General features: G+C 34.4%; 2 protein-coding genes and 1 pseudogene across 2 annotated transcripts; all 3 read left to right on the plus strand.

The window, feature by feature from the left end:
* Nucleotides 1-1552: 1552 nt before the first annotated feature.
* Nucleotides 1553-14100, plus strand: LOC107708077 (protein FAM83C-like). Its single transcript, XM_016512222.1, has 5 exons — nucleotides 1553-1564; nucleotides 7022-7692; nucleotides 8438-8605; nucleotides 8985-9109; nucleotides 13040-14100. Exons 2-5 carry the CDS (start codon nucleotides 7189-7191, stop codon nucleotides 13995-13997), a joined length of 1755 nt encoding a protein of 584 aa, XP_016367708.1. The 5' UTR covers nucleotides 1553-1564; nucleotides 7022-7188; the 3' UTR covers nucleotides 13998-14100.
* A 15041-nt stretch (nucleotides 14101-29141) lies between these two features.
* Nucleotides 29142-60495, plus strand: LOC107708046 (matrix metalloproteinase-24-like). Its single transcript, XM_016512194.1, has 9 exons — nucleotides 29142-29267; nucleotides 44506-44654; nucleotides 45745-45861; nucleotides 48007-48248; nucleotides 51462-51623; nucleotides 51749-51963; nucleotides 53255-53393; nucleotides 55464-55730; nucleotides 58920-60495. The coding sequence occupies exons 1-9, from the start codon at nucleotides 29142-29144 to the stop codon at nucleotides 59255-59257; spliced, it is 1755 nt and encodes a 584-aa protein (XP_016367680.1). The 3' UTR covers nucleotides 59258-60495.
* Nucleotides 60496-67158: 6663 nt separating this feature from the next.
* Nucleotides 67159-68997, plus strand: part of LOC107708116 (eukaryotic translation initiation factor 6-like) — a 5241-nt pseudogene continuing 3402 nt past the window's right edge.

Below are 68997 nucleotides of genomic sequence, written 5' to 3' on the forward strand. Positions count from 1 at the left end.
TTGTGCTTCCTGTTTTAAATTGTGGTGATTTGTTGATGAGCCAGAACAAAAAGTCACACTTTGCTTTCACAGTAGTCAGCAGTGCCAACATGAACAATGAGGTCATTAACATTTCCTGTTCATCCACTGAGCAGTCGCTAGGCATGTTCCCGCTTTCCTCCTGTATTTTACAGAGCCGAGACTCCAGGTCAGAAAGGCTTAGGGTGAGAAACTGCACAAAGGTAGTTCAGCAAGACGCTGCATGCAAATGTTCCTGTTTTTACATGAATGATTTGCTGTAGGTGTATTCACCAAATGCCATCTCACTGTGGGAAGAGAATGAAGCTTCTCAAGCAAAAACGACCGGTTACACCCATCTAAAATGAGTTTTGTGGCCTACATTAGAGATGCAATCTAATTGGCTGCTGATGATTTGAATTCAAACAAAATGTTGTGTTGTTTCAAATGATGTTTTATAATGAACTCCTCCCTCGCCGACATCTATCTTCAAAGTGAACAGTGCTGTCTTACAAGATTATTAGCAAAGATTTGATCTCGAGTCATGTTAGAGTCACGTTGCAGCAAAATCTGGCATTTGAGACCGTCATTTTACAATATTTAGGTGTTTGTTGCTCACGTGTGGTTGCATGAAAGTTTTCTAGTGATGTGTTTAAAGAGAATCAGAAATCAAAATGTCTATAATAGTGCTGCTATAATGTCAGAATGCAGTACTATGGCTTCAAAGTATTTGTAAGCGTTGTTTAAAAATGACAAAAATTATTGTGGTAGATAACATCAGCTATTTTCATAATAGCATATAGCTTTTCCTGTAACAAGTAGCGGATTAGGGTTACGAAACGTTTTATTGCTGCTTTATTGTCACCTTTTATTGCGCCTGTAGCTTGATAGCTGAGCGTGCCGGATGTTAATAAATGATTCGCTGATTAAAATAGCAATTCGGGTTTGTTTCATCACAGATTTGTCAAGCCCCTACATCTTTTTGTAGCAAAATATTAAGTTAAAATAGTTTTAAAGAAATCTAATCTTACAGGTTTTATGTTTATGAATATAATTGCTTTTCATTTTAATTTTGAACATTATATCTATAATTTTATGACCCAAAAATCCCAACAAAACATTGGTTGAATGTGTTTTTTCTAATTTTTTCTGTGTTTTTAAATGCCACTGGATTTGATATTTTGTATCTAATGCAATGTCAATGCAATGTTTTTTCTAATTTTTTCTGTGTTTTTAAATGCCACTTGATTTGATATTTTGTATCTAATGCAATGTCATTTACACTTTTTTTAAGTGTGGCTTTTTAAGTAGTTTCCAAATGCTTTTTTTGTGTGGTGATTTTCAAAGGGCGGAAGAAAAAGCGATACTGTAGTATCTTACAGTTGTGTCCCTCTTTCAACAGTCTGCCTGTATTTTTATTTTCTTTTGTTCACCTGATAGTGGAGGTTATTTCTGTGGTTGAGCAAGACTTCTGTTTTTGGCTGGGGTGTCTTTGAAGGTTGTCTGCTGAGATAACGCGCTCACACTGAACAGTCGCAGGAAGACGCACTTCAGTGACGCTCTTCCTGTGATGACCTTTCCCGGCTGCACTCATGAAGGACCTTTGAATCTGCTTTATGGTGGATCACTCACAGCCCTCGAAGTAATGAATGGTTGCATCTCTGAAACAAAGGTCTCACAGGGCAAAAACTGCTTGTCTCAGTGGTGCTTATGGTAAGTGGTAGACATGAGCAACTTACTAATTGTTAACATGAGTTACAATCGAGCAGCAGAATTATAAACTGTCATGAGGAATTTTTAGTTTAGTTTAGCTTAAAATAAATATTGAGAATTGGGTGGGGGGTTTTTTAGCAAAGATTAAGTTGACTAGAAGATGTCAAATAAATTATGTTCATCAAGGAATCCTGAAGAAAATGTATGTATATATATATATACATATAAACAATCAAAAATATTAAGCAGCACAGCTGTTTTCAAAAGTTTCATATCAGTGTATTTGGATGATTTCTGAAGACTGGAGTAATAATGCTGAAAATTCAGCTGTGACGTCACAGAAATAAATGACATTTTAAAATATATTAAAATAGAAAACAGCTATTTTAAATTGTAAAAATATTTTTGCTGTGTTTTGATCAAATAAATGGAACCTTGGTGATCATTGGAGACTTCTTTCAAAAACAAAACAAAACAAAAATATCTTATCAACCCCAAACTTTAGAACAGTATTAGATGTAAATAATCTTGAACTTGGTTGTCAGAGGAAGCGTAATGGGCAGGTGCGTCTCCTCTCAGACCTGTATTCTGAGGCCTGCTGAAACAAGTAGCGCTTAGTAATAGCTCTTGCTAAAGGTGCTTTACTGCCTTTGACATTACAACCTCACCGTTGAGATTTCAACATCAACATGACAATTGTAACCACTAACTTTACCTTTTTTACATCACCAGCAGATTGAATACACACTACCGGTCAAAAGTTTGGGATCAATAAGTTCAATAATGTTTTTTAAAGAAGTCTCTTATGCTCACTAAGGCTGCATTTATTTAATCAAAAATACAGAAAAAAACAGTAATCTTGCAAAATGTTATTACAATATAAAATAATGGTTTCTATTTTAATATCCTTTAAAATATAATTTATTTCTTTGATGCAAAGCTGAATTTCCATCAGCCATTACTCCAGTATAAAGTGTCACATGATCCTTCAGAAATCATTCTAATATGCTGATTTATTATTAGAATTATCAATGTTGGCAACAGTTGTGCTGCCAAATATTTTTTTTTGGGAAAACAATACTTTTTTTCAGGATTCTTTGATGAATAAAAAGTTAAAAAGAACAGCATTTATTCAAAATATAAATATTTTCTAACAACATAAATCTTTGCTATCGCTTTTTAACAATTTATGATCCCAAACTTTTGACCGGTAGTGTAAATGTGTTATATAGGCCTAACCAATATTTGTTTAAAAAAATTATGTTTATAATGTAAATATATATAGAAGGTGAACCAAGTAAGATGAAAAATTATTTTTCAATAACTAATTTATTTATTTTCTTATTTTTATTTAAAATTGTTCCACTGTCTTCACCATTAGGCTAATTAAGATGACTATATAACTTTTTTTTTACTTTAAAATATCTGTTTCAAAATCATTCTGATTCAGATTGACTTCTAATATGACAAATGGCTTCGAATCCTTTCTCAAATTTGGTGAGCGCGTACAAAATTCTGTGAAAAGGGTGAATAAAAGAATACACTACACGACTTTTAAAATCTGAACACTGGGCATGATACACTTACCGACTTTGTAATAGTCACAGAGGAAAAACGTAGCATCACATACTAAACGACTGAGAATCAGAAACAACATGGCAGGTGTAGTCTGTCTGAATTTCATTCATATAATCCATTTTCATACTATATACAATATAGTTTTTTTAACAGTCACGAAGTACGTTCAAATTCAAACTGCATATTCAGACAGCGTGCGATTTCGGATGCACCGGTGTTTATAGATAATTACACTGTAATTACAACAGTTATATATTTAAGATGGTGAATTCTACTCACTTAACTGTACAGTCCACCACAATGTAGCTACAGTAACGATGTTCTGGGTGGTTGTTAGGGTGTTGCTATGTGGTTGCTAAGATGTTCTGGGTGGTTGCTAGGGTTTAAAACAAACCTAACCCTAAAAATGAGCTGTAATAGTAATGCTTGATGATCAAATTGTACGTTTAAGCCAATATAGTTGACTGCAGACTTCTGTGGAATGTAATGAAAACTCTCTGGTTATGTATCAGTTTTCCTGTTGACACAGTTGGAAGCTTTATAATGTGAAATAGGCATGAGTATCTGGACAAACCGGCTTTGTCGGTTCTCAAGAGGTGATGCGGTTATTGCTGCTCTTATTAACATATAATGCATGCATTTCTTGATGAAGTGATAAAAGTGTAGTAAATGATGGTTGTTAACCTTGGTTTACCCAGATGCAGCTATAAATAAATTAATACTGATTAGCGCTACCACGAAGTAGTCATGCCAATAATGATATCACTGTTTAACCAGTGGGATTTGCTGTCATATGATGGTATGCTGTTGACTTTCTGAGTAACTTACCTGGTTGGCAGTTGAGTTTTACAGATTTGTTCCATAGAAAGACCACAAACCGAACAGGATCTGGTTCCTGGGCCTGCAGGCCAAACTAAGAAGGGTTTTTGCAATTGCAATCAGTGGATTTCAACCATTTACAATTACATGATGAAAAACAATATTATAAACAAAGGATATATACTGTATATATGGGGTTGGTAAGATTTGAATTTTCTGAAAGAAGTCTCTTATGCTCACCAATGCTGCATTTATTTGATCAAAAATACAGTAAAAACAGAAATATTGTAAAATATTATTACAATTTAAAATAACAGTTAGCTATTTAAATACATTATGAAATGTAATTTATTCCTGTTATGCAAAGCTGAATTTTCAGCATCATTACTCCAGTCTTCAGTGTCACATGATCCTTCAGAAATCATTCTAATATGCTGATTTGCTGCTCAACACACATTTCTTCTTATTATCAATGTTGAAAATGGTTGTGCTGCTTAATATTTTTGAGGACACTGTTATACATTATTTTCAGAATTCTTTAAAGAATATAAAGTTCAAAAGAACAGCGTTTATTTGAAATCTAAATATTTTGTAATATTTTCAATGTCTGTCACTTTGGGTCAGTTTAATGCTTCCCTGCTGAATAAATGTGAGAGAGAGAAAAACAACAACCCTAAACTTAAATACTGAACAAATTCTCAAAATTCTCATTCTTGAACTTTTCCCTCAAATTGTTATTTTGATAATATATATTTTGATTTTGTATTACATTTGAAAAGCTCACTAGTGGTCTCCAATTGTTTAACTCACAAAAGGGCAATATTTCCCTGCCTGAACGCTTCTCTTGTTTTATTCATGAACAAAAATTCAAATTTTGCCCTTCATCATCAAATTATGGACAGATAGTCCAGTGTACTGTCACCAGTACAGTAAAACCATTATTCAGAGCTCCACGTGACTCGTGACAAGCATAAGATTGTGCCATGCAGTGTGTCCACGATGTGCTGTATGAGACGGCTGGATGATGACAGTAGCAGTCAAAAATCATTTCTTCGTACAACAGGTCAACTGCAGATTAATCAGGAGATGTTTTATGTGTCATATGCATTTAGTCCACAGCTGTCTACATCAGGAATCTGTGACGCATTTTAGTCCATAAAGCTGTGCAAAAGCTGTACGTTTGTGTGGATGTTTTCTGCAACTTTAGCAGCTTCAGCTGAGAGTTTTAAAATATCCATTCAGTACTTTGAACAAAGAAAATGCTGTTTGGTTGTTGGCTTGCATCTGTTTCCCTTTTACTGTATGTCATGGAAAAGTTATGACTCACACAGCCAGCCGAGCCTCAGGGGGGCTGCTATACCTTAGAAAGACAGGAAGACCCGAAAATATCTCACTGCTGGACAATAGAGACGAAAAAACAACAATGGTGTCATTTAGAAGAGAGCTGAGAAGTATAATACAACACAGTTCTGTTTCTGTATGATGTTTGTTGAGTGTTTGCTCTAAAATTGGCACAGCTAGGATCCTGCAAAAACCTGCCCTTCGAGTATGTCTGCTTACTGTGTCGTTTTTTGCTCCGTGATCATCTCCACACATCGCTCATGTAAATGAATCATACAAGTGACATCCTCTGTATTTACCATACAAATAAGGCAGACATACTTCACAAAAGCAGAACCGCCATGTCTGGAGATCACATGATGTTGTTTTTGTCCTAAACACCAGTTACTGTTGTCCAAATTAAAGAACTATAACCAAATGACCCAAACGTCAGTTACTCATCAAGCAGTCGAAAGTATTATTACTGAAATATTAGATTCAAATCAAAATTTTGTAAAACTTGTGTTTTTACAAGATACTTCTTCTTGATTTTGGCCGAGTTATTGATTTACTAGCTACAAAAATAAAATCTACTGTAATTTTAATCTATCTTTGTGTCTTAATATCTTTATCCATCCCACATTGTGATGGGTGCCAAATTGAGTGTTTATCTGTTGAGACAATTGTTTGAAGCATTGCTTCCTCTGCTTGGTTTTGTGTGGCAAGCCATATTAACATTTATTAACAAGTATCCTTTTTACCTTGTTTAATCCTAACACTGAGACAGGCTTCTGATATTTGTATATTTATCTTCATATGCGTGTATTTTATTTTTGAATGATCATTATTTAATATAAGAATGATAATAATAATATTTGTTGTTATTTATGTTTTTTTGTTTGTAACATTACTAATATATATTCATTTAATTCTATTATGTTTCGTGCTGTTTTCGTTTTGTTTCATTTGTGTATTTGACAAATAAAAAAACATTATTAATAATATTTATTTCATTTTTCATTTCATGTTTTCCTTTGTTTTGGCTTTTATTGTTATTTATGATAATACGCATAATAGTTATTATTTGTAATGTTCATTTTTTACTAATTATGCAAATAAACAATAATATTATTTAAGTATATTCTAGTTGTGTACTGTTTTACTTTCGAATGACCTTTTATTTTATTTATAATAATAATAATTGTTGTTGTTGATAATAATAATGACAATGTTTTTTCATTGGTTTGAATATTTAATAAATAAACCTTATTGATTATATTTATTAATTTCCTTGTTTTGTGCAGTGTTCATATGTTTTATCTTTTATTTTATTTAGCTATAATAATATGTATAATAATTCGTATTTTTATTAATAATAATGATGATGTTAATATTAGTGTTCATGTATTATATATTTCATAAATAGATAAACATTAATAATGAATATTATATATATATTTTTTTTTTTTCGCGTTTTCCCATCAAATGTATGTTAACACGGCTTGCCATAGGTTTCTTTCCACATGACGTCAGAGGAGGTGGAGCAGCTGGATGAACAGGGCAGGTGAGCGCGCAGGTGGAGCGCAGCGTTGAGTTTCCCAGCAGCTCACAACAATACTCGGAGAGGCCTCTGGGAATAACGCACTCCAACTACCATGACACAAAACAAGGTCAGCTTTGAAATACACCAGCTTTAATAACCGAATGTTTGCTTGAGCTTTTGTAAAACTCAGATTACTTGGACAAACATCAGTCGTGGAAATGATCAGTTCAGAGGTTTTGCGTCCGACCCCGAACCCTGCGCGTAAAATGCTCGGAAAGCTCGCCAACAGGCTGGAGGAGGTGAAGAACCCCTGGAGACAAGGATCAACGCTCGAGCTCAGCCACAATGAAACCGCTCGGCTCGCCACCGACGCGCTCCTGGAGCACGGCGAGAAGGAGTACAAAAAAGTCTTGCAAGACGAAAGAGAAGTGAACTTTCTGTCCCCGCTGGAAATACGCTATATCACCGAGAATGTGGCCAAAGTTGGCGGCGCGGATAGCGGCACTAATGGAGTGGACATGGAGGAAGGGGACACGGTGTCCGAGCTTACTTCAGGGACTTATTTCCCCATGATGTCCGACGAGGAGCCACCAATGTTGGAGCTGGGCTGGCCAGAGGTTTCCAACCGATTTGGACCCACAGAGGCGCAGATACACTTCCAGAGAGACAAGTCGAAAAACCTCAAAGATCTCATTCGATCTCTTATTAGTAAAGCCAAGAAGGTAAGAACAACAGAAACCCACTCATATGTGCAAAATATTTGGCAAACGCTGTTTCCTTGTAGTTTACAAATATGCTTTCCTTGAACTTTGCATTTCTGTGGCAGCTTTGTATGTGACGTGTGACGTCACACGTAAACAAGATCCTTTTTAACACCATTTATACCGGTTCATTTGGACAGCTTCAGTGCTTTTGTTCAACTATAACTTTTATGCATCGCAGAGTGTGCTTAACAAATAATCAGACCTCCAAAAAGTAATTTTGTCACACATAAACCTGTGTAAATGTTTTTGAAATATAAATATCAAAACAATAAGCACAAGCAGACTCTCCAAACAAACATTTCACAAAATAAAGTTTGTTTTAAAACAATGCTGTTCAAATGCACTCCATAAATCCACTAAAAATAAGCAGTTAAGAAGTTGCCAAAAATGCCTTGTAAAAGTGACGTTTATTCTCAGAAAAACTCACTTAGTTTGATTTTTTTATTTTTTATTTTTTACGTTCAGACATTTTATAAGTGTGATTTAAATGTCCAAATGTTTCACAGTCACTAATTTAGGTGAGATAACTATTGAAGAATTTGAAATTGCATAACAATTGTTACGTTAGACATTATGAGCAACTAAATTGCTTGGTTATTATCGCGAAATAGTCACCTGGAAGCAATAAAGTAATTAGTGATGTGTGTTTAAAGATTGTGGTTTATTTCAATGCATGCCCTAACAATTTTTCTTTATGCCACAGGTTATCGCTATAGTCATGGATATTTTTACAGACGTCGACTTGTTCTGTGACCTAATGGAGGCCTCCAACAAGCGCCGGGTTCCAGTTTATATTCTACTGGATGAGAAGAATCTCAGCTATTTTTTGAACATGTGCTCAGAACAGGACATCCAGAATTCACACTTAAGTGTAAGTCAGACGCTGACGCTCTCTTAGAAGTGGTGTGATCCAGCTCATGAGTTCTTATCCTTGCACATAATACGTTTTAAGAAAGTGTTCAATAAGAAGGGTGTTCTCAGTTTTAGATATGAATACATCTGTCAGTCAACAGCAAAACATAAGTCTTATGTAAGTTTCCTTAAATAAGTCTATTAGGTCATTCAGATCAAAAGGAAATGTCAAGTTGAATGAGCATACATTTCAAAAGCATTTTTGTCCAAACAAAACAACTTTTTATTCTGTTACTCTTATTAATATTGGTGTACCAGAATTCAGATTCTAATTGTATTCAAAATTTGTATTAACATTTTTTTTTATCAAGTGATTATTGAACATTTATTTGTTTCAGAATATGCGGGTAAGAAGTGTGTGTGGAGACACATATTGCACCAAAAGTGGAAAGAAATTCACAGGTCAGGTTCAAGAGAAATTCATGATCATTGACTGCGAGGAAGTCATAGCTGGATCATATAGGTATGTTAATCATGTTGTTGATGCATTGTGTAATTTAGTGAAAAAATTCCTGTTATGTAATCATAATTTTTTACCAAAACAGCATAATTACTGGAGTTATGTTTACAACTGTAAGTCTTAGTAATTTAATGAGATCCTTTAAATGATGGTGCTTCAAGAATCATTTTGTTTAAATGATGGCCAAGTTATGCCACAGTGTTAAAATTATTTTTAAAAATATATATATTTTATTTAATTATTTATATGCTATTATAGTTTTTTTTAAATATTTTCAGTTTTCATTTTAATTAATTTATTTGTATTATTCATTTGGGTGTGCTTTTTTATTAGTTCGTTTTTTTATATATATATTTAGGTTTCATTTATTTTAATTTCAGTTTTAGATTAAGTTCCGTTTTAATGGTTTATTTATTTCCATTTTCCAGTTTAAGTAATTCTACACTGTTTAAAAAAAAAATCTGCCTGGAGGTTATCCAGTCATTTCACTGACATTTCCGTTAAACCTGAAGAAAAAGTATTATTCATTTGGGTGTGCTTTTTTATTAGTTCGTTTTTTTATATATATATTTAGGTTTCATTTATTTTAATTTCAGTTTTAGATTAAGTTCCGTTTTAATGGTTTATTTATTTCCATTTTCCAGTTTAAGTAATTCTACACTGTTTAAAAAAAAAATCTGCCTGGAGGTTATCCAGTCATTTCACTGACATTTCCGTTAAACCTGAAGAAAAACACATGTAAAAAAAAAAAATTGAATTTTTTTTTTTTTTTTTTTACATTGAGTGCTTCAATGTTATATGTGTTTTGGTTATTTTCTAAGACAACATTTCCAATTTCTGTTTACTTTAAGTTTATCTAATATTTATATGTAAGTTCAGCTTTATTTCAATAAGCAACACTGTTTTTAATAGTTTTAGTTAGTAATATCAAAACACTGTCAGACATGCTGTAACTGCTAAATAGTATGTTTGTGTAGCATGTCGCAGCAAGATTTTTCAAAGCCAACTACACTAGAAGCAGCTCACATTGTTCACAGGAGGAATTCAGTTATACCCATCAGTCCAGGCTTATCTCATGTCAGTCATATCACTCTGTATTATGTAAATCATTTTAGCGCATGACAGTGTTGTGGCAGGAAGATGACAGGACATGCGCACCTCATGCGCTCCAGCAGACATCGGTAGACTTGAGCAGCTTAGCAGTGAAAACATGATGATTCTGCGTTTCTCAGGCACAGTATTGCCTGAGCATTAGCATTAGCCGCAGTGCCATCGTGGCTGTCAGCTTTCAAGCCTCAGCGGCTAATTTGGTTGGGGGGGGTTTAGTTAAACTGATGAATTATACAGACAGCATGTTGATTTTTAAGTTATGCCTGTTTAGACCCACCAAGCGATCTCAGTCTTGCATGTCTGAAGGCTTGGCTAATCTGCTCCTCAGTTATGATGATTAGGAATTAGTTTGTGAAGGAGTTGTCTTGTTTTTTCAGGGTTAGTGCGACTGATAGCAGCCCGTGGATAAATTCATGCATGTTAGCACACAGGTGTGTGGATAGTGGGTGAGGCCACACTCATGTGTTGAAGGCTTTGCCCATATATAAGAGACAACAGGGAGTTTTGTTTGACTAGAAGTCCATACAGTTCAAAGGGAAATTGATTGCAAAAACATAATACTAACAATTTAGACTTTTTAGATCTTTGTCACCGGAAAGGAAATAATTAACTGAGACTGATGCATAGTTTTTTTTTTGTTTTTTTTTAATCGAACAGTTTGTTGAACTTTTAGATAAAATTTTAAAAATCTGGTGAAAAAGTTTGCATATGTGTTTTTTGTTGAGTATCATATTTGATACATCAGGCTTTTAGAAGGATATGGAGCACATACTTGAAGTGCTTCAATGTTATATGTGTTTTGGTTATTTTCTAAAACAACATTTCCAATTTCTGTTTACTTTAAGTTTATCTAATATTTATATGTACGTTTATTTCAATAAACAACACTGTTGTTTAAAAGTTTTAGTTAGTAATATCAAAACACTGTCAGACATGCTGTAACCGCTAAATAGTATGTTTGTGTAGCATGTCGCAGCAAGATTTTTCAAAGCCAACTACACTAGAAGCAGCTCACATTGTTCACAGGAGGAATTCAGTTATACCCATCAGTCCAGGCTTATCTCATGTCAGTCATATCACTCTGTATTATGTAAATCATTTTAGCGCATGACAGTGTTGTGGCAGGAAGATGACAGGACATGCGCACCTCATGCGCTCCAGCAGACATCGGTAGACTTGAGCAGCTTAGCAGTGAAAACATGATGATTCTGCGTTTCTCAGGCACAGTATTGCCTGAGCATTAGCATTAGCCGCAGTGCCATCGTGGCTGTCAGCTTTCAAGCCTCAGCGGCTAATTTGGTTGGGGGGGGTTTAGTTAAACTGATGAATTATACAGACAGCATGTTGATTTTTAACAGTTATGCCTGTTTAGACCCACCAAGCGATCTCAGTCTTGCATGTCTGAAGGCTTGGCTAATCTGCTCCTCAGTTATGATGATTAGGAATTAGTTTGTGAAGGAGTTGTCTTGTTTTTTCAGGGTTAGTGCGACTGATAGCAGCCCGTGGATAAATTCATGCATGTTAGCACACAGGTGTGTGGATAGTGGGTGAGGCCACACTCATGTGTTGAAGGCTTTGCCCATATATAAGAGACAACAGGGAGTTTTGTTTGACTAGAAGTCCATACAGTTCAAAGGGAAATTGATTGCAAAAACATAATACTAACAATTTAGACTTTTTAGATCTTTGTCACCGGAAAGGAAATAATTAACTGAGACTGATGCATAGTTTTTTTTTTGTTTTTTTTTAATCGAACAGTTTGTTGAACTTTTAGATAAAATTTTAAAAATCTGGTGAAAAAGTTTGCATATGTGTTTTTTGTTGAGTATCATATTTGATACATCAGGCTTTTAGAAGGATATGGAGCACATACTTGAAGAGGAAAAAACACAGGCCCAAACTCGGCAAAAATATGCAATTTTATGCAGTTACTGATATTTATATGACAAAAAAGTAAGATAAAATTCTGATAGCTTGTAATGCAAATCAATGAGACCTTTATAACAGTATAGCAGATATTCATAAAATGCATATAAATAGTCTTAGTAAGGTGATATTTAATGTTCTGTAGTTTCAAAACATTTCATGCAATGCAATACAATGATTGAGAGAGATGAACAAATAAACTTTCTTCAACGGGCCTGATGCATCATAATCGATACTCACGATTTAGCATGATTTTTCTAAAAATTATGTATGGATTATCAAGTAAACCAAACAGTATAACATTTATTTATGTTTACTTGATTAAAATCATTAGATTTCACAGGAAAAAGACCACAACCTTAAGGTAGACTTTTTTAGAATTATACTAAAGGGTCTTTTACTTAAAAAAGTATGAAGTATCAATCAGACGAGAGAAGGCATGTAGTAGATTGTGTACAACAGGTTTATCAGCAAAGTTTTGATCATGTTGTTCATTTACAGGCCTTAGAAGTTCATCTATCAAATATGTTACAGTAGACTTTATAGGGTTAACCTACAAACCGGAAAAGACTGTGATGATCTAATGTAAAGCTTATCACATGCTCTTTTACTTCAGTTTTATGCAAGACATTTGAGTAATGCCATAAACAGATGGTTAGCTTGAACATAGTTAAACACTTGTTAGCATAAGTCACCTGAACTATCCATAAAACTGGCTGGACAGAATCTTTGAACCTCATTTATGAAACACGAGAAGAACAAATTTCTGTGCATCAGTGCAACAATTTATGCAAGAATGGTTTTATAAACAATTTTACAAAAACTCATTCTGCTCATGTTTCATGAATGTTTGAGGTTATGCTTTAAAAAAATTTCTCTCTCTCTTCTTTCCTCTAGTTTTACATGGCTTTCAGGCATGGTTCACAGCAACATGCTAATGCACTTCTCCGGCCGCGTTACGGACTGCTTTGATCGTGAATTCCGCTGCATGTATGCAGATTCCCAAATAATAGACCGTTTCCACAATCCAGATGAAGACGGGCTGCCTGGTTACTCTTACCACATGCCAGTACCAAACTTGGGCCTGGATATTCTTGCAGACTACGGCAGCAGGGAGCGAGTGTATTCGGAGCACTCCAGTAGCCAATCCAGTAGCAGCGTTTCCAGCATCAAAGCAGCTCCTCCAGGCATGAAATCTATTAAAGTCACACCTGACAAGAAGAACCCGGAAAACTCGCAAAAGCCTCCTGACAGGAAGGGAGTCACGAGTCCAGTGCTTCAAAAGCCTTCAGGACCCCACATTGTAAGAGGTTCTCCGAATGGGACCCTCCAAAGTCAGGCGGTCGAGCGCACTTCCTTAGGTCAAACCTCTGGTGTGGAATGGTCCAAAATAGGAACGACAGATTACCTACGCTCAAACATTCCCGGACAGACATCCAAAATCCAGGCTTTAGGTCTCTACAGTTCTCCAAAACCTCCATCACCAACTCAACAAACTCCAACCGACAAGGTCACCTCCAAATATCGACTTCCCACGCCTTTCATCAGTAAGTTCACTGATTTGTTCAGCTCAAAGGAAAAGGACTCACACTTCTTCCAGAAGATGCCTACTCATTCCTCTCCGTTTGGTGGGCCAGATCTTTCTCAGAGCGAACCAGAGAGTAAGCAAGGTCCTGCTCCACCAGGACCCATGCTATCGGACAGGATGGGCCCGGAGAAGGGGATACATCGGCGGGATGAGAAACGCATGACGCTGGGTCACAGCAAATTGGACCTTGTCAACCAGTACAACAAGTTAAATCAATCCAAACAGGTATACAGTCGCTTTGAGCTAAAGAACAACATACCTCAGTAATGCTGGGCCGGACTGAGCATTCTCTCTGGTCGACTCTTGTACATCGCCGTTATTGTGACTGTGCAAAGAGACGATAGTTTTCTTCGAGAGAGATTGTTGCTCTTTTTATACACCAGAGAAAAAATCAACCAGGATTGAGAGACGAGGAGTGGTTTTTTGTGCATTTATATTTTTAATGAAAACGAAATGCTTAGTACTAATGCTGCCTTCAGGAAGTTTAGGAAATCATAATTACGACATGATGTGTTCGAGATATAGTGAATATGTTTTTTCAAACTTCATGCAACAGCATGAAGAGTAAATTAATTACTTGTTTACATTTAAAACATGTATTAAATTATATATTTATATATATATATATAATTTTTTTTTTTCTTCTTCATAAACCTACCTGTATAAAATATTTTTCTATATAATTTGAAATTTAATTTGTGTTAATGTTAATTATCAGTATTTTCTTTTTGCCACAGAAAATGAGAAAGGTAGTTTGGTCTCGCAGGTCTGCTGTGTTATAAACCAAATACATTTATTGGATTTTTTAACTTACATTTTTTATATTATTATTTGTTTGGACAGGTCACATAACATAACACTTAGTACATAACTCTGGTCGACTCTTGTACATCGCCGTTATTGTGACTGTGCAAAGAGACGATAGTTTTCTTGGAGAGAGATTGTTGCTCTTTTTATACACCAGAGAAAAAATCAACCAGGATTGAGAGACGAGGAGTGGTTTTTTGTGCATTTATATTTTTAATGAAAACGAAATGCTTAGTACTAATGCTGCCTTCAGGAAGTTTAGGAAATCATAATTACGACATGATGTGTTCGAGATATAGTGAATATGTTTTTTCAAACTTCATGCAACAGCATGAAGAGTAAATTAATTACTTGTTTACATTTAAAACATGTATTAAATTATATATTTATATATATATATATAATTTTTTTTTTTCTTCTTCATAAACCTACCTGTATAAAATATTTTTCTATATAATTTGAAATTTAATTTGTGTTAATGTTAATTATCAGTATTTTCTTTTTGCCACAGAAAATGAGAAAGGTAGTTTGGTCTCGCAGGTCTGCTGTGTTATAAACCAAATACATTTATTGGATTTTTTAACTTACATTTTTTATATTATTATTTGTTTGGACAGGTCACATAACATAACACTTAGTACATAAAATATTTTCAAAATCATCATAGCTTCTCATTTTTCCAAACAACATTTTCCAAAACCAAGACAAAGTACAAAAATAAAGGGGAAAAAATAATAATAAATAAATACATTTTATATATATATATATACATACAGTATATTACATTTTAGTTTGTTTACTTGCATGTTTTTTGCATGCTTTTTTATTTTTTTATTTACATGGCCCTAAATTCAGAAAGTCTGTGCTTATAGAAAATCCCATGTTTCCCCACTGGTGGTTACGACATTGTTGTGGCTCATGTTGTAAATATGATCATTCTTACATGATTTGAAGGCAGCGTTAGTACTTTGTACCAGTACATAGTACTTTTAGTAGTGTGTAAAGCCTAGTGTATATACAAACCATTCCTTCATGGGGCATTTTTGTACTTTTGTTGTTTTTTTTCTATCCGCCACTTTAGCTGGCAAAGCAGATGGTGTTGATTTAAGCGTAGCCACTCTGTCTGCCACCGAGTATTATCCTTGGATAGCATGATTGAGGAGGTTACACATGTAGTCTTCCAAATGTTCTCATGTGTTTGTACTAAAATGTGATTCTCGTGTCACTGAAGATATGCATTTAGAGACTCTAAAATGCACTTTGGGTAACGCTGCAATTAGCTGCTTAACTAAAAAGTACTGTATTAACTCATCTCACGATGGACTGTGATGCAATAGAAGCTAATTGCAAGGAATACATTATTATTATTTTTATTAAACAGGTAAGCTTTTCCATCTTTTGTTATTTACCAGTGCTAATGAAGCGAATTTGTGTGTAGAAGTGTTTACGACAGCCTACATTGAATGCTGATTAGCATTTGATGGATTTGTTGTCTCTTTATATGCATGTTTGACTTGACTACAAATCTATAGATGATCTCTACTGCATTCTTAATCTAGACGCTTTTTTATCTGACAAAGTAGAAGATACTGTGAATAGGTGAGGTTAAAAAGAAGATGCACTCTTCAGATGTTGAAGTTTCCTTGTAGGACTGATCCGGAATCGACTTCGGTCACCAAACACCTTCATACAGTTGCTGAGAAAATGGAGATCTGGTGTAAAGGTACAATAAAGTAAAAGTGCTGATCAGGTTTTATCTTTCATATCCACATCAACATAAATATCTGCTAGATAGGATATCCTTTAATTATGTTTGAACATAATTACAGCTTTTTGGTAAATTGCTAACTTTTGTTACACAAGCCAATAACTGCCGATCCACCTGCTGAAAGGTCTTGAACATACTAGTGCTTTACTAGTAACCCAGTTAGTGCCTACAATAGTTATTAATTCTAAACATTTATTATTTTTGCTCACCTTTTTGTCTTGGTAGTGCTTTTTTGCCTTCCAGTGACTTGCTCTTTGTTGTTTGCTTTTGTATGTAGATATGAAAATCAAAAATTATAAAATGTGAAATATTAGCATAACTGTTTTGGGAGTTCTTGATGTGTAACATACTTTTACAATTGCACATCTTTACATGTCATGTTTTACATCTGACTTGCATAACATTTCCAACAGTGTTACCAAAGATACCATAAACCAATAAAGTTTCTGTTTCTGTTTTGCAAACCAGATTTTGTAAGCGTAGTAACAAACATATTTTTTAAATGTAAAATGTTTTGAAAATCATAGGCTAGATCAGTTTTGGGGGAGATACTGATTAAAAATAGTAACATTAGTTACTAACTTTTCAATCATGGCAAGTAACGTGACGGAAAAAATGGAGGATTGATTCATTTCTGTAAATTGTTTGGTTTGGACTTTTTTCTTTAGTGAAGTATAATTTCAATGCCATTACTAAATAGTGTTTCCAAACGTAATTTTACTGCTGCTTTTTGTTGCAAAATCGATGTTTAGTTAAGTAGTGTTTATAAATGTTTTATTACTTGCATTTAGTGTGAATTTATTTTTAAATTAGATGCTATCATCATAACTGACACCCTTATTATTATTTTTTATCGCAGAATAGGTAGATTTAATGTGATTTGCTGCTTTTTTTGTTAGAACTTGAATTTCTTAAGTAACTGATTTTTTCAAAAGAGCTGCTTTACTATCATTTTTAACAGTATATGAACAGTATTTTAACATGTATAACAGTATACGTTACTAATTAATATATTTACTATTTTATATTAAGTACTTAATGTTTTCTTGTAAACTGAAAAAATAGAAAAGTATTATTTTCTACTAAAATAGAAAAACTGTTATTTTTTTAAATAATAAAGCTATTTATTTTAAAACTCCTATTTTCTTGTAAAGTGTACTCCAATAATCTTTGTTTTATTTACAACTTTTTTAAAAATCGGTAACACTTTAGTTTAGAGACGAGTTCTCACTAATAACTAGTTGCTTATCAGCATGCATACTACTAGCATACTGGCTGTTTATTAGTACTTTTAAAGTACATATTAATGCTTTATTCTGCATGACCATATTTTAGATATCTTACTTGGTCTTACCCCATACCTAAACTTAACAACTAGCTTACTAACTATTAATAAAAGTAAGAGTTTGAGGCAAAAGTAGTTAATAGTTAGTTAATAGTGAGAAATGGCCCTCAAACTAAAGTGCGAGCAAAAAAATTATTTCTTTACAGTGTAAGTTGACAAGTAGCTGAGGACAGTCACTGTCAACACCGCGTAGGTGAAAGCTCTTGCCCGACCAGAAGGTCCACATTCTTGGTTAACACGTACTGAATACAGAAGTGCAGTTTTCCAAATGATCCTCTATAGAAACGCTTCACGTTTACAGTCCACGTTCTCATTGTGACCGCAGTGAATGTAATCGTCACCTGCCATCAGGCTATATGAATGCTGCTCACCTCTCAGCTGCCGTAGATCACCTTCCTCTGTCACTGTAAACCATTAGACCAAATTACAAGTCATTTCATGCCGGAATGAGGGATTTAGATAATTGCAGGTTCTCATTGCTACAGAAACTGTCTGAAAGATGTCAAGTTTATCGGGAAGTTCTTGAAAAGTGTGTGTGTTTTCAAAGTGCTTTTTTTTTTTGGTGAAACTATGAATGGTTTGTGGGCTCATTTAGCTTGTTGGCTCCAAATGCAAGGCTTTTTTTTTTTTAGTAGAAAGTATTTGGACATAACTGTATTATTAGGTTTATCTAAATACTTTTTTAGGCTGCCGTTGATGTCTTTTTGTAGTATGCAGTGTCTAAATACGTCTTTGTTTCGTACAGAATTTGCAAGATGTACTGGATTTGCATGCTTCAAACTGCGGACCTGCTTTGTTTGTCTGTTAGTGTGCCGGAGAGAGTAACTTTACCCTCATGGTCTTGTTTCAGCTTCGGCTCACATCATTAACCATTCTCAAAGTCAAAGAGACGGAGATGAGAGTGCTCATGTAGCGTTACAGCAAACCTCTAACCGCTAACTTACCTGAGAGGACTTCTGTGCTCCATGTTGTGAATGATATAAATGAAATTTAAATCGGTTTGAACCACATAAATATGATCTCCAAACGCTCTTCATACTGTTATGTATTCTGTGTTGAGTTGGTTTGCATTTTGTATATTTCCTTGTGAAAATTTTCCTATTATGAAAAGCTTTTCACAGCCTATTATGTGAGGGAACTTATGATCTCCCAGGAACCTGGGCCTATTTACTTTCAAATTCATCTTCCTGCTTTTTATTGTGAGAGATTCATTGGTGCATGTTATTCCAAAGAAAAATATATCTCCATAATCTTCAATCAAAATCATTTACTCTGAAGTCATTTTCCTTTTTTGCTGACCACACATAGGCTATTGGATAATGATCCAATCAATAAAATGAATAATATTTTTAATGGATGGGTTTAATTGTGTTTTCATTCACCCCAACATTTTTTTTTCCTGTTAAATACCCTGTTTCTGAAATACGTTATAGTTATGGAAGTAAAATGTGTTGCATACCGCAATTTACGTCAACTGATTTTTATCCATTGCAAAGTGAGTCTGCAGGAGGATGAGTATTTTTTCCTAGGAATCAGGCCATGTTTATATAAGTCTCCACTTGTTTGGAACTGAAAAGGTCTTCAGAACATGGAGGCCGAAGATCAAGTTCACCCTTGAGAGCAACTCGACGCATCCCAGTGGTAATGCTTTTTAAAAATCTTTTGTTACTTGATATTATTGCCATAACCTGTATTATATTAGTGTTAACCAGCATTAAAGCTGAAGTGTGTCATTTCCTGGCCCCTACACTCTTAAAAATAAAGGTTCTTTATTGGCATTTATGGCTCCATAAAGAGCATTTAACATCCATGGTGTCTTTCCACTCCACAAAAGGTTCTTTATAGTGGAAAAAGGGTTCTTCAGATTAATAAAATGTTCTTTACACTGATTTTTTTTTTAGAACTGCTCACTGAAAGGTTCACCAGGGAACCCAAAATGGTTCTTCTTATGGCATCACTGTGAATACCAGCTTTGAAACCTTCATTTTTAAGAGTGTTGTAGCAATTGAAAAAAAAAAAAAAAAAAAAAAAAAATTTTGCTCAAAAACTCTGTTTCAATGGTTGGACAAACAGATAGTTTCACCCCAAACTTACACCATCGGTTAAACCAATTCTGCTTAGTAGTCTCTGCACATTAACCATTAAAAAGCAAAGATTAATGAAATGTTCAAGCTTTAAATTACTGTAAACTGTTGGAAAGCTTTTAGAAAGTCTGCATTACTTTTAACGACACTGTAAAAAAAAGTTCCGTAAAATTTACGGTAAAAAAACATTGGCATTTATGGCTCCATAAAGAGCATTTAACATCCATGGTGTCTTTCCACTCCACAAAAGGTTCTTTATAGTGGAAAAAGGGTTCTTCAGATTAATAAAATGTTCTTTACACTGATTTTTTTTTTAGAACTGCTCACTGAAAGGTTCACCAGGGAACCCAAAATGGTTCTTCTTATGGCATCACTGTGAATACCAGCTTTGAAACCTTCATTTTTAAGAGTGTTGTAGCAATTGAAAAAAAAAAAAAAAAAAAATAGAACTTTGCTCAAAAACTCTGTTTCAATGGTTGGACAAACAGATAGTTTCACCCCAAACTTACACCATCGGTTAAACCAATTCTGCTTAGTAGTCTCTGCACATTAACCATTAAAAAGCAAAGATTAATGAAATGTTCAAGCTTTAAATTACTGTAAACTGTTGGAAAGCTTTTAGAAAGTCTGCATTACTTTTAACGACACTGTAAAAAAAAGTTCCGTAAAATTTACGGTAAAAAAACAGCTCTTTAACAAACATCAAAGCCATGGAGACAGGGTGAGTCAGAGCTTGCCAATTTTTTTTTCTGACGGCCTCATCCACTTCCCTATATGTCTGGTTACAGTCTGTACACTCCAAAAAGTGCCTGAGTGCTCTGAAATGCAACTAAGATAAAGATTTTTTTTGCAGTCTTATACAAAAATGTGATGTGATATCTTCTAGTTAATGACATTTTAAGGTGTTTTTAGCTGTATGTGGCTGAGCCTGTTGGCTGAAAGAGTGTTTGAACAGTGGGCTGCTGTCTAAGAGAGAGCTAATCAGCCTCTGGTGCTAATGCACTCTTGTCAGCAAACTGTAGAGCAAGAACTACAATCTCACAGTACATTAGAGCATTCAATCATTTATGCTTCATATGTGCCAAGATGATTCATTTGTCCTGAGAATAAATGTTCTGTCATGTTCCAACGCTTTTGTATCATTCAAATATTACACAGTGATATTTGACACACATTGGTTGGTTACTTAAAGGCAGAGTAAGTGATTTCTGGTAGCCAATGTTGATATTTGAAATCACCGAAACAAACACGCCCCTACCCCAAAAGGGTCTTGCCCCTATTTTGATAGCTCCGCCCCACATATACGCACGCAACCCAGGCAACGATTAGTTCTGTGAAACAAAGCAAAACCAATATTGTAGCAACGTTTTAGGTTTTACGGTTTTAACTTAAATTTACAGTTAAATACCGTAATTTCATTAACTGATATAATGTTAATATACCAACCTATTGAAGTACTGAAATCTGTTTTGTACCTTTGTAATACACTGATAACCACCAAATGCAGGTGGTGATGAGAAAGTCAGTTTTTCACCGTATATAGTAGGGGAATTTACCGTTAACCATTTAACAGGTTTTTACTGTAGCATTTTTACAGTCTTTTACCATTAAATTCACGGTCATTTTTTACAGTGAGGAGTCTAAAATAATGACTAAGTAGCTGTTTTACTATCGGTTAACATTGTCTTCTCTACTAGCACAGCCTTGGTTATGACAGAAGAATCATTTTAGAAGCAGAGCACTTTGACGAAAGATCTTGTAACAAATATTTTTGAAATAATCTGCACTGATTAATCGTTCACAACAACACCTGGAACATTTATTAAAGTAAATGGAGGCCATTTCAATTTCTTGTTAACATCCATGAACTTTTCCATGACTTGAGGACTGTGTTCCAACTGGTTTGACCTTTCAGTTTGGTTTGACCTTTAAGATTCGTCCTAAAGGACAAGCCGTATGCAACTTGAATGAATACAGCAAAGACGCATTTTATTTTATGAGTGTAGATGGACTGGTTTCAATCTTCTGACTGGTTTATGGTTGTGTTGCGTAAATCCATCGCTGCATCATACCAAGCCACGTTGGTGTTTTGTTATTTGCTTTCATTGCCAGATCTCCTCCCTTTCTTACTCGGAACACAGAGCATTGTTTTTCAATGGGTCACAACAAATACTTTTACTCTATTTTAGGGTGGAATGATTTCCTTACTAAACACAAAGGTTTCAAACGCAAAGATATTTGACACGCTCAATAAGAGATTGACACTGGTATTTTCAATATGTTGACTGAATGTTGCTGCCAGTAGTTTAAAGGTAAAAGGAAGGAGTGCTTTTATTTTTACATCACATTATAAGATTATTAATTATTTTATAAAACAAAGCAACCTCGGCGTCCGATTGCAGGCCTCCGCTCCTTGAGTTCTCTGGAAAGCTGATCCGATATTTACATGGGTCCTACTTCTTGCCTTATCATTCCGAAAACGTTTTCTTCTTTTGTTTTTTATCCGCCATCTCTATCTTTCTGTCGCTCGGCTCGGCTAATGTCCGTCCCATGCACTGAAAGCTCTCTCCTCCACATCACGAGTAGACACGCCCCTTATTGCTGATTGGCTACAAGTTTGTTTTGCGATTCGGCCCGAATCAGTTTTCTAAAGCGTTTTTGAAAAATCACATACCCTGCCTTTAATTGTCTTTAGTCTAATAAATTGCAAATGTTCGTTTTTTTTAATGATTTTATTATTAGTAGTAGTATTGTTGTTGTTGTTGTTATATTTTTTTAAGTTCAAGTAAAGAAGTGAATCTCACAAAATCTGTAAAGATACTAAGGTATCTTGGTCATATTTCAACCTAAAATAAAAAGAAATGATATACTGTACATATGTAGGGAGAGAGAGATTCTGTTTACCTAAAACTATCATATTTAAATTACTGTTTAAAATTTTTGTTGTAATGTGACAAACAGTTTAAATGGTTAACTATTACATAATAATACGTATATCATCATATATTTATAACATGGAAGAATTTCCTGTGCTGCCTTCAATTTGTTGATTAAAAATGCAATATAATAATAAATAATAATAAAATAAAAAAATAAAATATATATTTATGGTCTTAAAATCAAAATAAAATAATTGTAAAAAATTATATTTATGTAATATTTATTAATTAATTTTTTCTATAGTGTTGTATTGTAACAATGTTGTTAATAATTGTAATATATATATATATACAGTGTATATATATATATATATATAGCACAAAAATACTTCCATTTTATATGTTAAAATTGTTCCATTTCATGTCTTTTCTTTTCTTTTGAGTTTGGGTTTAAATATGAGCCGGATGTGTTTTTATGTGATTCATCTAGAGAGTCAGAGAGATATATAGCAGTTGGTGGTTTACTTTAGATAATATGCCACAGGCACTGTTTAATCTGTGCTGAAAGCTGCAAACTCTGTCGAGGACGAGGTGGGGCTCAAACTGACTGTGCTGCTCTGGCATGTCTTAAACCTATATGTCACACAGTCACAGTCAGCGTTTGTTGAGCTGAATCTATGACATCCAGACTGAGAAACACGTTATAGATTAACTTGGTGCTTGAGATGCCATAAAATTCTAAATTGTTTCCACTTACGAGACTCTATTATGTAGGTTAGCCTATGCTATGACATTTATCATTTATAATGAACAGAGGTGGCTCTGTTGCCTTATGGAAAGTGAATGATTTTGTCCTGATTCCTGAACATCTTGTCAGGGCTTATTTAGCAATATGAAACAATCAGCATTTACATCAAAAATATTATTTAATATTACTAAATCGTGCCGTCTGTACGTCTCCTTAAAATAACAACTGCAGTTTCTTCAAAGAAAAATGTCTTGAAGTAGTTCGTAAAAATGTGTCACTTTATAATCCGATTTTTTAAATGTAATGCTTAGAACTGGTCTATACAAAAGCTATATTTGAATGTATTTAACCCACATTTGATATCGCTGCGATTGCATGCATCCTTCACTCAGAACAGCGGTGCAGCGGGTTACACGGACCCCTGGTGGTCAAAGCATTGAATTGCATTCCTGAAACGATGGAACTGAGGTTTGTGAAACACTGTTTAAAGGGAGAGTTCACCAAAAATGAAACTTCTGTCATCATTTACATGTTGTTCCAAACATGTAGGAGTTTCTTTCTACAAAAGAAGATATTTTGAAGAACATGGGTAACAAAAGAGTTGCTGGTAGCCGTTGAGTAATACTATTCCTAGTATGGAAAAAAATACTATGGAAGTCAATGGGGACCAGAAAATGTTTTACAAAGGTGAGTAAATCATGACAGAGTTTTCATTTTTGGATGAACTATCCCTTTAAGGAATTTTACAAATCAATGCAACAAATCAACAGCTTAATTTGAGTGTCAAACCAAATTATTTTTCCATAAAAATAGTTAGCAGCACAACTGTTTTCAACATTGATAATAATTAGACATGTTTCTTGAGCAGAAAATCTTCATATTAGAATGATTTCTGAAGGATCACGTGACACTGAAGACTGGAGTAATGATGCTGAAAATTCAGCTTTGATCACAGAAATAAATTACATTTTAAAATATATTCAAATAGAAAAGTTATTTTAAAATGTGATATTTCAAATACTTCACAATACTAAGGTTTTTACGGTTTACTGTCTAAAATAAAGGCAGCCTTGGTGAGCAAAAGAGACTTCTTTCAGAAAATCTTACCGACCCCAAATTGTTTTTTTAAATTAATTTTAGCATTCAACAATAAACAATAGCATATTTATACGTTTCCATTAACCTAGATTAATAAATGCTGCAGGGGAAAACGTTGTTCATTGTAAGTTAATAATGCCTAATGCATTATTTAATGTAATCAAGTTAAACCAACATTTAAAATGTTGATTAAAAGCCAAGAGGATATGAAATTTTAGACCGATTCACCTCCATATTTCCCAGAAATATACATACTCTTATGGGAACATACGGGATCAGTGGATAAAGTTAGTTTTCCCAGAGCTCCTCTGAAGCTGTTGATGGCTTAGTTTCCTGTAGAAAGGCCCAGTTGTAAAGCAGGATTAGGTCGGATTTTAGCATATGTGCACACCAGCAGTCTTGAGACAACTTAGCGGCCCAGTTCTCAAACTATACAGCTTTCAGCATTGCCAAGGGAGTGTACTGTAGATTTTCTTCATTCAATGCTGGATTGCAAGCAACCTTTGATTTATCTGCTGAACAATAACCATCATAAGACTGACAGATCTGCTGATGATGGACAGCCTTGTAGCTTCCAATGACCTTTAAGGGCCAAAAGCAAAACAGGAAGAGAAGATGGGCTTGATTAGTTTTCACTCTGAATGTTTTGGAACATGAAATCAGCTTAATGTCTCCCAGACCAAAGATGACTCACCAATATACACACGAAATGCGTTTAACTGCTCAACCAAGGCCAGGTTCGTCATCGCACAAACATTGTTAAGTGTTTGAAGTGCATCTGGACGCAGGGGTCCTGAATCAGTTGATTGAACCCATTTGGCGTGTTGAGTCATGCCTCTCATTACATACACATGCCACTGTGATGAGTGGTAGCGTTTTCATTGACGCAGTTATATAAAAAGGTAACACACATTTCTGAGTCCCCTCTAGTTGATTCTTTTTGTTTTATGCTTTCATGACTGCTTCTGAATCTACGTTATATGTTTAACTGCCCTTTCAGCATAATGGTGACCTTTCTTAAATGTCAGCAGTGGTACCAGCCCCAACCTTTTGTTTATTTCTGAATGCTTCGGTATCAAGAAAGGCATGCCAATGAGGGATGCTAATAATGCTTTTGTTGCAGAAAGCTTTGCATTTTAAAAAGCATTGTGTCCATTAAATGCATCATCACTTAAGTTGTTCATGTTGTTAGTTAACTAGAATTAAAGCTAAAACTATTAAAAATCAAATTAAAAATAACGCTGAAACAAAACTATAAATAAAAAAAATGACTAAACTAATAGTAATAAAATAAAATAATAAAAATTATAAAATCACAATGAAATTATTAAAATTTTAGTTAAAATTGCTAAAAAAAAAAGGAAATATAGAATAAAATGAAAATTGGAAATATAAAAATAAATGCTAATTCAAACCAAATTATTTATTTATATACTATTATAGTAAACAAATACTGATTATATTATAGTAAATACAAATATTTGAATAACGTAAGTGTGCAATAGATTCATCACAACATCAACAAATATTGACATTAATTTTCTTATTTTTGAATAACAGATTTCATTTCATGTTGAAATGCTGATATTTTTGGCTTTACTATCTTGATACATTATGAACAAATACTGTATCTTAGAAGCCAAACATAATACAATACAATACAATAATGCCACTGAATCATGTAATATCATCACTAAATTCTTGTTTACCACAATAAATCTGCATAACATAGCATAACATAACATCATAATATAATTTTTTCATATTTAAGTGCTAAAATAACTAAAACTAAAAAACTAAAACTTAATAAAAATTATAAAGACATACAGCATAAAAAATTACAATTAAAAAAGAAAAAATATATTTTAAAAAATCTTATTCACAGTATTAACAAAAATATTAGTATATCAATTTTGCCAAGGCAATATTTCTCATTTTCGTTTAGTTACTAAAGTTAAGTACAAAAATGACTACAACTAAATAAACGGAAAACTTACTAAAATTATACAATTTAAATAAATAAATAACATAAAAATGTAATATACTTCAAAATATTAACAAAAATATTACTATATCAATTATATTAAAATAACACTGATATCCAAAAAAATTTAAACATACTGCGCATATATTTTTGTGTGTTTATACTGGAAGAAGAGGATAAAGATATGCACTGTCTGATCTGAAAGCATTTGTACAAACAAATGAGAAAGATAGCATAGCATGTTGAGCCACGAATGTAGTCGAGCAGAACTGCATCTGTCGAGTTACTGCACGAATTGAAGCATAGAAAAAAATATATATTATTTTAAGGCTTTGTGCTTTAAAGACAAAAGAACTACACACACCTCACATTAAAGTGTGTGTCTGCTTTCACACAGCTCCAGATGGAGAGACTGTTAGAAAGCAAGCCTCCCCTGCTGCTCATCTTGGATGCTCTGGCTTCCATCCCATGGCGGTCACAGGACAGAGAGGAGCATCTCCAGGGCCGGAGGAGGTTCTGCATGCTGTGACCCAGATACGGAGCCTTGTGGGCCAGCCGCAAAACTGGCTTCCCATTCCTCACAACTGTGACCCTTCCCTCAAAAGGACTCAAAACTGCTGTGATCCCTGAACCCCCAGCGGGCTTTGAGATGGTCATTTGGATGAACATAATTTAGTGCATCACTGCATCAGGTAATCAAGGTTTCTGAATCACCTTTCATATTAAACACCCTGAATAACACTTTGACGATTTGGAACTCAACATCTGCGGTCGAGCAAATTACAAATAATAATTTTCATCTCAAGAGATGAATGATGACGATAGTGGGTTTAATAGCATTTCATTTGATTTGCATCATATGCCTCAATTTGACCTTTGCAATATTAAATAAGAACACAAAGGTTATGATATTTGAAGTAGCTATAGCTCTAACGCAATGAAATCTTCTTAAAGGTGACATATCATGAAAATCGGACTTTTCCAGGTTTTAAGTGCTTTAATCAGGTCCCCAGTGCATCTACCAACCAAGGAAACGTGAAAAACATTAACCCGTCTGAGAAAACGAGCGCGTCAGATTTCGCTCCTTTGGTGACGTGGCAAAGGCACCTCATTATAATATTACCGCCCCTTAATCTGTAAGTTTACACCCACGGCGCCTTCATTTGATTTCGCAAGCGACAACGGTGTACCAGCTCTAATGCCATGGCGAAAGTTTGAGCAAAACATTACATATTGTAAAAAGGGGCATAATATGTCTCCTTTAAATACTTTTTTTTGGGAATGTTAACATGAATGCCAGGTGCTTGTGCATGTATTTATATGTAAATAAAATTATTTATACATTTTGGTACAGTAGTATGTGGTCATTTGAATCTATTACTTTAAAAGAATCATTCAAAAGTGATTCACGGAGTCAGTTTTAAACAGTTATTGGTTATTTTATTCAACCACTAAAGATGTGTGTCTAAAATTAAGATAAATACTTCTGTGTAAACTTATTTTGAACACTTATTCACATATTTAATTTTACTTAAAGTATTATAGTTATAGTGGATTTACTTAACTGAAATAAAATGAAATTTACGTGAAATATCGGAGTACAAAAGCGCAGTAAATTGTACTTTTTTTCTGTGTTTTTAAGAAACAAGCTTTAAGAAACAGTACTTTACTTGAGTGACACAAACAGTCAAGATTAGCACAAAGCAACAACACCACAAGATCCACATTCTAATATTGAATCAAAAACAGGAAGCGCTCGATTGTTCGATTCCCAAACAAGTGACTCTCCGGCTCTTTTTAGTGAATCAAAACATACATCGCCACACAATGTAGTTTGAATCCCGAGCGAATAACTTGATGAACTGAACTGAATCATATGACTTAAGAATCATTTAGAGTGGTTACTGAAGTAATCTAAACTCAGTACTGAATCAGTTAGCCTACTTTGTGTCCGATTCTGAATGACTATTATTGTGTGACTGTGACATAATTGTTTTGAGACTTAAAGCAGCAGTTACTGATCGCTTAATAGCTTATGACAATGATTAATTAGTGGTATATTTCATAAAATGAATGAATGAAATACGACACCACCACATTTATATTACAGGTATCATTATTTTGCATTTATGCTGCCTAAAATGTCTGAGTAAACCCTTGTTGTTAAATCTTGAATTTATTTATCATATCTGTTTTATATCAGTTTTATAGAAATCAGAACATTTTCCCTATTTGATTGAGGGCGTAAATGCAAAAATAACCCTTTTCTCTCTAAACATTCCTCAAAAGTGGTAAAACAGTCGTCAAGTGGAATCGTAACCGGATTTTTTTTTATCGTTCCTTTTTTGGGGGATGATGGATGAAAGTATTTGCCGATTTGTTTAACAAACGATCCTTTGAAACGAACGGTTCAAAGGAACCGATTCGCTCAAAGAGTCGGACTTCCGCGTGGGTCTGTGCGCGCTGACGATGCTGCATTCGCTCGAGCGCATCAGCGGCGCAGCATTATTTCAACGCAACACCTCGAGAAGACGCAACACAAAATGGCTTTGCGAATTTAACGCTCGACTGAGAAGGAACGCTCACAGCACCATCAGGAATATAGGGCGCTCGTCGTTTTTCTGAAATAATAAAGACCAAACACAAGAAACAAGCCTGGAAATCAACGGCGGACAGTGGGGGGAATTAGGGGACAGTCATGGCGGGGGTGGGAGCCAGGGGGAGAAAGACTGGACTCCCGGGGTTCTGTTGGAAAACATGCTATTTCCACATTCTCTTCTGGGTCGTGTCTGTTTGTGGAGAAGAGAGGACCTTCATTGTTGAGGTACGTGGAGAGAGATGATGTCCACCATCCTCACCTCCGCTGGCTGCGCCTGCAAGCGACCTGTTCCTTTGAGCATCACCATACGGACGCGTTATAGCGCACAGCGTTTGGTTAGCAGATGACCATTACTATAAATTATATTCAAATGGGTTTATTAGCTGAAGTGGGTCAAACACACTAAATAAATAATGATTTAGGGATGTATAAGTAAGTCATATTAGCAAGCAATGACATTTTTGTATATACATTTATTTTATAATCGTGTTAAATAATAGCTAATGATCACCATTAAATAAATATACTTGATATTTTAAAATTCGTACAAATTACTAACATCGTAAATAACCATGACACTACACGTAAACAATAACAATGCAGCCAAACCAAACACACCTAATAGTAGCATCTAAATATTCGCAAACAGTAGCACTAATTTTGTTTTATTAATTATTATAATTTGTTATTTTTGTGGCATCATAGGTAGTTTAAAAATGCAACAAAAACAATGCAACCAGATGTGAATAAATTTACCATATATGAAAATAGTAACATTGTTATATATATATATATGACATTACAGGTAAAGCACATCTGCAACAAAAACAATACACCCAAACCATCCACATCACGACACATTTACCATGTTTGAAAATAGTACTAATTTTGATATTTATTATTTATGATCTTTTAAATGCATTTGTGATACATGTAGTGCAGCAATGCATCCAGACAATCCAAAACAATAACAATGCAGCCAAACCAAACACACCTAATAGTATTCGAAAACAGTAGCACTAATTTTGTTTTATTAATTATTATAATTTGTTATTTTTGTGGCATTATAGGTAGTTTAAAAATGCAACAAAAACAATGCAACCAGATGTGAATAAATTTACCATATATGAAAATAGTAACATTGTTATATATATATATATGACATTACAGGTAAAGCACATCTGCAACAAAAACAATACACCCAAACCATCCACATCACGACACATTTACCATGTTTGAAAATAGTACTAATTTTGATATTTATTATTTATGATCTTTTAAATGCATTTGTGATACATGTAGTGCAGCAATGCATCCAGACAATCCACATGTGAATGAATTCTTATATTTCTCTCAGCTCCGTTTTGCCTTATATTCGGCCCCAGACAGACATTAAGTGTTTTATGTTAGCTCTTCCTGGAAATACAGCACACTGAAGCCATTATCATGTTGCCAGTAATTGGATAATTTCATTGCGCCACTCACTTGCACATGCATTCCCTTATTATACCCTATATATCTTTTGTCTTAGTTGAGGGCAACACGTTTAAGCCTTTATGCTTAGTGCAATGTGAGAACTGAACTGATCCTGTTCAAGAGACCTGCATCTTATTGAGCAAAGATAGGACAAAGACCTTCAGTTAAGATAGCACAATCATTTTCCTTAAGGACACGAGCTGCTTTGAATGATTCTGTTACATATAGAGGCTGCATTTATAGCCATGCGATGCTTTTGTTTTGATGTGCATCTACTGTTTTCGTGTGTGTTCCAAATATAGGTTCCTCCATAATTGATGGGAAAGGCAGGGATGCTTTTGAGTAGCGAGCCAGAGCTGTTGGATTCAGCTTTGTTGTAGATTACTTGGTGAATAGAGATCTTACCGTTATGTCTGTCACAATTTTTAAAGATGAAGCATCTCTTTATGGTGCGGATTGCTTGACGAGAGGTTGATTTTGCTAAGGCTATTATGTAAGTAAAGTGGATAAATGAGATAAATAGGTTATACAAGGTTCACAAATGTGATATGCAGCTTGTCATTGTTGTATTGTAACCGATTTAAGACTTGAAAGTCTTCATGCATGACAGAATAATGATATATTAAAGAGACAAATGCATTATGATTTAAGCCTATCTTTTCGTTTTTAATGGCAAAAATGACAACATTAAAGATTTATGAGATATTGTTCTTCCAGTCCACGTTCTGTTCCCATGCCAGGAGCGTTTTAACCCTCCGTTTCTTTGTTTCATTCACGTGAGTGACTTACAGCAGGAGCTTTAGTATGACTGCACATAATATGCACCTAATTGTTATGGGTATATTTACACAGTTTAAGCACAATATCATTCTAAATTGATTAATTACCTAAAAAACAGTGTGATCAAATTTTCTTTGCGCACGATAATCAGGCTACACGCATTATTCGGCTTCATGACCTAATTTGTAAATTGCAATCATAAGATTTGTGATAGTGCCTGATGTGCATAGACAAATAAACTGATATTTAGGTGAAGGTTCCTGTTAGATTTGGAAAATGGTGGGAAAAGAGGTTTCAATGTCAGTATCCCATCAATATGAGATAATATGATCGTGATGATCCAGTTAACTGCTCATTCTGTTTTCAGATATTAATCTTTTAAGACTCTGATCTCAGATTAGACCATATTACATATAGATTATATCTTCCTATCTCAGGCTACAACATTCTGCATCACAAGACTAAATAGCTTCAGTCATCACAGCAGCACTGATTTGTATGTGGATTGGGCAGTTTGATTGAGTTGTGCGAACAATTACCAGCAGTAAAAATGCAGTTTGTAGTACTAGTCATATATAGTTCTGGCCAACTGTAAAAAAGCGTCTGTTCCTCTGCTGGAGCATGACAAAGAACCGGGTGGAGCTGCTGTTGAGGGAAATGATAATGGTCATGGCAGTTGCTGAGGATGATAATAATATAGTAAGTCTTGTACTCTTATTTCAGTCTTGTTGTTTTTCGACTCACTACCAAGCGAGTAGGCTGCTGTCGATACTAGTTTTGGTTTGTTGCCTTAGACCTGACTTATGCTTTGAGTACTGTAGTGTCCCTGGAAAAATGAATATACTTTATAATATTTAATAAGTATTGCAGTTTAGTATTTTCATGCATGTGTTATTGCAGTATTATTTAAAAAATGTTTTGCATTTATTTATATTGTGCTTTATACATTGTTTCAAAGCAGCTTTACAGTGATAAACAAGAAAATAGTGATTCAATGATGCAAACAAAATTCAATTCTGCTGTAAAGCAGCTCTAAAAAGACCATCTTATATTCAGATTTATATATAATATTTTTAATTAGCATTTATTTTTATTCATTTAATTTTACCGTATTGGCCCGAATATAAGACGACCCTGATTATAAGACGACCCCCCTTTTTCCAGATTTGATTTTTTAAAAACCAAATCTTGTTTTTTCTCAGTAAAACACATTTTGTCTTCAATTATTTTTATATTGCATATTTTTCCTATTTTAATTTTTGTTTTGAAAGTATGGTAAAAACTGGTAAAATGTACCAACAATCACATTTAAAAAATATACACTTTTTGATATACCACTAAAAAAATAAAACAGGTAGCCCATCTGAATTAGGACATTAGGCTATCCATCTAATAGTAGCCTACCAAAATCTATAATACAAATTATATATATATATATATATATATATATATAATTTAAGTGATTTAATTATTTAATATTATATAAAATATAAATACAATTAAAATGTAATATCAAAATGTGAAATATTTGTATTGTATAGATAGATAGATAGATAGATAGATAAATAGAGAGAGAGAGAGAGAGATTTGAGTTAGCAAGCTTAAGATGATGTGGACTTGATTTATATATGAATAGATTGTATTCCTTGAATATTGCCTTAATTTAGTTTGGGGTCGCTTTAATACTAAAAACTATGACAAGATCCACTACCACTCACAAAAAGGCATTAATACCACAAAAAAAAAAAACATAAGTACCACATTTCACAGAATATTATTGACAGTAGTACACATCTTAAAAACACTTACATCACAATTACAATTGTACCTTTTTTGGACATGTATAATGGTTTATTTCCTTGGAGAACCATGTAAATAAGCATGGTAATCATACAATATCATAGCAGGCAATATATTAGAGTGCCATAGTATTATCGTCTGTTATCATCATTGTACTATGGTAACACTACAGTACATTTTGAAAAGGTAAAAAAAAAAAAAGTGGATTTTTGGATGTGGAAATGGAAGAGTAATATTTACTTGCCCTAATTTTTGTCTGTCACTGACTGTGAGATATGTATTTCGCCATACCCTCTAAAGGATGTTAAAGCGTGTCAGAACCTCTGAAGTGTGTGAAGTATTTGCTGAAACAAATCCCTAGCTGAAACCGGTCCCTAGCGAATCTCATGCGGTGAAAGCTGTGAAAGGAAGCTATTGTTGTGTTTTTTATGTTTGCTTTGTTCTCTCTTGACGGTATTATGGTATTTTTTCTGTTTATTGTAGGATTAAGACATGGTTTTCTTGATTAAATATTCTGTTTACTGTTGCAGCGCTATAAGAAGCTGTAGAATGTTGTGTTTTTCTTTGTGTTTGTTAGTTATGCTAGTATGTGGTGAGAGAAAGCATGCAGTCCTCGCTCTGATTCTGCAATAGATGCAGGGAACTAGTGTTGTCAAAAATATCGATATTTCGATAAATTTCGATACTGAAATATCTGAACGGTACCAATACTAATTTCCCGAAGTATCGATACACCGATACTAGCCGAGCTGTCACTTTCACTTCTCTCCAAAGGCGCGTTGACAAACACCACACGTGACCGCAGTGCCTGTCTCGTCTCATTCGCTCTGGTTAAATAGCAAAAGTGAAGTGAATAGAAAGATAGTTAATGTTCTGTGATTTTTTTATTCCTCTTGCAACTGTTCCTTTGTTTATGTCCGAGTTTGTGAAGTTTAATTTTGCCTATGCAAATTAGTGTAATCTGTCTGTGCTGACGTCCAAACTCAGGGCATTGGCTATTACTGTTTCCATATAGAGCAACAATACATTTGAATTAATATTCTATTTGATTAATCTGTTTACCTTCTCACTGATACAGTGGAATATATTTAATCAGAACACTTATCCAAACCTTTTTTTTTTTTGAGAGGCTTTTGAACAAGTACACTACCTCAAGACATTTTTGTTCATGTAAAATATACCACATTGTCATGTTTTAGACTTATTATATTTATCTTTAAATAAAAAAAAAAACATTTTTTACCCCCTTAATATTGTGGCAGTTTTTTACTCCGTGGTATCGAAAATGGTATCGAATATTGATATTTTTCAAGGTATCGTATCGAAGTTAGAAATTCCAGTATCGTGACAACACTACAGGGAACTAAATAAGGATGGCACAGTTTCCTCACATACAAATCTAATTCGTCCTGAATATGTCTCTTCAGGAGACCACATGCTGGGTGAAATTAAAAGAAAGAGGGAAAAAAATTCGCAAGGCCAGAGAAAAACCTAATTAGTTCACACAAATACTGCACTAGTATCACCACATGAATTGAAATTGAATGGTGCATTGCCTTTGTCATGCTATTTATACCAGTTTGTGGGGTTGTGCTGTGTTATGTAGCATGTTGTTGACTTGTCAGCTTCCTGATAACTAGTGACAAGCATCGTGATTTAATTGCTTATACTTAGGATAGTGTTAGGAATCTTAATATTCATTGCATAACTAGCCTTGTAACCACTCAAAACACCTTAGCAACATTTAGCATGTTTTGCATGGAATGACCAACACATTTTTACATTTGTACATTATTTAAAATGTAAAAATCTAGTTTATTTTGTACTGTTACAGTCATTATTCATGTAAAATGTTTGACTGTAATGGTTGCCCTTTTGAAAAAGAAGTGTGCTTAATTTTTTAGTGTGCTTAATTTAATAGTTTTAAATGAGCACAAAAACTGCACTTGCAGATAATATTATATTAAAGAAATAAAAGGTTAGTTAAGTGTACACTTTCATGACTATGGTTCTTAACACACTTAAGTACACTTTTAAAAAGCATACTACAGTAATGCCAAATTAAAAGTTACATTTGAACTTAATGTGTTTTAGTAATCTTTTGTCATGCTTTAAAAAAGTACACTTATTTTGTGTTGACAGACTAAAGCACATGTAAAGTACTTGATTATAATTTTAACTGTAGTGTGTTATTCAATATGCATGGAAGCCTGTTTTCACCATGGAATAAAAAAATAAAAAAGCGACTTTAATTGTGACTTTATATCTCTCAATTTTGACTTTTTTTTTCTTCAGAATTCTGAGTTTAAATCTTGCAATTGTTTTTTTTTTGCCCCAAGATAAAAAAGGTAATTGTAACTAAATATATCACAATTTTGTTTATATCTCAATTCTGAATTGAGCAATTACAATAAAAAAACAATTTATCACATGGCAGAAACAAGCTTCCATACAAAGTTAATTTGTTTTAAATGTACTAACTTGCAACTTCATCATTACAAATGTGTAGTTACTTATATATATATATATCTAAATACATGACATACAAGTTTCAATAAAAATGATTTTTTTTCAATAAAAAATCAAGACAATAAAAATCACATTGACAAGTGTATTTTAGTTTCCCATAAATGCTTGTCAGTACATTAAGCAGTACATTTGAACCATATTTCATAGACAATAGAAGAAATTATGAAATTACATATAAAGATGTACTTAAGTCCTACTTAAGTGGTTCAGAATAGCACAGCTTATTAAGCTCACCTACACTGGAAAAAATGGTGTAGAAACTATTTTAATTCAGAAATTGCTTGTAAATTTCACAATTTCAAAGAAACAGCAAGTAATAGTATTTTGAAATAGTACTTTCTTGTAAAACATACTACAATAATTTTTTGTTCAATTTACCACTTCCAAATATCATTTTTACTTGCATTTAATATAAAATTGAATTGTAAACCACATGCAATTAAGTGTCTGAAAACATTAAATTTAGTTCACACTTAAGTATATTATTTCCGTAATAAGTACTCTTTTTAAAAGTATGCTAAAGTGGACTTCTGTTTCACAAGGGTGTTGTTTCTGGAATGTGTCTAACTTGGTTGCTTGCATTTGCTGTACAGCTAATGATGGATTTTAGATCATTATGTCTGCATGACTGTGATAACTGTTATTGCAACTCTAATCATTGTGGTTTTAAATCGTTTGATCTGTATTTTTCCGTTCGGGGGTGTTTGATATGAACACAAATGGCAGCTCTCCTCTCTGTCTTTGTCTCGTTCCCCTCCCCCACGTCTCCATCTACTGTACGCTCTCATCTTCCTCTCTCCATCACTCCACCTCTCCCCTCCCCATCCATATCCTTCGTCTCTCTCCTCTGTCTTGCTCTGTTTGTCTCTCTGCCGTTGCCTTTGTCTTTTTGTTCTTCGTCTTCTCCCTCTCTGTCTGTTTCTATCTCCAGTACTGTTATTATCGTTATTTTTTTGCCCGTTGTGCCACTTGTGTACATAGAACAGTCACGAAAAGACAGGGAATGATGGGAAAAGGGTTGTAAACAGGATTGGGAAATGATGCGAATCAGACTTGTACTCACGTCACCCACCATGGTTGAGTGTGTTAGCTAACCGCTAGGCCATGCCTCTAGCACTGTTATTATGTTTTACACAAACCAGACGTGTAAGAGCATGTTTGTTAACCGCTAATAGGTCTGCATGTTTTGGAGAAGAATCTTGCTGTGTTTTTTCTGATAAAAATTGTGATTGCAATTTAAAATACATTTGTATTATTATTTTTAAAAATTGTTTATATTTTTATATTAAAAATGTGATTATATATCAATATGACTGCAAAATAGCAATAATAACAATTTCATTATTTAATAAATATTATTATTATTATTAAATGTTATTATGATTACTGTTATTAAATTAAAATACAAAACAGAATAATAAATATTTTAGAAATAAATACCACTGTAAAAATGTGAGTATTTAATAAAAATATAATAATAATAATAATAATTGTATTTTACATTACAGCTGTAAAATTGCAGTACTAATGTTCATGACTGTCTTTTTTCTTTGTAATAGTTCACTGTATTTAAAAAAATATAATAATAACATAATTATTTTATTTTACAGTAGAACTGTATCTTAATTTAAACTGCTAATTTAAAAATCTTAATTTCTTCATCTTTTATTTTAGCATGAAAACTCCAGTTTATAAACGCTTCTCATAACAAGTTTGATGGTTGGCGCATGTTGCATTCCCAAATGCATGCTATAAGTGACCTAAATTTATAACAGATGCAGACGTGGGTTTGTATGCATTTGTTGTGAACACTGAATCACAAGCTGTGCTGCGATTCACACAGTGCATATATTAATTTAATTAAATCGCTTCCTTTGGGATTTGATAATCACAGTAAATATCACCATATCACGATTACATTTTCATTTTGATTTATCGTGGTGCTATAATTCTAATGCTATTGTTATCTCTTTTGGCCTTTTCTCTGCTTTTATTTATTGATCAAGGCGGAGAGAACAGGAAATTACAGGGATAAGAAAAGGGAAATGACATGAGCCACTAACTTTGCACTAACTTCTCACCCCTCTTTTATTGGTGAGGCAGTCGGGGCACCACTGCGAGGAACTGAACCTTTATTGATTCCTCTGATGATGTGACGTGCGGTTTCTCTCTGAAATACAAGATATCAAAAGTCATGAGGCAATGCCACCTGATTAATGCCAGCAAATCCTCAAACTAAATGCACACACCGTCCTCTCTATGGAAGGCTCAACTCCTTTTGTGACTCCCTACTTCTTAGCACACACTTATGAGAAAGGAGACTCCACACGACCTGAACATCTTGTTTCAAAGAAGCCAATTACATGGACTGTGATCACAATTTTACAGCCAGTAATAATGTCAGAGTAATACATGCTAGATACTGTACCTGCTTTGTAATATTCTCTATATAATGCCGCTCTACAGTTTTTAACAATGTACCTCATATTTCAGTCTGATCTTAGCAGTTTATGTGGCACATTTCAGCATCAATTGTTTTCTGATTAGCCAATTAGTCTACTAGTCGTCCAACAACAAAGCAGTCAGAGTGGAGTTAACTCATTTTTTATTTTTTTAGTGTTAGGCACAATATCAAAAACACAGTTTCTAAGGATCTGAGAAAAGGTGGAAATGGTTTATCCTCTTTAAATTCTAAGATGGACTGATGGTTGATTCTACTTGTAAGCACACAGCAGAGAGTCAGATTGTTTATTTGAGGTAAAACACAATAACTTTACACAGATTACATTACAGCAGATATCATGATGAGGTAATCAGCCGTTATTTGATCTCTGGATAGTCTCGCAGGCAAACATAGTGCTGTTTCAGGCAGAACTATCCAATGTAATTTGAGTCAGACGCAGACTTCTTATCCTTGTACTGTTTATCGGTGGTAAAGTATTTGATTGTGTGTGCCATAAGAACAGAACAGAACAAAATCAGTAAGAACAAAATTAAAGTAATGTAATGTTTTTTCAGTGATATACACTATTAAAAGTAAAATACAGTAAAAACTGCAATACTGTGAAATACTATTACAATTAACTGTTTTCTATTTGAATATACCTTAAAATATAATTTATTGCTGTGATGCAAAGCTGAATTTTCAGCATCATTACTCCAGTCTTCAGTGTCACATGATCCTTCAGAAATCATTCTAATATGCTGATTTGCTGCTTAAGAAACATTTCTGATTATTATCAATGTTGAAAACCGTTGTGCAGCTTCATATTTTTGTGGAAACCGTGATGCATTTGTTTTAGGATTCTTTGATGAAAGTTCAAAATAACAGCATTTATTTGAAATAGAATCTTTTTTAACATTATATATGTTTTTACTGTCACGATTTATTACTTCTTTGTTGAACTATTACTGCTCAAAGGCACACAATTGTGCAAGGACAAATGATTATAAGTGTTTTACCAAACATATACAAGCTCCACATTTCTGCTCTGAACCCTCCAGAATCTTGTCCCATTGACTTCCATTATAAGTGCAGTACATGCGATTTTACAAACTGAGTTGGCATTATTTTCTGTGGTAATCGACCGCATGTCACAGATGCTGTACAAAGAACTTGACTTGTTTTGAACCAGTACATTCATTTTAGTCATCATTTTCTACCAAATCCTAAACAAAGTCAGGTGTGTTGCTACTAGAAATTCATCTGATCTGTTTTGGCTGCCTTTGTTTGGCGAACGCATGAACACTGTTACCTCATGCTGTTCATGAAGGTAGAATATCATCACTCCATGCCACCTGGCAGCAGCGACGAAAGGATTTCAAGTTTCAGGGGCAGCTGTTCAAAGAAAGACTTGGCTGTGTTTGGAATGGAGTACTAGCTTACTGAGTACTGAGTACTCTACATCATGTATACTGTGCAATTTGTATATCATACTCTTTTAAAAAAACTATGTTGAAAAAGAATGCAATTTCAAACAATAGTTTGCTACATGACCTCATAACATTGCATGTTTAATTTAGCCAATGACATCCAGTTATTGGCTCAGAAATATTCGGAAAATAGGCATTTAAAACTCTTGATTAACAATCCAGTCAAAAGTGTAAAGAAAGAGATGAACATTCGTCACACTAGAATTGTGCTGTCGGGGGCATTGCATTGTGGGATGCAGGATGCTGCAAAGTGTACTCTGTTTGTGCACTTCACTATTTCATGCATAATTGTGCAAAGTATATAAACTATATACCGAAATAGAAAGAGTAGCTAGTGTGCTATTCTGAACATACAGTATAGTCTGGACTATTATTGTCAAATTCCCTGTTAAAAATTCTGAGGTCAGAACAATGAATAATGTGGTTGTGAATTATTACTGTGCAGTATCCCTGTTCATTGTGAAAAGGATTACTTTGTTTAACCAGTGTGGTTAGTTCCCGCACTTAGTTACTACAGAAGGTTAACTCTGAAGATTTAAAGGAATAGTTCACCAAAAAATTTACATTATTGAAAATTTACTCACCCTAAAGGCCCGTTCACACCAAGGACGATAACTATAAAGAAAACGATAAAGATATAGTTCTAAAAATCGTTCTCAGTATTAAAGAATAGCAGAGTCCACACCACAACTATAACGATAAAGGCACAGAGAAACGATATCGTTGGAATCACTTTCAGAGCGATTTTTTTCCAGCTGATGAACGATAAAAACATTGACAGCCAATCAGAATCCATCCTGCTGTGACGAGCTCGAGAATTTAAAGAGGCAGACGCGCGTGCGCTTAGAATAAACAGACGATATTGTTCGCTGGTGTGGACGCTAATATCGTTATCTTTATAGTTATCTTTATAGTTATAGTTCTTGGTGTGAACGGGCCTTAAGGCTATCCAAGATGTAGATGAGAATGGCACCCATTCACTGCAGAGGATCCACGGGTGAGCAAGTGATGCCATGCTAAATTTCTCCAAATCTGTTCCCATGAAGAAACAAACCCATTAATGTCTTGGATTACCTGAGGGTGAGAAAATTTTCAGCAAATTTTCATTTACTTTGAACTATTCCTTTAAGGGCTAGTTGACCAAAAAAATCATTTATTCACCCAAGCTTTATGACTTTCTTTCTTCTGTGGAACATAAAAGAAGAAATGTTGAGGAATATATTTTCTACTCCAAAATGGGACATTACAAGTTTTACTTTTATGGTGCTTTTTGTTTTGTGTGGAGCTTGACAATTTGTATCCCCAATAGATGATGTTATATGAACAGGAATGGCAAGTATATTATACAAAGTTTCTCCTTTTATGTTCCACAGAAGAAAGAAGGTCATACAGGTTTGGAAAGACAGTGCAGTTCACAAGAACAATGTATCATTTATATTTCCAGAGAAATGTGGTTTTCTGACTTTGAACTGAATTCCACTGATTCCTGCAAAGTACCGGAACAGAAATAGTCCTGCGGCTTAAATAAGGCTTATTATTCACGGGGCTGAACTGTCACAGTCCTTTTGTGTTCTTCAGATCTCACAGCCTTCGTTGATTTATCAAAGTGGATGAGACATGTATTGTTGAGTCTAGTGCTGGTTTCAGACTTTGCTGTAACAGCGTTGGTGAATTATTTAATGGTTACGATTTCCCAGGGGACCGTGCTGAGCCTCTGTTACCATGGAGCCATGTCAAAGAAGGGTGTACTCACTGGTACAATGTGAAGTTTGCGTTTCAGCATTCTTAATATGCAAAATAATGTTATACATCTGTGCATTATATTCATGCATATTTATATAGAGAGATGCTTTATCAATGCATTTCAACAGTAAAGAGTATGATGTTGGTGTTGGTTTAACATTTTATGAAAATTTTAATTTAAATTGCAGAACTAGATTTTTAATTGGTGCAGTTCCATGAAAAACTAGCTACAACACCATAGTTTTTCATAGGGATTTCTGGTTAGTTTTTTGGGAGTTGCTATTGATGGCTGATTGATGGATGTCAAAAGGGTTTCAGGAAAATTAAATTGATACAGATATATTTCTAGATATATTTCTTATATATATTTCCATTATTATCTTGGCATCTGTATTTAATGCCCTTTAGTCAGCGTTATTTTAGTGTCATTAAGATGCTATTAGTTTTAGGCATATTTCATGTTTTGTTTATATATATGTATATATTCCATTTCAATTTCAGTGTTTTTGTTATTTTTAATCTTTAATTTTTTTTTTTTAATGTTTATATATATATATATATACAGTGGGTACGGAAAGTATTCAGACCCCCTTAAATATATTCAGTTTTAGTTATTTTAGTTAAACTAAATGAAACTGAAAAATATTGCCTTGGCAATTAAAAAAAAAAAAATATATATATATTTTATTTTATTTCAGTTAATGTTTATTTTATTTCAGGTAGATGGTTGCTAGGGTATTCTAGGTGGTTGCTAGGTGGTTTATTATTGGCTCAAGTCAAAAGAGTCCACCTTTAGGTCTCTGATGTTCTGGTCTCTAGATACTCAAATCTCAAATAAGTTTAGTCTGTTTTGTGGTGTAATTTTAAATTAAAATGACATTTTTAAATTCTTAGGTTATACAATAGATGTGGTTGATTCTGTTTGCAAACACAAAAAATTTAGAAAATAGAGAGCACTATTTTTAATTCTAATGAACTATATGTGGCTCTCTTGGAGCGGCCTAAGGATTGATTTCCATTTGAAGCATTGACTCACTGTTTGTGATGGTCCTGCTTCATGCTGAGAAGGAAAGGACCAGAAACTCCAGCATTAAAATATTCATGCTGAAAATGGACTCTAAGCCATGAGCTCAATTAAAGAGCCCCTCTCCATGTGTGCAGCGCTTTAAAATGAGGGCTTTGCTTACTAGTTCTCCACTCTGCCCATCCGCAGGGAGAGATGAAAGCAGAGAGAGGAGGCTGAGATGAGGGAATGAGAGGATGAGGATGGGGATGCTCTATATAAGTTCAGTTTTATTTTTGTGCTGTTAAATATGTTGAGATCAAGGAGCATGTGAAATGAACCGAGCTTTGAGAACAATTGGAGTTTATTTGAGGTGGCTGACCTAGACAGGGTCTGTTTATTGATACAATTTGTGTTTTCTCCCTTAGTTTCACGCATATTTAAGTGCGTAATTTCTGCGTACTAGCATCAAAAACAGAATGGCATAAATGATTACTTACTCTAAAAATAGCACCTCTGTATGAACCTAAAACTTGATAGTGCTCCTACTGTTCACTTTTTTTAGTCAGAATAATTTAAGATATGATTTTAAGTCTTAATTTAGTCTGTATCTCTTACGGTTTCCATTCAAAAAGCTTCAATTTTTTCTCCAGTTCTGATACTGACTGATGGCTATTAAGATCATTTCAGAAAAATTTCATTGCCTTTTGCAGTTGCTTTTTTTCACATTCTAGATATATTTCTAGATATATTACATTCATTGGCATCAGTATTTAATGCAGTTTAGTCAGTGTTATTTTATTACCATTGAAATAATAGTTTTAGTAATATTTTGAATAATTTTTTATATTTATATTTTTCATTTTCATGTGCAATTTTGTTTTTGCTGTTTTTATTTTTTTCAAAATTTGTCTATGATGTTTTTATTAATTAACTTTTAGTTATTTTAGTACATACCCAGTGTGTTTAGGAACCCAGTGTGCCTGTAGTTTTCTCTATTTCTGTTTTATCACGTGATAGAAAGTCTAAGGCCTTCTTAGGCCGTACGGCTGACTTATCTAGTCTGCGGCCTGTTATGCATCAAACTAATATTGCTGTTGAGACAAAATGCAATGCCATCAAGTTAGCATTTTTAAACATTCGCTCACTAAAAAAATATTCTCCCTTAGTTTCATGCATATTTAAGTGCGTAATTTCTGCGCACTAGCATCAAAAACAGAATGGCATAAATGATTACTTACTCTAAAGATAGCACCTCTGTATGAACCTAAAACTTGATAGTGCTCCTACTGTTCACTTTTTTGTCAGAATAATTTAAGATATGATTTTAAGTCTTAATTTAGTCTGTATCTCTTACGGTTTCCATTCAAAAAGCTTAAATTTTTTCTCCAGTTCTGATACTGATTGATGGCTATTAAGATAATTTCAGAAAAATTACATTGCCTTTTGCAGTTGTTTTTTTCACATTCTAGATATATTTCTAGATATATTGCATTCATTGGCATCAGTATTTAATGCAGTTTAGTCAGTGTTATTTTATTACCATTGAAATAATAGTTTTAGTAATATTTTGAATAATTTTTTATATTTATATTTTTCATTTTCATGTGCAATTTTGTTTTTGCTGTTTTTATTTTTTTCAAAATTTGTCTATGATGTTTTTAACTTCTTCCGCCATTTTAGAGAGTATCACAACGCATACGCACACTTTTCCCTAAGCGTAAATAACACTGATTACACAGATTACGTTCATGCACTCGCTTTCTCCCCCGAATGTAAACAACGCTGATTACGACGATTACACTCTTGGGTACTCTCCAAAATGGCGGAAGACGTAACTCGGGGGAGAAGAATTAATAAATACATTTTGTTATTTTTGTTTTCTTTGTGCGCAAAAAGTATTCTCATAGCTTCGCAAAACTGAAGTTGAGCCACAGATGTCACATGGACTGTTTTACCGATGTCCTTACTACGTTTCTGGACCTGGGAACATTACAGTTGCGTTGCTGTCTATGGAGGGTCAGAGAGCTCTCACATTTCATCAAAAATATCTTAATTTGTGTTCCGAAGATGAACGAAGGTCTTACGGGTTTGGAACGACATGAGGGTGAGTAATTAATGACAGAAATAAGTGAACTAACCCTTTAACTATAATAACCCTGCCTTTAGTTCTTAATTTAATGTCTCTTTCTTTTTTAGACATGGCTGAAGAACTATGGCTATCTGCTCCCTCATGACATCCGGACATCGGACCTGCGATCGGAGAAAGCCATGCAGTCAGCGGTCGCTGCCATGCAGCGGTTTTATGGTATTCCAGTGACGGGAGTGCTTGACCAAACCACCATCGAGTTAGTAACAACCCTCTTTACTGCATCACTTACTCTTTAAAAAAATCACAAACAGGCAATATAGCTGCTAAAGTGCATATGCATTAATAAGATGAACAGTAGTGTTTAAAGTCGCCCCCTCATGAGAGTTTCTGTATTGGATCACATAACCAGTTAGATCAAGGTAATATGCTCAAAAACTAAAGTAGAACTTATCTCAGACTCCAAAATTTTCAGAGAACATCAACTTGCGCACCAGTTAAACGGCAGTAACTTCATTAAATGTAATAAGTGCTCCAGAGCTGATGGGGGCAACAGAGAGACTAATGGTTGTTTAGGAAGACGAATAAAAGCCACTGGCTGCATTCAAAACCGCATACTCACTGATTAGGTACTTAATTTCAATAAGTACTTCCTTAACGAGTGCTAGAAGAGTACGTACTCTATAGCTTGAATGCATGAAGTAAGAATAAGATCCGGACATCATCCGCCATGTTGATGTTATCATGTGACTTAAGACGCTATAAGAAGTGCAACAACTTAAAATATGTGAGTGACAGGTTTAATTAATCTATCTGTAAATATTTTGATGTTGATTAAACTTGTTTAAGACACAGCTGCCCATTTATTTTGTGATTGTAGTATAACCAATAAATTTGGGGTTGATAATGATTATATGAATATTATGATTATTCAAAGATATTTAACCTTGTCATTGTGCTTTTTTTCCTGTGTATATAATCTTATACTATGATGTACGCAAACCAATTATATTTCTGTTTTCTGTTTTTTGTCATTATGATTGTTCATTGTTAAAGATACAACTATTTATAGTTTATGTAATTTCTTAAATTTTAGACCTTATATAAAAATTTCAGTTGCCATATAGTTTATAAAAACATGTTCTTGTGCATATAAACTAAACATGGATATTCATCCTGTTTATTTACTTAATGCATGTTTTTGGTCTTGTTGGTGTTCCATGTGATTTTAGCACTGCATTTAAAATATTTGATGTACAGTAGTGTGAAGATCATAAACTTACTGTTAAGAGTTTTCTCTGACATTTGTGCAGTGTCCTTGGGTGTGATTATTATCTACATGTTTTAAGGTGGATGAGAAAACCTCGGTGTGGAGTTCCAGATCACCCTCACATCAGCCGACGGAGGAGAAATAAACGCTACGCCCTCACTGGTCAGAAATGGAGGGAGAAAAAGATCACATACAGGTAAGGTATATATTCAGAGACTGTTTAAATACAAAGCTTACATGATGGATGGATAGACTAATTCACTGAATATTGCACCTGAGGAACCTCTAGAGGAAACTACAAAAACGGTTTACTCTTTATAGATGAATGACCATTGTATGCTATTACAGGGAAATGTTCCAAAAACTCCATATGCCTGTTAATAACTGTACCTCACATGATGTGATGCTCTTTAATGGCAGCCCATTAAGCATCTCGCTGAAGCCAGCCAGTGGAGTATATTTGTACCCTCATCTTTAATTATTTTAGTGCATATCGCATTGACACGTGTGCGTATGTTTTGGAACGCATGCCGCTTACGCAATGTTCCAGACAGACATTGCTGAAATGCTTCCCTCCAACCTTAAAAATGCTTAAAGAAGCTTTTGTTTTCTGCCTGATGGGACAGAGAGAGAGAGAGAGAGAGAAAAAAAACAAAGAAAGCAAGGAATGTCGCAGGTCAGGATGGAAGACGAATAGTTGATGAAAGCTTAGTACTTTGAGTGGTTTTCTTGCTATTATGCCTCCCAAAACCCACTCAACCTATAAAAAAAAAAAAAAAGTAAGTTTATACATGTCTTTCACTGAAACCTAAAGCTACATTATATAATTAAATAATTTAGAATAAAAGAATAAAATGTTATATATACATATGTGTAAAATAAATGAGAATATATTTTTATTTATATTAAATGACTATATATATATATATATACTCTATATACTGTTTATATACATATATAGTTTTTTAATAAATAATATAATTAATGATATAGAATAAAATGTTATATACATTTTTAATCTATTATAAAAAATAAAATGTAATAAGACATGAATTTTTATATATAATTTATTTAATTTTCATTAAATTACAGATATATATATGTATATTTATATCTTAGACTATATATATAAACACAAATAAAATCATTGTAAACAGAAGAAAGCTATATTTTTGCATGTTGTGGCTTGAAAGCGTTTCTGCTGGTTACATGATGCTGACTCAGCTTATATGAGCTGAACAAAAGGGACATTTTGTACTTGTGGTACATTCATATTAGCGTAAACATGAAATCAGATCATTTTCAAACATTTGTCTGCTTTCGTCCGTTTTAAAGCTCTATTAATTTCATTTAGTCATCTAATGCAGTGTTGAACTTGGTTTGTAATCACTGGTTAATGAAATTCTCACTTGTGTGTGCCTGCAGTTGTGTGCCAGAGACAACCATCTGCTTCTGCCTTAGGTGTCTGGCCTGGTTTAACTTTTGCCCTACATTCAAGGACATTTTTAATGCAGATTAATTCTTATGTAACAGCGCAGCGCTGTGAACTCAAACGGCATTCGCTTTTAATTTATTGCAGAGTTGATTCATACTGAAACAACATTTCTATTCTCAAACACACCAGCACACTGAGAGAGTAGGTTGGTGGTAGTGCACTGCATACTGTCATGGGAAAGGCGATATGGAAAAATATATATGCAGGCAGTGTTATTTCAATATTAATTATATATTATTATAGTACAATTAATAGTTTGGATTAGTTTTTATTTTTTTATTTTTCATTTTAATTTTAGTTTTAATTTTGGTAATTTGGTTAAGTGCTTTTGTCATTTTTATTATTTTTATTTTTTTTATATATATATATTTCTATTTAGCTTTAATTTATTTATTTGTTTTCATTTTAATTTTAGTTTTAAGTTTTGGTAATTTGGTTAAGTGCTTTTGTCATTTTTATTATTATTTTTTTTTTTATATATATATATTTCTATTTAGCTTTAATTTATTTATTTTATTTCAGATTTACTCATTTTAGTTATTAAACTTATTTCAGTTAGTTGCCAAGGCAACATTTCAAATTTGTTTGTATGTTTTGTTTTTCACCCTTTTAATTTGCTTTTTGCGCTTATCATTTTATGCATGTAGTAGATACAGTATATTCAAAATGTACACTTTGCACCATGTTTTACCATGGTTGAGCTACAGGAGAACTTTAAAAACATTTTAATAGTGCATTGTTCCACATAATATTTAATTTTAATGAATTAATATCAGGTCATACATTATAATATTAAGAATGCGTGATCTTTTTTTTCTGTATTCTTCCATCTCTCCCTGTTTCCAGCATACATAATTTCACCCCCAAGGTGGGCGAGAAAGACACCCAGAGGGCCATTCGCCAGGCCTTCGACGTCTGGCAGACAGTGACCCCGCTGACCTTTCAGGAAGTGGCCTACTCTGAGATCAAGAACGAGGGTAAAGAAGCGGACATCATGATCTTCTTTGCCTCTGGTTTCCATGGTGACAGTTCTCCGTTTGATGGAGAGGGAGGTTTTTTAGCTCACGCATATTTCCCTGGTCCCAACAGTGAAAGAAAAGCCGTAAAAAAACTCGTCTTTGGCGGGGAAGCGTTTTCTTCTAAAAGACGAGATAACTCGTCAATGGCGGGGAAAGAGTTAATGATCAATTTCATTTTATTATTTTATTTTATTATTTAAATTTTTTTTGCATCTGTATAATGATGAATTTTCATTTATTTGAATTTAATTTACTTTAATCAAGCATGGTAATGACTTAATATATAATAATTGACATTTCTGGTCTCATAATCGCTGACATCTTTTTTTCCATAGATTTTTTTCAGATTTTATTTTATTATTTTATTTTTTAATGTATAGTTATTTTATTTTGTAATTTTTTTTGTGGATCTATTTCATTATGATTTTTCATGTATGTGAATTTATGTACTTTAATCAAGCATGGTAATGGCTTAAATATAGAATGATTGACCTGGCTTGTCTGGTCTCATAATCTCTGACATAGTAATATGTGTAGGATTTTCTAGAATGTTCTGCAGCTATAGATAGATAGATCAGTCAGATGTGTAGAGGCAAATCTTTTGGGAGCTTCTCCAGTGGTAAACTGGAGCAGTGAGCTGAGGAGCATCAGTAGATGTCACAGGGGAAACATAAAGACACACTGAGCATTGCGTTCTTTCTTCACTTGCATCAGCCGTGCCTGCGTGCTGCATATTTGCTGTGTTATCTTTGCCTGTGTGCTGCAGTGTCAGCAGTTCAAGTACATGCTTTATAGACCACAGAATCTGTACCTTGTTCACGCACACACACACACACACACACACATTTCTTTACAGATCTAGTTCTCTATACACCATATCAGCTCTAGTGGATACAGATCAAAGGTAAACGGTTTACAACAAACAGTAGATGTATTTATCTTCAGCGGCTGATGTAGATTTTATATTTCATTTATTCACAATGACACTCTCGATAGAACACAAAATCAATTTCTTTTTAATGAGACGGGGAATGAAATACACAGTTAAATTGGACAGAAAGAGAGCGTGAGGACTGATAAAGAAGAAAAGCTTTGGCCAAGAGATCCAGTCTGTAAACAAAATGTACAAGACACTTTGTGAGCCATCTGACACTTGTAGCACCCATAGACGTCAACCAACAGATCAGGCTATTTCTGTGATTTGAGTGATATGGTGTCACATCCCTTCTGTGTTTCCAAAGATCTGAACATGTCAGTCTCAACCGAGTCATGTTCTGTTAATAGCGTACACATGCAGCTAGTGTTGTCACGGTACCAAAATTTCAGTATTCGGTACCAATACCAGTGAAAATCCACGGTTCTCGATACCAATTTCGGTACCAAAGCAAAACACAAAAACATGCTAATTAAAAAATTTGACTATACTTTCATTTAATCCAAACTGTGTACTTATTTAATTTGAAAGGGCTTTTGAAAACCTTCTACAGTTATTAAGCCAAGAATAACAAGTAAGTTAGCTAAAAAAAAAAAAAAAGGCCCAGCACTGCTTTTCTGACTGATATGACACAAACAACGTTAACCATTTGTACATTCTCTAACACGCATATTTTAGATTCACAATTCATTTAAAAGCCTCTGGTGTGTAAAAATAGTAAATATCATCATGTCCTCCTGTTTTTTTTACCCTAATAAAAGTTGAGAGCGCATCTGTGCACCTTTCTGATAGCGCATCAAGAACCGGGTTGACCCGGTACTTCGGTACCACCGGTACTTAAAAAAACCTGGTACCGTAACATTTTCATTTTTTTAGTACCGACTTGGTACCGAAGTACCGGGTCTTTTGACAACACTACATGCAGCCCATGCACAAGATATGTTCCTTTAGGATTCTGGGTACATAAAGCGCTTTTTACCTGTCTACATAAGTGAAGAAAAAATAAGGCAAACTGATGTAAACTTGTACAGCAACAAAATATGTATTTTCAGATATATTTTAAAATATGTTCACATAATACAAATATACATGGAGTGGAAGAAATATATTGCTAATATATACATTTTTAAGTTTATATACATAATTATAGTTTTTTGTGTATTTATGTATTTAGTGTGTGTGTGTGTGTATGTGTGTGTGTGTGTGTGTGTATATATATATATATATATATATGTAGTATACGCACTGAATATAAGATTGGAAATTGCTTCTTGAAGTATGTTCATTTTTTTCTCAGATTTTCGAGATATAAACTATATAAAAGATCAAAATATTTCTGACTCCAATATATCTTGTAAACTTATGGAAGCCGGTTTCCGCCATTGTATAAAAAAAAGAAAAAATGTAATTGTGACTTTTTATCTCAGAATTCGGAGTTTTTTTCTCAGAATTGTGAGATATAAACTCGTAATTGTAAGAAAATGTCAGAATTGTGAGCAGACTTTTTTTTTTTTACCTCAGAAATTGACTTTATAACTCTTTATAACAATTCTGAGTTTATATTTCCAGATTCTGAGAAAAGAAATGTGCAATTATGAGTTATAATGTCAGAATTGTGGGATATAAATAAACTCACAATTGTGAGAAAAAAGTCAGAATTGCAAGTTTATAACCTTATATTTCTTGCAATTGTGAGTTATAATGTCAGAATTGCAGGATACAAGCTCGCAATTGCGAGAAATATTAAGAGTTATAAAATCACAATTCTGACTTTTTTTCTTACAATTTTGAGTATTGGGAAATACTATTGGCAAATTCCTGTCAATTAGCTTTCACCTTCTGTTCCTCTCTAAACTAATAACCAAATGGATTGCACCTGGTTTTAGAAAACGTAGAACTGGTTTCTACACCTTTTACAGAAATGTTTAGTTTTACATTGATTATTGACTTTTTATGCATATGCAATTTCCCAGGTGCATTATACAAGGAAAGCGAATGAGTATGGATGCTGTCATGCTCCAAAAGAAAGAAAAAACACCATAAAAGTAGCACATTACTTATATATCCCGAGTGTGCTGAACTACGAATGAACTATTCCTTTAATAATTTTTTTTTTTCTGTGCTGATTCAGCGTTTGATGAATTTCTATGGGAGCTCTTATTATTTCGGACTATTTTTAACAAAATGCACATCAAAAATGCCGAGCCTTAAGCTTTGCATTGGTAATTCTCCTGCTTCCATATTCTTATTCATGCAGTACATGCCATACTGTTACATTTTTCATCCAACATAGAATTCTGAATAGTACTGATTCAAAGAGGGTTTGACCTTTAACCATTTCCTTTCAGGCAATGACCTTTTCCTGGTGGCCGTACATGAGTTGGGGCACGCATTGGGTCTGGAACATTCCAATGACCCCAGTGCGATCATGGCGCCCTTCTACCAATACATGGACACACACAACTTCAAACTGCCTCTAGATGACCTTCAGGGGATCCAGAAAATCTACGGTACAGTTATGATCTCTATCACCTCTATTATCATTTTCAAGGAACTAAGCAGGAATATAGATTATACTTTGGATGCCAGGATGGCTGAATGTATTTTTAGATGAATAAACTTTGTTCTTCTACAGGTATTCCCACAGCCATGCTGGAGCCCACCCGACCTCTTCCTACTCTACCTGCCCGACGCACACACTCCACCTCTGAGAGGAAACACGAGCGGCATCGCCCCGCTCGCCCACCCTCTGGAGATCGGCCGTCCTCACCCGGTAATGGAAAACCCAACATCTGCGATGGCAACTTCAACACTGTGGCCTTCTTTCGACGAGAGATGTTTGTTTTTAAGGTGAGTTGCATCAGTTCTCTTTCTAATATTTGATACAGATGGTTTATATAAGCAGATCATAAATCATAGCAGATCATACCATAATTCAGCTAATTTTAGTCAAATTTGGTTGTCTGTGATATCAAGAATTGTAATTCCTTGTAATCCCTATATTAAAGGGTTAGTTCACCCAAAAATGAAAATTAGGCTGCGTTTTACTCACGCCCGAGGCATCCTAGGTGTATATGACTTTCTTCTTTCAGACGAATCCAGTCGGAGTTATATTAAAAATGGTCTTTGATCTTTCAAGCTGTTTAATGCCACTCAGCGGGTTTTGCATTGCTTCAGTCCAAAAGAACTTAAATAAAAATCCCCCATCCATAAAACAAAATTGTCTCACACGGCTCCGGGGGGTGAACAAAAGCCTCCTGTAGCGAATCGATGCGTTTTTGTAAGAAAAATATCCATATTCAAAACGTAATAATCACTTGAATCTAGCTTGCGCTCACTGTTGTAAACAAAAGCAGTTCCGGGAGGATGACGTATGAGGTCAGTGCTGCGCTTGCGCCGCTCAGAAGTGACGAACGCGGAAGCGCAGGGGAGAGAAAAGTCATATACACCTAGGATGCCTAGTAAAACGGGTGAGTAAAACGCAGCCTAATTTTCATTTTTGGGTGAACTAACCCTTTAAAGGGATAGTTCATCCAAAATTACTTACTTACCCTCATGTCTTTCCAAACCTCTATAAATTACTTTCTTCTGTTGAACAAAAAGGAAGAAAAATTTGAAGAATGTTGGTAACCAAACAGTTGCTGGTAGCCTTTGTCTTCCATAGTAAGAAAAAATACAGTTTGGTTTCCAAAATTCTTCAAAATATCTTCTTTTGTGCTTAACAGAAGAAAGAAATTCATACAGGTTTGATGTGGTTGTTAACATACAATATGTTTTGTTCAAAGAAGGGATGCACGAGATATTATTAGAGATTTTGGCTTTATTTTTTTTTTTACTGCTTTCATGCAATATTTTTTAAAAATCCACCATTATTGGATATTTAATTGTGCACATTTATTTCCTATACTTAAAAAAAAATCTCAAAATTAATATCTTTTTTTCATACAAATTATTATAATGGCCTAAATTCACTTTTATTTTTATTTTTTTATTCACACAGTAGGCCATTTATCAGTTGTAATGTGAAAATAATTTTCGGCTAATCGATATTATAAATTTTTTATATTGTGTATCCCTACTTGAAAACGACTCAGTTCTACATTATAAAATTGATCTAAATAATCTCTTTTACTAATCACAGGATCGTTGGTTCTGGCGTTTGCGCAACAACAAAGTTCAGGAAGGCTATCCCATGTTGATAGAGCAGTTCTGGAAGGGTTTGCCTCCTCGCATTGACGCTGCTTACGAGAGATCAGATGGCAAATTTGTGTTCTTCAAAGGTATGATTAATTATCTGTACAACAGATGTCATGAGATTAATTGAAAAAATATTCCATAAAAACAAGCATTAACAAAACTACCAAATGTTTATTGCTTGATATGTAAAGTGCAGCCTCAGGCTAGTTTTAATAACTCTGATTGTTTTGTAACATCTTTTGTCATAACTATAAATTATGATACCAAATACATCCTGAAGCCCTAAAATTAAGTACCTGAATATGGCCTAGATAATAAAGAGAAGCCATATCCATTAAACATATGTTGCCTTTGGATCAGTTTCAACTCAAATCACCATATTTTGTATGTTTGTACTTGTACGTTTTATGTACCTTTTTAATACAAGCATAGGTACACTAGAGTTAAAGGTTAGAAAAATGCTGTTAGATTGTGGGTTAATCTCAGGAAAGGTCTGCATTTATCCATACTGTTTATCCTCTATTGGGCCTGATAGCCTTAGTTCAGCACTTTATTATTCTGTCTGTTCTTCTTTCAAACGATCTCTCTCTCTATCTCGCCGTCCTCACCCCCTCTCTTTCTCATTGAATTAGCCCGGTGCAATCTTGCTGCACAAGGAGAGGCTGGGTGAGATATTTATAGCCCGAGTCTCGTGTTCTGTGATGTTTCATGAGAAAACAAGCTCGCAGGATGCCCTGTGGTTATCTCAGAGAGTGCACATCGGTATTAATAGATAAAGGGGTGATGAACTCAAGTCATGATTGCTGGCATTTCGGCATCTTATTCACTAACTACACACGATGCGGTTTACCCAAGTGCTATCTGTGCTGAAATAACGCATTTAAAATATGATTAGGGTCATTATAGGTTGCGTTTTATTCACAAAATTCAGTGCCCAATCACAATTAATGTTGTATGCAATAAAAAAAACATCTGAATAAACAGATTTAAATACTGAAAATCACACTTTATAGTGATCATGGTAGATATAATTCATTAAATGATGATACAATCATGGAGAAGACTGGTAAAACCGGACATATTTATGGAATCTTATTTCTGCCACGTAAAAAAAATAAAATAAATAAATTTGATTTAAAAAAAAAAAGGTAATTGTCTTGTCTTTTAATTCTGAGAAAAAGAACTGAGAATCACAGAACTTCGAGATATAAACTCACAATTCTAACGTCTTTTAAAAGAAATTAGAATTGTGAAATTAAACTCGCAATTACTTTTTTAAAATTGTATTTTAACTCCCTAATTCTCACAATTCTGACTTTTTTCTTGCATTTGTGAGTTTATCTCAGAATTAAGACTTTCCTTCTCAGAATTGTGTTTCAATTTTGTAATTTTCACATTTTTTTTTTAGAATTGTGAGTTTATATATTGCAACGCTGAGTTTATATCTCACTCAAACCAATGACTTTGTACCTCGCGGGAGAAAAGAAAAGTCAGAATTGTGAGAGGTAAACTCAGAATTACAAGAAAAGAAAAATTTGCAATTACCTTTTTTTTTTTTTACTCCTTAACGGAAATAAGATTGTCACAATTCGGACTCCCCTTCTCAGAGTTTCAAGTTTTTATTTAAAAATACTGACTTTATCCCCCGGTTTCACAGACAAGGCTTAAGCTAGTCCCAGACTAAAATGCATGTTTGAGCTATCTCAACTGAAAATATCTTGCTCTGACATATCTTAAAATATGTCAATGTCATTGTTCTGTGTCAAGATGCACACCTGTAATGTTTTCTTCTAAGGCATTTTTGTAAAAGTTGCTTAAATATCTTAATTTAACTAAGGCCTAGTCCTGGTTTAAGCTAATCCCCGTTTGTGAAACCGGGCCATTATCATGCAATTATATCTTGCAGGATAAAGAAGTCAGAATTGTGAGATATAAACTCAGAATTGCAAGGAAAAACAGACTGAATGGTTACATAAAATGTTGCAATACCTTTTTTATTTTTTTATTCGTTGGTGGAAATAAGCTTCCATATATATCCAAACATGTGGCGTAGATAAGCACATTGTTTCATTATGTGATAGTATAATTCAATATAACCCATTGAATTTGGACCTTATCTACTGATGTTTTTCTGCCTGTTGTTTTGACTCTAGGGGATAAATACTGGGTCTTCAAGGAGGTTACAGCAGAACCTGGGTATCCTCACAGCCTGGTAGAGTTGGGCAACTGTCTGCCCCACGATGGCATCGACACAGCCTTACGCTGGGAACCTGTGGGCAAAACCTACTTCTTCAAGGGCGACCAGTACTGGCGTTACAATGAGGAGAAGCGTACGGCTGACCCAGGCTATCCCAAACCCATCAGTGTCTGGAAGGGCATCCCTGATGCCCCGCAAGGAGCCTTCATCAGTCGAGAAGGATGTGAGTCAGTGAGGTTCCAATAACCGATCAATATTTAATGTGGCAATCAGCCATGTGGTCGGTGGGCATTTTATCTGACTGCTTTCCTCTGGTTTGAGAAGTTCAAGTTGGTTGAGCTTCGTTCTCGAGTGTGTAGTACTGGTCTAATCTGTTGTGCAATGCAACTCCCATTATAATAAGTGAAGCTTTATAAAATAGATAGTTGTCATTGGATGAACTGCATTCAAAGCAGATTTAAAATGGCAATAAATGCACACCTGAAACCGCACATTCAATATTAATGCGGTGTTGCTTGGGAATGGTAAGCATGATTGATATTACTTGGAGAAAGAATGGTTTATTCAGATTATTATGAATGCATTTAACTGTTTATTGCATGTTAGTGTATTTTATCATCGTCTGCTGCTGCTATTTTGACACAGTATTCATCTGTCGCAGCATGCTTATGTATTTTATTGAGTAGGTAATAGTAATAAATGCACTGAGGTCTTGTTCTTCGCTCATCCTTGTAGAGTAATTGATTAGTGTTTGTTTGGCGCAGCGCTGCAATATTATTGTATTGACACAGTGACTGTTTTGGCTCTGACTCATCCTCAGTGGTGATCTGATAGCAGGTCTGGATTGGCACAGGGTCCGGAGACACAAAAAGACAGACACAACTTTTGGGTGTTAAAATTCACAATAGATGCATGATTACAAATATAGCAAAATGGCAGCTGACTGTAGCAAGATACTTTATTATGTGATGTTATGTTTACGGTAGAGAGCTAATATAATGGATCATATGACCTTCAGTGTTTTAATGCAGGGAACATAATGTCCAAATGATTGGAAATCATTGGAATGTATTATGTGAACGGGGAATGTGGTTTAATTCTTTTAAAGTGATACTATGACTAGGCAATGTAGCTAAAAAACAATATTAGATATAAATAGCTTTTGAAGGCATTCAATATGTATGCCAGTGCTAATGTATTTGCTCTGAAATGGCTTTTTTCAGTCAAAAAAGACTGAAACATGGTTGCTAAGTAGCTTGAGAATACTAGAAAGAAATGAAATACATGAGAAATCTATGTTGAGCGAGAATTTTATTTGAACGTTTTTATATGCACCGTTATAGTAATAAACCACATTTTATAAATGTATATTTTAAACATTTAAAATAATATTTTTAACTAAAACATTTTAAAACATGTACAATTCCGTTTGACTTTAATAAAGATTTTTATTAAATATTTGTAAAAAAAATATATAAATATATATAAAAAAATATTTTATAAAATACTTTATAAAAACAATATTGTAATAAACTGCAATATTTTCTATATTTATATTTGAAATATAAAAAAATACTAAAACATTTTCAAATGTAAAATTCCATATGCATTTTATAAACATAAATTTATAAATTGATAATTTTATTTTAATTGATAAAATATATAAAATATTTGCTAAAAACATTCTAATATTCCATATGTTGGTTCATGTTGTATTGTCAACAAAATATTGAATATATAACTAAAATGTGAATAAAAGGGGATTTGTAAATAATCAGAATCAAAATTACAGTTTAGCACTATAGAAAATAAAATGGGCTACTGACTATGGATGATGAGCGAGAAACAGTTGTTCTCACTTTTGCTGTTGGGTTGATGTTGTTGCTAGTGTCAGTCTGGTTGAATGGTAAATCCTCAAGTGTCATTCACTAGAGTCAAGTATTTTTGCTGTGGCTGCATAGAATTGCAGATTTCTCCTCCTCTCTAGAGTATTATCCAGTGAAGGAATGATCATCTTTTCTGCGAGTCATGTCATAACCTCAACATGGAGCCTAGGGCCAGAACACAAGATGGAGAAGCCAAGAGGGTTTATATGGGCTGTTTGGTTTGCCCGTAGCTCATGATTTTTCTGTCACTCAGATTTTGCAAGAGGGATTCGGTACGTCTTGCTCGGCAAGATCACGAGTAAGAGGGAAAGTTAGAGAGGAAGGACGAGCACTTCATCAGTCACACTCTCAGGGGTTGCTGTCTAAAGCTTACTCACAGTATTTACGTTTAGTTTTGGGTCTGTGTTCGTATAGGTTCGGTTTGAGTGCCGCGAATGCATCTGTTTATGTGGCATTGGCAATCAGACTGACAGCTCTCTGAGGAAATGTATAACACTGGAACAACTGTTTGAAATACTGTGTCATTGAGTGTTCACAAGGACAGATGTGTTTGTGATCATGAATATGAATTGAGCGTTCTGAAAAGGACGTGCATCTCTGCCTGCATGTAAAGAGAAATATTTGCTTATTGACCTTATGCGCCAGAGAAACAGTGCACAGCCATCTTTAGAATTTTGTCTTTGAACTTCTGGTTTTGCGGCAGCTCTATAGCATCACTGTTAAATAGTAACTAGCGGGTGAAGTGGATTTACTTATTGTAGAGTTAACAAAAGTTATCATGTGCATTGTAATGTTCAAAGCAGATATCATAAATGTCAGTAGACTGGATGATTTTAAAATGAGTGGTTCATTCATAAATTCGTACGACCTTAGCTTCACGCTGTGGAAATACAAATGGAAGACAGAAAACAACAAGTGCAGCGCTGAAAAGGGGCGGAGCTACGTAAGGTCTATCCACCTTATTTTTCACGTTAGAATGGGCGTGGCCATTTATAAAATTAATGTGTCTAGCTTCCGGTGTCATTCGCTTCCAGTTATTTTTAGCTGTACAAAACAGCTTGTTATGCTGCTTGAAACTGCAAACTGGCATATGTATTGTCTTAATTATAAACACGCACTGGTTTGTAGCACATACAGTTTAACCGTTTACTGCACTTTGATATTCTTCTCGTTATTTCCCTATTGCGCCTAATGAATCAGAAGCATCGCAGCTTACTTCTGCGTTGAAAAATAAGGTGGATAATGAATGGCTTTCTATGATTGGTCTGTTCATGTTTATAACTGTTTGTTTACAACTTTAGCTTAACAGTTAATGATTTAACTTGTTTTTGTAAGTTAACTCATAACTCATTCCGATCAGTAATCAGCAATCAGTTTCCAGTCATAAAATTATGCCAATTAATATACTACTCAAATGATTTCGGGTGATTTTGGGGCCAGGACTATCTGTTTGTTGACCAATAGTAGAATTCTGGTTATGGAAATGAACTGACATCTTATTTTGTCTCTCTTTGATTTTTTTCTAGTTTATACCTACTTTTACAAGGGAAAGGACTACTGGAAGTTCGATAACCAGAAGTTAACAGTGGAGCCAGGCTACCCAAAATCAATCCTCAAAGACTGGATGGGCTGCGATCAATCGGAAGTAGAAAAGAACAAGGACCGTCACCTCCCTCACGATGACGTCGACATCATGGTCGCCATTAATGACGTACCCAGCACTGTAAACGCAATCGCTGTGGTCATCCCGTGCATCCTCTCACTGTGCATTCTGGTCCTTGTATATACTATCTTCCAGTTCAAGAACAAAAACGCCCAACAGCAAGTGACCTACTACAAACACCCCGTGCAGGAGTGGGTATGACGGACTGGGGGGCGCGATGGACCCCAAACGCTTGAGAACAAAAGTGAGGGCTACTATGCTGAGGTTTGACCAGTGCCTGTTTTCTGAACTACCTTGTCGGAACGGGAACAAATGACGAGGCAAGGGAGTATCTTCTTCCTTCCCACTTGAGACAAGACTTAACAAATATTGCAATTTTTTAGCATGAGCCCAACGGACAAATCATCTGGGGATTGAACGTTTGAAGTTGTGCCCTGGCGTTATGCTAACCAGATGAAGTCTTAACGGTCAGGAACCATCACTCCAATTTGACCGAGAATTTCTCTTCTCCAGGAGAGTTAGAGGAACCGCAGATTTGCGAAATGCCAGCAAATCCTTGTCTGGTTCACAACATAAACTTGTACATGAATTTCAAGTATTATCAAAGAAATGAAACGAGCAAAACAACAAGGAATGACTTGAAAACCATGTAGGTAGAAAGGCCATAGAAAAGTCTTCTTGCAGTCTTTTTCATTTACGGGGTAAAAGGTTCACCGCTGGCACTCCTGGGAGACTTCAACATGTTTTTTATTGGTGGATAGGAGGCATTTTCAAACTAATTAGCTTCATAACATCATTCGAATGTTTGCATTTTTCCCTTTCCTCACCTGCCTACCCATTTCCACAGAGTAGGAAGAACGATTTATAATAACTAGGGCAGTCTTAACACCTCCTCCCACTCGCTACTGTACTCTATTCCTTTTCTTCTTTTGCTGTTTTATCAGTCCGCAACAAAAGAGGACCTCTTTTTGATGGCATTAGGTCTTTATAGGAGAGTAATTTTGTGTCATAATAGGCACAATTTGGTTCTTTGGAATAAGGCCTGATTTCTTCCAATCTTTATATTATATTTTGCTTTTATTAGTCATATTTCCAACCATCTTGCACAGTCTCCTGTTACGACCTTACCTTTTCACCAAGTGTAATATTTGAAACACTGGTGCCAGGCAGGAACATGAACAATGAACACATCTGAATATGAAATAGCTTTGTTACCGTTGCCTACAGGAGATGATCTCTCAAAGGTTCATCCGTCCTCTTCGAATGAACGTAATATGCTGTATGTCTTACGTTGCAGTGACTTCAATTTCATGTGTTCGGTGTGGATCGTCTAACACTTAGCTCAAAAATGTCTGTCGGGTGCTTTTATTGGTTTGACTGTGCTATTTAACGGTGAAGTGTGTCTGACTGTACCATATTAACACATCTCTTTGTGCTCATCTACTGTGGGAATGGATCTGATACATTGCACATTGGAAGGAGCTGAGATGTAATTGATGTTTTCAGAATTTCAAATGGAACTTTTTTGGATTAACCTGACAAAGCTTCAGGCGTATATATATATATATATATATATATATATATATATATATAATTCAAACAACGTTTTAAGAACCACAAAAACTACAAAAGATGTCAGAATGAGTTAAATCGACGCTCGTAAATTCGAGTTCGCGTGAAAAGGTTTGTAGCATCTTAATCACAATATTAAGATGGTAGATTTGGCGAGACTCCCTATAAGGCTTCACTTAGCACACAGTTTATCATTTGATATTGGGGTTTCACTGATATTTTTGCCTTAACACAGTGGTCACCAAACTCGGTCCTGGAGGGCCACTGTCCTGGAGAGTTTAGCTCCAACTTGCCTCAACACACCTGCCTGGAAGTTTCAAGTATACCTAGTAAGAGCTTTATTAGCTGGTTCAGGAGTGTTTGATTAGGGTTGGAGCTAAACTTTGCAGGACACCGGCCCGCCATTTAGGTTGCATGTTATAAAATCCATTTTATTTTTCTCTGTGGAAAGAGCATTTTTAGCTACACAAAAAGCCATTTTTTGTTTATTCCGCAGAGAATCGTGTACATATTGTATTCACAGTTCAGTGGAGCATGGATCTGCAACAGAAACTACCTGGCATCTTCTTTTAGGTTTCTAATGTGTCTCCAATGGTTTGAGCATCTATTCAAGCTTTACCATATTTTTACACTGAGCTGGCTTCATTGGCATGGTGTTTGTGACATTACATCACTTCTGTAGTTGCCATATGTACATCTGCCCAAAAGATCAACCACTTGGAGATCATAATTTTGTTAATACATTTCAATGAACATAAATGTTTTCTGAATAGTCCTTAATAGTCTGTTGAAGGTTTTGTGGGCATGAGAAAATTTTTCTCTAAACCCTTGCTTTCCGAAGATTTTCACCCTCTTTGAATGGTCTTCTTAAAGCTTTTGGGCCTTCTTAAAAGGGGATCCATCATGTAACCACTGATTCGAAAGACAAAATAGAGCAAACTTTCAGTGCAATGCAACTATGAACTTTAATGTGCGTAGCAAAAACAATTTTTGAGAACTTAATGATTCAAGAAAGGCATACGAGGAACGATTTTTAGCCTGTTGCGCGAACTCTCAATCATTTTTTCACATGCAAGACTGGACAAGTCACCCACACCCTTTACGCCCGCCTTTAATGACTTGTATGGAAGGCTGGTTTTGTCTCGGAGTAAAAAAATTAATTAATTGCGACATACTGTATATCTCACATTTGTGACTTTATTTCACCTATTTCCAACTTTGTATCTCCCATTTGTGGCTTCATAATTTACAAAGTGACTTTACATCTCACAGTTGCAAATTTTTATTTTGCAATTGCACATTTATATTTCACTGACTTTCTCTCTCAAAATGTGACTTCTGAATTAAATCTCACAATAACTGTTTTATTTTCTACTCTTAAGGCAAAAACATTTTCTACTCTTAAAGGGGTCATATGATGCGATTTAAATTTTTCCTTTCTCTTTGGAGTGTTACAAGCTCTTGGTGCATAAAGAAGATCTGTAAAGTTGCAAAGACTAAAGTCTCAAATCCAAAGAGATATTCTTTATAAAAGTTAAGACTCGTCGCTCCGGCCGGACACGGCATCAACAGTATGTGAGGGGCGTAACATTTCCGTCTCACGCTAGAGGTATTCGGCCAATCACAACGCACTGGATAGCTGGCCAATCACAGCACACCTCGCTTTTGTGACAGTACCCCTTTAAGATGTTGTGCCTTGTCTTTAAGTCTGCTATGGCACACTGAACACTGCTCTACATTGATTTCCACCTCATTTTTATTTCAACAGTGGATACATGAATACATCCCTTGATATATTATTCAATGCCTTTACTAAGTGTAAACAATGCGTTACCATTAATTTTTGTTCTCATATATCATTTTTTGGATCTGTTATGCGAGCAGCTTGGTCGTGGGTAGAAAAGTGGCATGAAACTAGAGCAGATTTTACATGTTTGTGCCCACTTGGGAAAGACTCGATGTTATTGTTTCTCAAATAAGAATTTTTATTAGTCAGCTCCGAATCTAGAGCACCTGCTTGCAACAACAAGCAATGTGGCTGTGAAGTGATCTAATGTCTCGGGTACAGGAAGTGCTGGGTGGGAGTATTTTTAATGGAACACACTGTGCATCACCAATTGTCTTCCTCACGTGTAAATCTGTCCAGTGAGCCGTTGTTGGTACAAAAGACGGCCAACCACTCGCTCTAATAAGCCATGGATTGAATTTGACAATGTGGCACAATAGTGTGTTCCATACTTAAGAGTTTGTATGTGTTTATTATGTATGTCTGACATTTTATATAGCAGTTCAAATGCTCGGAGTGTGATAAAGTATATTCTTTATCAATATGAGGATGGCTTGTGATGAAGAAAATGCATGTGGCAATGCTGCATATATCATTGGATCTGTTATGCGAGCAGCTTGGTCGTGGGTAGAAAAGTGGCATGAAACTAGAGCAGATTTTACATGTTTGTGCCCACTTGGGAAAGACTCGATGTTATTGTTTCTCAGATAAGCATTTTTATTAGTCAGCTCCGAATCTAGAGCACCTGCTTGTGGCTGTGAAGTGATCTAATGTCTCGGGTACAGGAAGTGCTGGGTGGGAGTATTTTTAATGGAACACACTGTGCATCACCAATTGTCTTCCTCAAGTGTAAATCTGTCCAGTGAGCCGTTGTTGGTACAAAAGACGGCCAACCACTCGCTCTAATAAGCCATGGATTGAATTTGACAATGTGGCACAATAGTGTGTTCCATACTTAAGAGTTTGTATGTGTTTATTATGTATGTCTGACATTTTATATAGCAGTTCAAATGCTCGGAGTGTGATAAAGTATATTCTTTATCAATATGAGGATGGCTTGTGATGAAGAAAATGCATGTGGCAATGCTGCAGATGTACTCTAACTAGATTGGGATCAAAATGCTAAATTAAAAATTTTAATTTAAAATTTATTTACAGAATAATGGATAACCTTCAAGGTCACGTCATGCATCATGATCAGTCATATTGTTATCCACATAAAGGTGTTTCTGCAAAACGCATATAAATCCAACTATAAACCTACTCCCAAACTATATGCAAACACAACATTGTTTACTTCCATATGTTTCTGTACAGTATATTTGCCCGGTTTGGCAAATGAACATTATGTGGATTGCATATGCAATCCCAAACATCTGTAAGCTGGTGTAATTCCATTTAGGACAACCGACATTTACAGATGTGACCTGAACAACCAGATGCATTTACGCTCGTGATTCAAACCATCTCCACAATATTAGTCTCAAATGCCTCTTGGAGGGCATTTACACTATTCATGCATTACTAAAAATGCATGATGTGACCATTATTTTTTCTTTAAACCTGCACTATTACTAAAAGAATCTTTTGTAAAAAACAGGACATTTAAATTCCAGACCATGCCATTTCATGAGGAATTCTGAAGCTAACAGAGCACCGCGCAAGCAATTATGTGTATATATTAACACACTGAACATTCAGCAGTGTCTGAGGTGAAATGTTTAACAGCACTAAAGTGTATTTATCAAAGGTGGATATCTTTAGAAATGTTTGTCGTAGGGTGAAGTGAACAGTTTGTAATGATAGAGGCTTATCATATGAAAAGCTATTTATTTATCATTAATGGAGACATAAGGGTATTCTACACAGTTTAATTTGAAATCAAGGTGAAGCCATGCCTATAACCACATTAGTTGCACAGAAAAAAAAACAAATACAGAACTGTACAGGGAGAAACGTAAATAGGAATTCTCTGGTAATTTGCCTCTTTTATTAAAAATGATAATGATGGGTATGATCGTGGCTTTGGACAACAGTCACTTTTAACCCGAGCTGCTGTTGCCTTTTGTTTTTTATGGTCCTTTTATGAGACTAAAAATAGGACAAACATATCAGAGGTAGTCAAGGAACCAACTGTATTTACGCTTTTTAATTACAGAGGGTTCATTTTAATGGAGATTTTATCTGAGATAGCTTTAAAGATTTTTGGTTTGTTTTTTATTATTATTATTATTATTCTTGGCTGACCATGGGGGAATTTCAACTGTATTTGTGTATATAGCTGGTTCTTTTTTCCCTTTGACAAGAATTTAAGAGTGAACGTCTCACTCTGCAATTTAAATCCATTCAGATTCTGTCCTTGGAATTTTGATATTTTCTGATTTACAGGTCAAATGTCGCTGTCTGCTCAGCCTCGTCCAGGTTTTAATGTCATGTAAATACAAAGATTTACTGAAACTTTTCAGACCTTTTGGATTTTGCTTTCACTCTAACGGTAGCCTATGATTTCACATTGTCATGCATAATGTTGATTTTTAAGAATGTGAGTGATCTTCAAACGGACTGATTTACTAATATTAGATATGATTTAAGTTTTATTTCTTAAATCCTGTTAATTCTATAAACAAGGAGTAATTTTTATTTCGGTTTTCAGTCTACAGTTTTACACTGTGTATCTAATATCACCATGTTCAAAGAAATGTCAATAAAATAAAACTACAGAAGCGTTTGATGCTTTATATAATGATATATTTATACATACATACTTAATTAGTGCAGGTTGATAACTAAATACTACAAGCTTTTGATACCATGCAATCAGTACATAAGTGCACAGCTGTTGAGCAGAGCAGATTGTGTTTGTAAATACAAACATGAGCCATAACTTTATTCTCCGTCTTAAAACACATTGCACAAATTATTAACGGCATAAATCACTTCAAACCCATTTAAACAGCACTGCAACTCCGTGTCTTCCGTTGTCCCGTCCTAAATTTGGCACTCATTTGTGGACGAAACGTCCAGTCTAGTCAGTTCCTTCACAGTGCTTCTTTGGTTTTTAATACCAGTTAGTGCATGATATCATAAAGCTCATGTTGTCTACCTTTCTGGTGCCCATTCGGCATTGGGGCAGGTCAGTGTCTGGATCCAGACTGTCCCGGTGCTCAGGACCGATATTGGTTTGGACATTGGATGAAGATACTTCACCTTGCAATGGCAGATTGCCTGAATCCCTCTGCTGCTGGTCAGCAGCCAAACTGGTACTCTGATCGGACCCCATTTCTTTAATAAAAAAAAAAAAGACTTAGATTTGCTTACGTTTTTCATTCACACTTGCAAAAATATATTTTAGTGATTATTAGGATATATTTAGTTGCAAATGCACTGTAGTCAGGATAAACTAGTACTGCTTTTGTATTGTACTCTACTGTATCAACCTTCTACAAAAAAGTACCATGGTACTGAATAATTGGCATATTCATGCACCATGGTACTCAGGGGTACTTATAAAGATAAACAAACATGGTATAAACCAAACATGGTACATGTCTCTCAGGTAACCTTCCCGAATTCATAAGATGATTAAGGTTTGAGGTAGTAACTGGAAACAGAGACATCATCATCTCTAACAGGAAAGCAATGTATTGAGTACACTGCAAAAACCTACAAACGCAACAAGCACTTAGGGAGCGTTTGTCACCGTGACTGGGACAAAAACAGATCAGTAGTGCGTTAACGAGCCGAGGCACGGCAAGACTTTACCCCACTCCGACTCCAGCCACCGGAGTCTTGCGTTTTCGCAGCTCCGACTAGCTCGCGACGCGATGTTTCCAGGCAGAAAACGCGGTGTGGACGTCGAGGGTCACTGCGCGCTGCTGCAGTGACGTTTCGCGGGTGGCCAGCTAATCGAAGTGTCAACAAAAACGACGTCACGCTGAAACTCAATCGTGATTGGCTCACAAATCCATAGTGCCAGGAGAGGTGTGTCCTGTTGCTACGCAGGTTTGTAGCGGATGACAAAAGCATGTTGTAGCGTGGCTCGCCAGTCTCAGCCATTTAGAGAACAACAGGTTATAGAAATGTAAATGTGCTTATTTTAAAAAGATAACAGAATATATATTTATTTAATTCATTTTTATTATGCTATTAAATGGAATAAAGTGCAGCAAAAGTGACACTGAAGCGGTTAAGTATTTTCTTTTGACATGTTGTACAGTGTTATTATAAAATTATTATAAAGCACTTTAAATAAAAGTACACAACACTAAATACTACACTATACCAACATATATGTATCAGTACACTAACAACTGACAAATTTAAATTTAAATCAAATCGAATTTTAATTTTAAAAATCCAATAAAATTGAATACTTATATTGCATTATTATTTTTTATCATATTTATTATTAAAAACAATCAATAAAAATAACATCTAGCAACTTATCTAGCGAATAATTATTAAATTAATCACCAAATTTTGCTCGAAACTCTTATCTTTAAACAACAAAAATATATCTTTACCAGAGAATCGAATCTTTAATTTGATCAATTTAAATATGAGATATTCAATATCAACCCAAAACATCTGGGTAAATACACATTCATAAAATAAGTGTTTTATGGATTCTTCCTCTAAGTGACAAAACTGTTACTAATGTTTGTTGTATATCATGTTTTTATAACTTCCCTATTTCTTTTTTCTTATTATCACTATATCCCTATGAATGTTGTTTCTCATCAGTTTCAGACAGCTTTGATCCGTTCAAAAGCAGAAGAATGGCAGTCCGTGCGTCATTTGAAAAGAATAATGAAATTGGATGCTTTGCCAAGCTCACAAACACATACTGCTTGGTAGCGATTGGTGGCTCAGAAAACTTTTACAGGTAAGTCATAAATGAGATGACTTGCATGTAAATACACACACACACACACACACATATATATATATATATATACACAGAGAATCGAATCTTTAATTTGATCAATTTAAATATGAGATATTCAATATCAACCCAAAACATCTGGGTAAATACACATTCATAAAATAAGTGTTTTATGGATTCTTCCTCTAAGTGACAAAAGACTCATGCAGTCTCAATGTCTCTAAAAAACTTTTGTGACTACTTGTCTCATCAAATGAATAACTTTATATGTAACTTCTTTAACTTGATTGGTGAGACAGTATTTACTAGGTAAATTCCAGACCTCTTTCCATTCAATCTGATCATATAACGAATTCCAATGTGGTTCTACATAATTTTTTAATATAAAAGTTATGAAATTTATTATCTATAATTTTCACACCATTAATACTTAACTGATTCGTATATAAGGGGATAGACTAAGGCAAAAGCTGAATAAGGCCACTAAAAATGGCTTCAAATACTACTGCAAACTCTTTAACAGTTACAGGGATCTTGTAATAATTAAGGAATTCACAGTGATTAAAGAGATGTCCATTATTCTTGAATAACTCTCACCAAGATTATACCATTATTGTACCAGTTTCTGTAAAAGACTTATTTTTAAACGTAATATATTTGTTGGTCCAAATCACTGTTATGTGGAGAAAAGTTATGAGCATCCATAATAAACAAACCTGTTTGTGAAAAGAAGAAAGCTTGTTTACATCAAAATTACACCTCAAAAAAACAAAAAACTAAAATCTAAACCCCCTAACTTGTCAAAAAAAGTAACTCAAGGATGATATTCCAAATTTTGCCTTTGGATTTCAGGTAGTTCTTAATCCATTTGTTTTAAAATATTTAAATACATATTTAGCAGTATTAAAGTCAAGTACATTAAGACCTCCTAAACTGTCATGACACAATGGCTAACGTATCACGTACCGTAACGCGTTGACGTCAGCACGTCGAGGAAGTGAAATGAACACGTGGTTTACGGCTGTCCACGCTTCTACATAGAGTCACTATCGGTAAATATAAGATTACTGTTGTAATTGCCATGAAATTTATAGTGAAGTTATTACAGTTAGGATTTAATATGTATTGTTAACCGCGTTGTCATTTGAGGACACCGAATTGATAGCGTATAATGAATAGAGAAGTTAAAATAACTTCATTTAGCCGACTGCTGCTAACTACCTTAACTAGTGCTGTTTAATGAAAGTTACTTAGAACGAGTTTAACCCTCAGGTTTTGTTGAGAATTACTTTATTTAATCGTGGTGCCTTAGAGTCCCCTATGTTTCAAAATAATCGTTTCAGAAGTACATTCTCTAACCTAATCAAAACGCAATACAAAGATGTGATTTAATCCTAAAATAGTACCATATTTAGAAATACGATTGTTATCCTTTATGATAATTCTCCATTGAAATATAAGTGTTTATGTTTCTTTTTGGGATCAAAACCTAATAGAGAAATACATTGAAAGCAATTTTTTAAAACTCTCAACTTACCAGATCATAGTTATAATAGTACCATAGAAATACGATTGTTATCCTTTATGATAATTCTCCATTGAAATATAAGTGTTTATGTTTCTTTTTGGGATCAAAACCTAATAGAGAAATACATTGAAAGCAATTTTTTAAAACTCTCAACTTACCAGATAGATCAT

Source organism: Sinocyclocheilus rhinocerous, unplaced genomic scaffold (assembly GCF_001515625.1).
Source record: "Sinocyclocheilus rhinocerous isolate Xijiao unplaced genomic scaffold, SAMN03320098_v1.1 scaffold113, whole genome shotgun sequence".
NCBI classification, from domain to species: domain Eukaryota; kingdom Metazoa; phylum Chordata; class Actinopteri; order Cypriniformes; family Cyprinidae; genus Sinocyclocheilus; species Sinocyclocheilus rhinocerous.

Excerpts from the sequence above, each read along its gene's own strand:
- LOC107708077 (XM_016512222.1), top strand. The coding sequence starts at position 7,189 with ATGATCAGTTCAGAGGTTTTGCGTCCGACCCCGAACCCTGCGCGTAAA. Across the intron at positions 8,606-8,984 it reads TCCAGAATTCACACTTAAGT|AATATGCGGGTAAGAAGTGT; the intron begins GTAAGTCAGACG and ends TATTTGTTTCAG. Across the intron at positions 9,110-13,039 it reads GTCATAGCTGGATCATATAG|TTTTACATGGCTTTCAGGCA; the intron begins GTATGTTAATCA and ends TCTTTCCTCTAG.
- LOC107708046 (XM_016512194.1), top strand. The coding sequence starts at position 29,142 with ATGGCGGGGGTGGGAGCCAGGGGGAGAAAGACTGGACTCCCGGGGTTC. Across the intron at positions 44,655-45,744 it reads CTTGACCAAACCACCATCGA|GTGGATGAGAAAACCTCGGT; the intron begins GTTAGTAACAAC and ends ACATGTTTTAAG. Across the intron at positions 55,731-58,919 it reads CTTCATCAGTCGAGAAGGAT|TTTATACCTACTTTTACAAG; the intron begins GTGAGTCAGTGA and ends ATTTTTTTCTAG.